General features: G+C 40.3%; 2 protein-coding genes across 2 annotated transcripts; one reads left to right on the forward strand and one right to left on the reverse strand.

Annotated features, from left to right (window-relative positions):
* Positions 1-7,611: 7,611 nt before the first annotated feature.
* LOC118844273 (biogenesis of lysosome-related organelles complex 1 subunit 2-like) lies at positions 7,612-7,993 on the reverse strand. Its single transcript, XM_036752130.1, has one exon. It carries the CDS (start codon positions 7,909-7,911, stop codon positions 7,612-7,614), a length of 300 nt encoding a protein of 99 aa, XP_036608025.1. The 5' UTR covers positions 7,912-7,993.
* Positions 7,994-19,111: 11,118 nt separating this feature from the next.
* On the forward strand, positions 19,112-39,146 carry YPEL5 (yippee like 5). The gene is made up of 3 exons (XM_036750917.1): positions 19,112-19,399; positions 35,133-35,306; positions 37,221-39,146. The coding sequence occupies exons 2-3, from the start codon at positions 35,166-35,168 to the stop codon at positions 37,443-37,445; spliced, it is 366 nt and encodes a 121-aa protein (XP_036606812.1). The 5' UTR covers positions 19,112-19,399; positions 35,133-35,165; the 3' UTR covers positions 37,446-39,146.
* Positions 39,147-72,089: the final 32,943 nt, after the last annotated feature.

The raw sequence follows: 72,089 nt of genomic DNA on the forward strand, positions 1-72,089 counted from the left end.
ACGGACCTGAGTTTTCCCATCTATAAACTGAGGGGTTTGGACAAATCATCTGTACAGTCAGCTCTAACATTCTGTGATTCTATTTAATTCTTGTTTGGGTTGAAGGTCCATTAATCACTCTAAAATTGTTATGATGCCATAGTCATCTAACAACCTAAAAAAAAATCCTGGACAGTCAGGAAAAGCATAGGTTTAAATTCTTCTTTCCTCATTACCTGCATGACCTTGAACACTTGGTACCTCTTGCTTTTCATACTGCAATCTAATTTTTTATTATAATATTTAAATCTTTTGTTTTTTACACAGGTTTTCACATGGCAAGGAGCAGGGAGAAGGCAAGAAAGACAAGGAAGACCTAGGAAACGCTAAGAGTACCTAGTATATTTTTCTACACATAGTGGGTGTTCACGGGGTAGCATTCTTCACTAGACTTGGAGTAATCCCAGTTCTGTCCATTACTCCCTGGGTGACGTTGAACACTAGGTTTGCGGCACTGAAACTTCTAGGGCTTCAATTTTTTCATCTATAAAGTAAAGATAATAATACTTGCTTCTCTCACCTCACCAGATTATTGTGAGAAACACATGAAATCAGGCAGTAATGTACTAAATGTGTAATGCAAATGAAAATGTGCAAATTTTAAAGTGCATCATAAAGTGAGCTATTATCATTTTATTATCACCATCATTACTGTGGCTCTCATTATTATTGTCGTTTTTATTTTATTATTTATTATTATTATTTTCCAGGTACCAAGATGCAGGAAGGGATAGTCCTACTATCAGACGAAATCAGTTACTGGTCAGACATCCTATTTCTCACCTTTCTTGCCTCTTCCAAACTTCTCAAAGGTGTTAGGCAGTATGGCATAGTTGAAAGAGTGTTGGACTTGCAGTCAAGGGATCTGGGCTTGAATTCCAGATCCTGCACCTACCAACTCTATGGTGCCTGGGCAAGCTGTTTAATTGACATGTCTCAATTTTCTCATATACAAAATGGGGGTGATGCTGATTATTACTCACCTTGTACAATTACTGTAAAGAAATTCTGTAAACCTGACAGTGTTACATTAAAGTGAACTGTCCTAAGTTCACCATCACAGACGCCATTACTTCATCACCCGTTTCCTCTTTAACTCCTCATAACTTGGTTTATTACATAAAATGAAAAGATTTTTTAACCAATAAACTCAATGTAACTAAAATTAGAAGAGAAGTATTTGCTGCAACTATTTCTGATAAAGTTGTTATGTGCAAGCTTTAGAGGGAATTGATATAAATAGAACAAAAATCATTCCCCAATTGATAGTCAAAATATATTAATAGTTTTCAAAAGAAGAAATGCAAACTATCAACAACCATATAAAAGAATCTTCCAAATCATCAATGATAGAAAAAAAACACAAATTAAAATAACTCTGAGGTTTTACCTCGGACTCAGATTGGCAAAGATGACCAAAAAGTAAAAATGGTTTGTTTGTTCAGGAAGTTCTAAATTCTTAAATCTGTTCTAAAAAGAAATTTGGAATTATAAGTTACTAAATTATATATGCACACTTTGACCCAGAGATACAGCTAGTAGGCATATAATCTAAGGAGATCAGATACAAAGAGTAAAGTCCAATAAATACAAAAATATTTATGGGAATACTTCTTGGAGTAACAAATAAATGGAAAGATAATAGGGTCAAATTGTGATATATAGATGTAATGGAATGGCATAAGAAACAAAAACAAAACAAAACAAAGAACCCAGAGAAACCTTAGGAAGATTTATTTAAATTGATGCAGGATATCATGAGTAGAACCAAGAGAACAATTTACACAATGACCACAGTAGTATAAAGTAAAATAATACTAAAAGACTTGGGAGCTCTGATCAGTGCAGTGACCACCTATGACTTTAAGAGACTTAATGATAAGACATACCTCCTGCTTCTTAAGCAAAGAAATCATAGACAAAAATATGGCATGAGGCATACATTTTTAAACATGGACAATGTGTTGATTTGCTTTACTTGATTACTTATTTGTTAAGAAGTAAGAGTTCATCCTAGAAGCAGATGGCCATCAGTGGCTAGCTAGCCACAGGCTCAACAAATATCAAGGCTTGCTCTTAGATACCCCCGACCTAATTTGGATGTGCTACACACTCCTGAACCCCGAAGCAGTGTGGTACACAGAATAAGTGATTAGGGAAGCTAGGTATAAAATGGTCATCTTTAATAACCTCCAGAGAAATTGTCCTTTCCTGTCTGTTTGGTTGTTTGCTTAACCTCCTTGCCGGGTTTGTGTCCTCCAGGCTCCAAGCCATCAACTTCCAGATGACCACTCAGACTGTCCACCCCTTGAACTAGACCCATTGAGACAGGGACAGCTCTACACCCCTTGCCAGCAGGAAGCAGTTTCAGAATCTGAGACCTTCGTCCCTGACCCCAAAAGAATTTGGGTCCTATTTGTTTAAGGGGGGAATGATGAGGGCACAGTCTCTGGGAACCCCCTTGAATCTAGAATACAGTCTCTGGGAGCCCCCTTGAATTGTCCTTGAATCTTCCAACTAGATCTGGCCTTCCCCTAAGGCCATAAACCTTACATTATCATTAGGCCCAAATCTCTACCTAGCCTCACCCTTTATTGCCCAGCTACTTCCCACCCTTGATACTATCAATATCCATGCCTTCAACTACTTCCAACCCTTAACTGCATTCTCTTGGTTCCTCGACTCTGACCTCATCTGGTCCTCCTTAGACTCCTCCTCAAGACCCTCCCTGAACCCCTCCTCTAGTCACCCCAGACCACCCCTCAATTCCTCCTACAATCTTTGTGTATATAATCTCCATCTTACCTCCATGAAGGCGCTCAGATTCAATCTCATTCAGTAGGTTAAATCTAGCCCGCTTGTGAAAACAGGTGTCACAAAGGGTGGGATTTCTTAAGACAATGCATTATGGTGAATCCCTAATAAACTTTCTCTTTTCCCTTGGCAAAAAATAAAAAAATAAAAAATAAAAAGAGAAGTACGAGTTCAATTTTTCTTATTTGGAGTTATTGGAAAATGACAATGATATTTAAAAAGAGCACCAATAAAACACTTAAAAAGGGGGGGGAAGCCTTCTAATTATGGTCAAGCAAAGGACAAAACAACAAATGTATGTTCACCAAAGATGTTTGCCACCGTCACAGAGACTCTCTTGCTACCTCAGTAAGATATTCAAACAGCAATATATGCTCTGACAGTCAATAAAAAGAAAACTAAGTGGGTAAGAAAGACAACTATACAGACAATATCATTGTATGACCAGGTCATCGAGTTAGTAGATCAGCACATTTATCTGGGACAGGCACTATAAATGGAAAATGAGTTAAAGAGAAGGAAGAAAACGTCCTAGATTATATTTAGGAGCTCTGTAATTTTTCAAGATTCCAAATTGCTCCCTCACAGAAATATCTTTCTTTTTAACACAAAAATTTTCCTAGCAAAACTATATGGCTGAAAATCTTGGGATGCTCCAGTCTCCAAGGAATCAAAGCTATGGGTGACTCAAGAAGTAATGCTGGTAGGCACAAGTAAGGGCTGGTTGATGTATGTTTCCATTGGTGGCCAAAATCAAGAAGTGGCATAAAATATCACTGAGATAATGTATGATCAGAAAAGGAAGTGGGCTAGTGCTGGAAAGAGGATCAGAGAGCTGATAGATAATCCAAGTGTACAAAGACCTAGAGAAAGATCCAGCATGGCAGAAGGATCAAGGATCCATGGGAAAACAAGGACAAGAATCATAGAAGATAAGAAAGCGTGAGTGGTGTAATCTACAATCTGCACCAATGGAGAAAGCACCAACATTGATGGCTATCACAGCCTCAACTCAACTCTAAGCCACTTCATACACCAAACTTTCCTGAGGTAAGGAGTCTTTACTTCCATGGGCTCATAGATCCAGAGCTGAGGGCCTGTGGCCCATGTAGGTTATTTCTTGTTTGTGCTTCCCAATCACCACCCTGAGGAGCAAAAGGACAGCTCAGTCTTCTCAACATCTGAGGGCTGGAAAGCTTTCGCTGGAGCCATTCTCAGCCATCATAAGACCAAGGCTCTCCTCAAGACTTAGCTTCAACATGATAGTTCCCTTAGCTGCTAGAGCCTTCTGCACAAATGCTGCCTTATATCTGGTTTTTACATGTTTTGCCTATGCCTCTATATGAGCGTGTGGTTTCTCCTTGAGTGCATGGACTGACTTATTTTTTTTTAATCCCTAGCACCTATTAGGCACTGATTGATTAACTAACCTAAAGCACTGGACTGAGAGTCAGGAAGACCTGAGTTGAAATTCTGCCTCTAATACTTACTAGCTATGTGAGCCTTGTCAAGTCATTAACCAATTTGCCTCAGTTTCCTCATTTGTAAAATTGAGATAATAACATCTTCACAAAGTTGTGAGTCAAACAAAGCAATGTACGTAAAGCACTTTGTAAGCCTAAAAGTTCTATAAAAATGCTATTATTATTATTATTGATCTGACCCATCCAGGACCCTCCTCTTGTGATTCAGAGCTCTGAAACTCCTCTTTGACAACAATCTGTATTCTTCAATATCTCCTACCTTTGCCACTCCTAAAACAATTCTGTCATCATGACCTTAGTCTCCTCCTCCTTCCCTGTTCTTCCACTCTTAGCACCCCATCCTGGCCTCCTCCCAAAGCCTTGACCCTATGGCTAACCAATTTAACTATATATTATCAGCTACCCTTGAATTCCTGGCCCTCTTATCATCATTTGTCCCTTTCCAAACCCAAACCCTGGGTTGTCCTCATCATCTCTTTTCTCCTTGTATATCCACATCCTGCTGAATTCTCCTAGAGAAACCCATGCAACTGGGTTTCCAAGTTGGTCAACGAGTCAGTTTTGCTGAACCGATGATCTTCTTATCACTTTTGTTTACATCTTTGGTACACATGAACACATTGCTAGTATGACAAGGAGCAGGGTTTTGGTCAGAAATGAACGTGATCTAAAAACTAAAGTCAGCCATAAAACTAAAAAAAAAAAGTCATGAAATCATACCAATTGGGTTCACTACAAACTAGTGTTATAATCTAATCTCGTTTGCCATCTTATCGCTATACAGAAACCTTCTACTTTTTCTCTGATTGATTGTCTACACCAGTCTCCACAGCGGCTATTTCAAACCCTCTGTTCACTCATCAGATGTCCTAAGTTATCTCCCCTCTTGCCCCTCTCGCCCCTTCAGTAAAAGAACTCAACTACTTTGTTGTTTCTGTTCAGTCACTTTCTTAGTCATGTCTGACTCTTCATGACCCTATTTGGGGTTTTCTTCGCAAAAATACTAGAGTGGCTTGCCATTTCCTTCTCCAGCTCATTTCATAAATGAAGAAACTGAGGCAAACAGGGTTAAGTGACTTTGCCCAGGGTCACACAGCTAGTAAGTGTCTGAGGCTGTATTTGAACTCAGGAAGATGAGTCTTCCTGACTCCAGGCCCAGGACTTTAGTGAGAAAATTCAGTTCTCATAAGCTGCTTCTTCTCCCACAGTCTCTCCTTAAAAATCATTCTCCCTTATCCTTCACTCTCTTCTTCTTTGCTCAAATCTTGGAGGAAGTGGTGGGCCTTCTCCTTAACAGGCTAACCTGTTTACTTGTATTCTTGATCTCATTCCCACCTGTTTCCTCCAAATTGTTCCTACCAGTCATTCCCACTCTTCAGTTTCTTCTTATCCATTGGCTACTTTCCTGTTGCCTTAAAAATGCCCAGATCTTTCCTGTTCATCACTTGAGCCTGCCATTTCCTCAAGCTGTTAAAACCAAGGCCTCTGACTCTAGAGTCCTTTGCTAAGCATTGGGGATACAAAGAGCTCTTTTTGCTATACCAGCTATCTCCCAGGCTCCTGATCTTTCCTTCTCTCCCTCTCTTCATCCTATCCAACCTAGTATCTCATTTCCTTAAGGTCCTGCCCTATGCCAGGTAACTAATAAGATAATTTAAAGCTAAATTTAGGGAAATGATAGCTAAGGGTATTGCTGCTTACAAAGGAACCACACCCCCATGCTCCTCTTGCCTAGTTTTTGCATTTTAACAGGTATCTTTGCAGAATGACCAATGGTAGAAATGTCAGATTCTAAGAAAGGGGAATAACAAAGTCATCTTTGGTCTGCTGGGACTTCCCCAACACACCTCCAATCCTAGGATAAGAGGATTTGAGATTAGAGCTCAAAGGCAGCTCAGAGACCTAGCCCAATCCCTTCATTTTACAGATGAGGACAATGAGATCCAGAAAGATTAAGAAACTTGTCTAAAAACACAAAGGTGCTCAGTGACAGAGCCAAGCTTAGAATCCAGACCTTCTGACTCATTAAGTCACATAATATCTGCAGCCACCTCCATTGCATAACCCTTCTTAGCAAAAAGAGAATGGCTGAACAAGTTATGGCATATGATTGTAACTGTACTGTTGTGCTGCGGGAAATGTTGGGGCAGGGTGGCTTCAGATAAACATGGGAAGACCTATGTGAACTGATTCAAAGTGAGAATAACCAGGAGATCATTGTGCACAGCACCAACAATGTTGTAATGATGACCAACTATGAGAGACTTGATGACTTTGATCAATAAAATGATGCATGACAATTCCAAGGGAGGCATGATGAAAAATGCTATCCACCTCCAGAGAGAGATCTAATAAACTGAGTGCAAATTGAAGTATAATATTTTATTTCATTTTTCTTGACTTTCTTAGATATTTGGCTAATATGGAAATATGCTTTGGATGATTTCACATGTATAATTGATGTCATATTGCTTGCCTTCTCAGCAGGTGGGGAAGGGATGGGAGTGAGGGAGTGAATTTGGAGCTCAACATTTAAAAAGAAAAGAATGTTTAAAATAAATAATAAGCAAAAAAAAAATACTGTGACCCCATTCCCCTCCTGCTATCCTCAGACCTTATCTGAACCCTCCTTATAAGTCTAATATTAACCAAAGTAGAACACTGCCAAGTCCATTCATTTTCAACAATGTGTGCCTTCTCAGAACAAAGACCTTCCAAACTGTATCCTTCTGATTTGTCATTGAATTCCTGTATTGGTCAGAAGGAATACTCAGTCTTTCTAAATGTTCATGCTAGTCCCTTTCTTATCTCTAATCTTTTCAGGACGGAAGGCTTCTCAAGATCTCTTGCTTGCCTTAAATCTTTTTTTTTTTCAGGGTCATATGTTGGCATTTATTATTTAAGTTCAAGAACAGGTTGTGAAAGGGGTGGGTGTGGGAGGGCCTAGAGGAGAGGGAGGGAAAAGACAGGGAGACTAGAGTCTCTCGTCTGTGTCTGCTCTAGACGGGGTTGATCCTGATTTCTGAGCCTTGGTCCAGGGCACACAAGGAAGCACGCAATTAAGATGAGGTTGGGGGGTACAGGTTTAGGAAAACACGGCGGGGGTGGGGGTGGCCAGAGTTCCACATCCAACCAGAGGTGGGGGCTAGGATTCTCCTTGGATCAGCAGCACCGCTTCTTTTTAGGAATTGAAGCATAGTGATAAGTTCCATCCCACTTATTTCAGCTCTTATAAAATATTCTTGTAGTTAAAAGTCTGTGCTAAAGAATACTTTCATCGCCTCTCTAACTTCTTGTACTTTGCTTCTAGTTTCTTTGAATATGCATCCAATTTGTAAGCTGCCTGCTCAAGAGCTGCTACTTGCTCCTCAATTAGAGTGATCTGATCCAGATAAGGCTGAAGTGCTGCATATTTCTGGTTTAAGTCCTTTAGGTTTCTACTTATGTTTACTGCAATATCTTTCATTTCTAGATACTTCAAGCTAGTCAGTTTGTTCATATTTTCCAGAAGTTTATAGTCTTCACTGGTAGCTATGAGCTCGCCCGTCACGTACGTGGCCATTTTGGAGAACATGTCCTGGCACAGCCCCGTGATGTCCGCCTCGGCGGGCTCCGTGGCCTCCTCCACCGTCTCCACCACAGCATCGTCTAGGCCGGGGAAGGGAGGTAGGAGAAAGGAGGGAGGGAAGGATGGGATGGTGAAGAAAGGGGAAAGGAAGGGGGGAAGGGAGAGGGAGGGAGGGGAAGGGAGAGGGGCAAGAGTGGAAGGAAAGGGAGAAAAGGGGGTTGCTTGCCTTAAATCTTAACATAAAAGCTTTCTGATTTCATTTCAGGGTCAGTCTTCTGTTAATCACATGTAAAAGACTACTTCATATTGCTCTAGCCTATGTTAATTTCTCTGCTATCCTCTGTACCAAATTGCACAGGGTCAATCAATAAGCAATTTATTAAGCCCTTACTATGTGTCATGCTCTGTGCTAAGAAATGAGGAATCAAAGTCAAAAACACGGTCCCTGCTTTCAAGGTGCTCACATTCTAATGGCAGAAGTCAGACATCAAAGCACCATGATGGACTCAGCCTTTGCCATGGAGAAAAGGAAGGCAGGAGGAGCAGGATCTCTCAAACTGAAGGAACTTCTAAAAACAAACTAAAGGATGGACCAACTGATCATGAAAACATAAATACTCACATAAGCCAACCAAGTGTGATGAATTGGGATAATTCTTTGTCTAACTCAACCCCCTGGCTAATTACCTGGTGCCAGTTGTTAGTCCTTCATTTTTGAAGAGGACCATTGACATCATGGGGTGAGATTTTGACTCCTTTATGAGTTGGATTTAAGTGAGACAGAGTTGCACAGAGTTGTCAGACTCACTCTCCCTTCCAGAGTCATCAAAGTCCAGTGGCAAGACAAAAGTCAGGACAACTGGCCATGGCCCCAGGATTTAGTGAGTGACCAAGCTCTGAGCCTTCCAAGGCCCCTGCTTTAGCCTCCTTTGTGGCCATTGGAATGAATTGTTCTCAACTGCCCATTCCAGTGAGGAAAGCCTTCATATACTTAGGGTAGACACCCCCCCCACAGACCCGTTGATTACCCTCAACCTGGTTTAGCCCATCTGCGAAGGTGGTTTTATTGGAGTGTGGCCACTACACATGCCAGAGCTTTCAGGAGCGACAAATACTAAACTACTGAAGCCCAAAGCTCAGAGACAATCTTTTGCCACCACTGTCCCTTCAATTTTGTTTTGATTTTTGGATTTGAGGCAACTTCTTCAGGGCCCACCCCCACCCCCCACCCCCACCACCACCACCTAGATTGTTCACACTGAAAGTCTAACCCCCAACTGAGCAATGATTTCTTAGCCACAGCACCAGTCCTATCCTGCTCCCCAAACTGGGGAGGTTCAATCACAACCTTGGATACCTCCAATATGAAAGACCTTGATGGTCCTGACCCTGGCCCCACTACAAAGTCCTAGGTAAATGCTGTCAAGTGGAAGGTGATTCTTTTACCCATAACATCTAAAAACGAAATTAAATTAGTGGAGAAATTGTATGACAGTCAAATTCACAAAGACAGGATCATGTATTTTGTCACTCAGAAAAACCAGTATTATTTAGGATGGTGAAACAACAATTGTTATTCAACACATTTAATAATGATACAGACATTGTGGCTTTGTGGCACAGTAGAAAGAGCTATGGATATAGAATCAGATGTTCACTGTTCTATTTACTACCTTGTGTAAATTATTTTGCTTTTCTAGACCTCCATTTTGTCATCTAGAAAAGGAGTAGATTGGACTAGACAACTTCAAAAATTCCTTTCAATTCTTAACCCCACAAAGGTTGGCAAAGATACTGGAGTGGTTTGCCATTTCCTTCTCCCGCTCATCTCACAGATGAGGAAAGTGAGGCAAACCAGGTTGTAACTTGCCTAGGGTCACCCAGCCGGTGAGTGTCTACGTAAGGAGTTGAACTCAGGTCTTCCCGATTCTAGGCCTGGTGCTCTATCTACTGAGCCACCTGGCTGCCCATTAGGGTTAAGCTGAAGCTACTTTTTTCATGGAAATATTGCACAGACAGCCCTAGTGAGGGTCTTGGATGTTCACTTTCAAAATGCAGATTCTTGCCTAAATGGGAATAATAAAGTCATTTTACTTTAAGAGGAACTCTCTATATTGGAGACACATTGAAAAGTTTTAAAAGATTATGGTGGGTGAGGGACGTTTTAATGTTCTCAGTATTCCTGCTTTGGAGTCTTCAAATATCTCATTGTAGCATGAAGGCAGTCTTGGGTTCTCCAAGACTATAGAAATGGAACACTATTTCTGGCCTTTGGTGAGGGTCTCGTCAGCTATTATCCAAGAAAGAGCCAAATTAAGATCTGAGAGGCCCAAGTAGCAGGCTGGCCAACAGGTGTTAAATTTTTTTGTACCTAGGATTTCACAAAGAATGTCAACTAATAGAAGGGTTGGGATCCGCAGTTGTGGATAGGTGTGTCTGGGATGTACTTTTAAATGTTTAACAACAGGCTATCCAGGGAAAAAAAGTGTGTACAACACACTTAAGTTTAAACTGCACTATTAACATTTTCTTCATCATTTTCTTATGTCCAGACGATCCTCATAACAATAAATCAAGTCCTGATGTGTTCAGTCATTTGTCATACATGTCTGCCTCTTTGTGACCCCATTTGGGGTTTTCTTTCTCCCTCCTTCCTTCCTTTCAAGTCCCAGTTAAAATCTCACCTTCTAGAAGCCTTTCCTGATGCCCTTAAATGCTACTGCCTCCTCTGTGCTGATAATCTCCATTTATCCTGGATATATTCTTGTTTATACATAGTTGTTTTCATGTTGTCTCCCCCAATTAGACTGTGAGCTCCCTTGAGAGGGGGTGGCTATCTTTTACTTTTCTTTGTATCCAGAGCACTTAACATAGTACCTGGCACCTAGTAGGTGCTTAATAAATGCTTGTTGACTGACTAAAAGTACTCTCTCCAAGATTACTGATTACTTGACTGTTAAGTCCAATGGCATTTTCTCAGTCCTCATCATTTTTAACCTTTCTGCAGCATTTGACAGTTTTGGCCCTCCCCTCCTTCTGAATTCTCTCTCCTCTTACATCTTACTTCTCTTCACGGACTATATGATCCATTGGCATTGGCCTCCTTGCTATTCCTTACAAAAGACATTCTGCCTCTGGATTCTGATCATTTTTTTTAAATAAGTTAATTTATTTATTTTTAGTTTTCAAAATTCACTTCCAAAGTTTTAAATTTTCTCCCCTTCCTTCACCTCCCCCTCCCCAAGACGGCATGCAATCCAATATAATCTCTACATATACATTCCTATTAAACATGTTTTCACATTAGTCATGTTGTATAAAAGAATTAGAATGAATAAAAGTAACTGTAAGAAAGAAAAACATAAAGAAAAACAAAAAAAGAAAATAGTCTGCTTCCATCTGCATTCAGATTCCGTATTTCTTTTTCTGAATGTAGATGGCATTTTCCATCATGAGTTTTTTGGAATTGCTTTAGGTCCTTGCATTGCTGTGAAGAGCTAAGTCTGTCAAAGCTAGTCATCACACACTGTGGCTGTTACTGTGTACAGGGTTCTCCTGGTTCTGCTCACATTATGATTCTGATCATTTTTATTGACTATTCCTCTGATTTGGAATTCTCTCCTTCCTCCTCTCTACCTCCTTGCATCCCTGGCTTCAAGTTTCAGCTAATGTCCATCTCCTGTAAGGAATCCTTGATGACAAAGTCTCAGAATTGTAGTGTTAGATGACCTCAATGTCCATTTAGTCCCACCTGTGACTGAATAATAGTTCCATCAACTTTATATACTTGACAAATGGTCATCTACGCTCTGCCTAAAAGACCTCTGGGAAGGGGGTGCCCGCTACAACATATCAATAATTGTCAGAAAGATTTTCCCAGACTGGCCATTAATTCTGTGTGGCCTCAAGTGAGTCACCTAACCTTTATGGACATCAGTTTCTTCATCTTTAGAATGAGAAGGGAGGAAGTGACAACAAAGGGTAATAGTTGTCCCTAAAGGTCTTGGCCAGAGAAATCAATTCTCTCCCAGCAATCAAGAATCACTCAGCTGAAGCCTACTGTGAACTGACAACTTCTAACCACTAGAACCTGAGCAACTTTGAAGCCCTCGTGTGATGTCTTCAATTCTCCCCCTTAAGCTGCTATGCTAGGGTTTTCTGCTGATTAGTTCTTCCTCCTAGTTCTTGACTCTCAGAGATTCACGTTTCACTTACAAATTTACAACTCCCCAACCTTCTCCTATCAAATCAATAGTCCTTTAAAAAAATAATACCTCAGTCTCCAAATGTTTATATGACTTTTTTAAAAGTTTTACCCTCAGTCAAAAAAAGAGTTACTTACCGATGAGCTGAAATATGCATCATACTTATATCTCTGAAGGCTTCACCATGAGCATCCATCACTTTAGTACCTCTAATCTGTGTCTGGTACCTTGAAACTGGTTTCTTGGAGCTGTGAATGTACAGATTCATTTGTCTTTAATAGATAAAAGATCTTTCTCTGCCTACTTAAAACATTAAAGTGTTCCCACACAAGTGAGGCATCATTTTACATCATTAACAAAGAGATTTGAATCTTTTATTATATGTGACAGATTTTTTGTCCAAATCTTATCTGAAAGCTGTTTCTTCATACATATATATTAACAGTGTATTTTAAAATAAGGTTCTTTTGCTACTCTTTAGCTATCAATCATCATCTTTAACAGCCACAACATCTTACACCATTTACTAATTAAAATAAAGCTTTTCCTTTACACAAAAATGTTTTCTGCCCTTTTCATCACCAAATTGCAGTGTGCCTTACACTATGAATGAGTTTCTAAATACCACATGAAACCACCCTATTCAAACCTTTTTTTCTGTATCCATAGAAGTAGAACCTGGAAAATGGAATAACCAAGCATTATTATTCACACTTTGCCCACCCAAGAGTCCCTATTGCTCTAATATTCATGGTTTAAGACAAAGAAAATATTGTTTAAAAAACTCCTTTTTGAATTAGATTTTTGAATTTTTGAATTAATTCTTCATGGAAACTGCTAAGTTCCTTAAAGGATCAGCTCAAGTGTCACCTATATCAAGACCTTTTTTGATTTTCCCTAGTTGTTAGTGGCCTTGTCTCCCTGTCAACAGAGACTCAAGAAAGTTTTCAGATAGCAGTAGTTCAGTACAAGAAAACATGAGGCTCAAAACAAAGTAATAAAGCAAGCCAGCTTTACTGAGGCTTTCTTTGGCCTTCTAGCAAGTCAGTGAGATTACTGTATTCTTTATACACCCCAAATTCTGTTTACTTTCTATACACCCTGTGTGTACTTACCTGTGAAGGAGCTGACTCCCCATAGGAGAATGTAAGCTCCCCGTCACTCTGGGCCCCTAAGTTTCAGGTCCTAAGCCGCAACAACCAAAACAAGAGCCAGTGAAGAACTGGGCAGCCAGGTAAGGGCTAGTTGGGCCTGCCCATATTAAATGACTCCTCTCTCTCACAGTTCTCTGAGTGACAACAGCTCTCACTTTCTTACAAGACACAGAATACTGCCCCCACCCAGGCTTGCATTAGTCAGTCACAGCTGCCCAGACTTCACATGTATTTTAGATGATTACTAGGAAAGGGCCTAACAAAATGAGTTTCAGCTGAATGTTTGATAGTGGCAGTGTTTGATGTGACATTGTGATGTTGGCCTGTTATGGGCATGTTGGTGGAGTAATGTGATGTTAGTGTGTTGGTAGCATGTTGGTATGTTGGCGTGACATGTTGTCATGTTGGCATATTGGTGGAGTAACATTGTGTTGTTGGTGTGACAGTGACATCATGATGTTGGCATGTTGTTAATGTGTTGTTGGCATGACATGATGGTGGTATGATAGCATGTTGTTGGCATGTTGGTCGAGTGTCATCATGATGTTTACATGTTGTTAATGTATAGTTAGCATGCTGTTGGCTTGGTGGTGTGTGGAGTGGTGGTGTGTTGGAGTGTTGTTGCCATGTTATTAGCGTGTTATTGCTGTGTTGTTAGTGTGTTGGTAAATGTTGGAGTGGTGGCATGGTGTGTTATTGCTCCGTTGTTGGCATATTCGTGGAGTGGTGGTATGTGGTTAGCATGTAGGTGGTGTGTTGTTGGAGTGGCACTTGGATGTTGACATATTGGCACATTGTTGGCATGTTCTCACATGTTGGAGGGCTGGTTGTTGTTAGTATGTTGGCATGTCAGCATGTCATTGGCATGTTTTGGAGTGACCCAGTGCTGTTTGCATGTTAGTTCATTGTTTGCATATTATTGGAGTGGTGTTGTCATGTTAAAGGTACATGTCCTTTGAGTATGGAACTTTCCCTTCCTTCTTTCCTTCTTCTTTGCCAGATTGCTTATACTGTCTGAGACAGGTTTTCTTCTCAGTCTCCAAAGCCAAGTATATGACTTCATTTGGGGCAGAACAGTTCTTTCCTTAGGTTGCTAAGATAAATTGCACATACACATTCTGAGACAGCTCTAGAACATATATTTAGTATTTATCATCTGTGTTTTGATGAAGGCTGATATACTTACTGAATAGTGGGGAGATGGGGGTCACAGAAGCACAAAAGTACAAAAAATCCCTCCAGCACAGTATCCTTTGGCTATACCTTTAGCCTACCCCTTTGAGTTAGCAGTGGACAACACATTACAGACAAGCTGTGTACTTCTTTTTAAGCTGGAGTTTTTTTTATATAAGAGGGCAATACTGACAGGATGTCCAGCAGGATGCTTCTGGGCAGAGGCACATCAATGTGATTGGTAGACTTGGGGAATTTAGACATCCAGAGGATTGAGACATCAGTGGCTTTCAACATAGGCTATTTAGGACATTGAAGTGCTAATAGCTGGGTAGCTGTGATTGATTAATGCAAGCCTTTTTATTATTATTATTAATATTCTATATCTTACAAAAAAGCAGCAGTTGTTCTCACTCAGAGATCTTGGCTGAAATGACCTGTGAGACATCCAGTCACATGCAGGCTAAAATACATCTGTGGAAGATTGTCACAGAGTCTCCACTTGACATTTGAAGATAAATACAGAACAAAGATAGTGCAGTTCAGCGGAAACTTATTGTTAGCCCCTTTCCCAGTAATCCTGTAAAATAGATGTAAGGAATAAATGCTGTTTGTCAAGTACTTAGCAGACTACCACTTCTAGGCAATGAGAAGAGCTAAGTAACACAAATGCTTTGGGGAGCGAGAAAAAACATACAAATAACTTTTTCAGTGAAGAGGATCCTGGGCTTTTGAGCCAAGGGAGCAGACCCTCTGGCAGATGTTACCAAGACTGAAAGACCTTGAATGTGGGACCAGTGATGGGTTGTGTTTCTATCATCTGAGGACCAGCATCACCAAGTTCATTACCCACTGGCTACATGGGACTGGATTTTTCGGCCAAAACAAATCTGAAAGATCATCTCTCAAGTAACTTGTGATCTGTACTACCTGCGCCAGTGAAATGATAAATTTCTGAAGGATTGGGCTGTGTGTGTGTGTGTGTGTGTGTGTGTGTGTGTGTGTAAATGGTTGTCAAATCTTTGGTGGAAGTAGCACGCTCTCTGTACTATGACTGCCATTGCTCACCTCTCAACCAAATTGGCACAAAATGGAACTACAGGAATAGAGAGTTGAAAGTAACAAAATTTAATAACAGACTCGATATGAATGAAATGACAGAGAGGGAAGAACTAAAGGTAGCCATAAGATTTCAAAGACGAATTGCATGGTAGTGACACAGACAGAAACAGTGAAAAAGCAAGTAGTGGGAAAGATGAGTATGGTTTTGAATAAACTCAAATTGAAGAGCCTGATAAGACATCTGATAAAACAAGTTTCTGTGTAGGGTTAGGGTTGATATGTATTTGGAATCAATATGTCTGAGAATTTTTCCCTAATTATTTTTCCATTTTCTATAGAAGGAGACTGTGTTATATAGTTACTCACCTAGACATTGTACCAGTTCCTTAAGGAAACAGATTTTCTTTGTAACATTCTATTATTATATGATGCTTTCTACAAGGACTGTTTTTCTTTTACTTTTTCTTTCTTTCTATTTTTTAAAAACTGTAATGAGAGACAGCTATGGGATAGCAAAAAGAGTAGGAGATAGGATACCTAGGTCCATGTCCTTCTGGGTCCAAGCTCTGCGACCTTGGGCAGGTTACATATCATGTATGTATATATCTATCCATATCTTTATATCTTTGGGCTTCAACTCCCTCAAATTTGAAATGAAATTACTTCACTAACTGGTCCCTAGGGTCTGTTCCAACTCTGCTTTTGATCACCTACACATATGTAAATCCATACAAGTCAATTGGTTGAGAATTTTTATTCTAAAACAATTTTTGTCCTTTATTTGTGGTTTGTGTACTTGTCTGCACTAGTCTTAGGATTTAGGATGGAGCTAATCCTGTAGGTCAGAGTTAAATGGTCTCAGTAGAGAAACTGGGAATAGAGTCCTTTCTTTTAACAAATGTTTAGTGAACCCCTACTATTTGCAAGGTGTGGTACTGACCCTATCCTCAATGCACTTGCCACTTGAGTACATATAAAATGATAAGCATCCAAAGAGAAGCATAAAGAAAATGCTATAGAAGTTTAAAAAAAAAAAAGATTCTATCGCTTTGGGGCATGGGAAGAATCAGAGATGGTTTTATAAAATGTGGCATTTGAGTTGAATGTGAAGGGGATATGTATATTTCAACAGGCAGAAATGGTCATCATTTTGGGAAGAGGGAGAAACACAAGCAAAGTGGGCAACGACAGAGCATGGAGTGTGTTTGGGAAAAGAAATCTATTTTGACTAGAAAATAGGGCATATATAGGGTAGTTCATAGAGTCAGAGGATTTAGAGCTAAAGGGACCTTAGAGAGTTAGTCTAATACCTCATTGATGAAACTAAGGCCCAGAAGATAAGTGACTTGCTCAAAGTCACACAGGTGGTAAATAGCAGAGTCAAGATTTGAACAAAGGGCCCCTGTTGTCAAATCCAGTGCTATTCCCATCATATCCTGTTACAACAGTAGAAGAGAGTACAAAGAAACATTTACAGCCTGGTGGTAACAGTAGGGCTTGGCCTACTGATCTCCAACATTTGTCTCCCAAACAGATGTTCATATTTCCACATATGTGCCTTTGGTACTATTTTTCACCTGTAATGTTTCTTCCTGTCTCCTATTCAAATTCTAGCCCTCCTTGAAGGTTTGGCTCAAGCACAACATTGGTCACAGGCCTTCCCTGATCATACTAACCCACAGTGATATGTCTTTCGAATTCACCACATTTGTTGTCTACAAAACTCAGTTAATCACATAGTCTTTTGATATCTTATTCTTTCCTTGTACTGTTAATTAATTCATACTGTTTAACTTTTCATGTCTATAAATCAAGTCTGAATGACTTGTTTATCTGATTGGGTGGCGAGCTCCTGAGGGCAGGAATTGTTTCACATTTTTTTTAACTTTCCACATGCTAATAAATTCTATTGAATGAATATCCTCATCTGTAAATTAGTAAGTTGGCTATCTAGCACAAATTAGTACAGTGCCCACGTTTTAACCTCCGTGGATTTTTAAACTCCTTGAAGGCAGAAAGTAGAGGATTAATATTTAACATTTTTATTGAAATGAATGTAATGTGCATTTAAATAGTGTGAGCTTAAACTCTTCAAGATCAATAATGATACTAGCTCATATTCATATAGGTTTGCGAAATGTCTTACATGTTGTAAAGTACGATCTCTTCAAGGCTCTTTTCATAATAGGCACTTGAATAATGCTTGTTTTATAAGAGCACACTTTTGGTTAAGGCACAAGGGCTCTTAACTTGGGATCAAGGGGCCCTTAGATTTCAGGGAGTCTATGAACTTGAACAGGGGAAAAATTACATCTTTATTTTCATTAACTTAACTGAATTCAAGCATTTCCTTTATTTATTTAAAAGCATTATTCTGGGATGGAGTCCATGGGCTTCACTAAACTGGCAAAGGGGTCTATGACACTAAAAAGGTTATCCATCCCTCCCTGCTCCTGGACATTTCTTTTGAAGATGCAATTTCCTTCTGAAAGAGGTAAAATAAAAACCCTTCATCCTGCAAATTAAGTCCCTAGGGAAGCCCTGGGGAAATATTTGTTGAATATCAAATATGCTTAAAGTTGGACACTCTGGACGGTGTTCAATTAAATTCAACAAGCATTTATTGAACCCCTGCTATGTGCCATGCACTGGGCTAATCAGCTGAGTAAATTCTTATATGGGAAGCAAAAAACAAATATGGCATAGCTTCTACTCTGGATGTAAAATGCAGCGTGGGCACCCAGAACCTTTAGGGTGTGTTGGTTATTGAAGCTGGGTATGAATTCAGAAGGTTTAGAGCTACATGACAACTTGGAATCATCTAGTCCCAATTAAGGAGGCAGAAAGTTTAGACGTTAGCGATAATAACAATAAAAATAAATACTATTAAGAATAACGACCCGGAGGCCTCCAGTGAGCAGCCTCGGTGGACGCCCATGCCCCTGCTGTCGTGCCAATTTACACCTTGACAGCATTGATGGCTCAGAACCCAGGGTCACTCCCTCCCCTGGACACACGGCGAGCGCGTGTGACCTGTTTGTTTTATAATTTTGTAGAGGGACGATCCTGACCTGCAATTACCTGGGTTCAGAGTCCCAAACTAATCGAGCGCGTGACAAAGACAAAACAACCAGCCAGGAAGTTTTCTCAACTTCGGTCAAAAGGGTGACTTCAGACAAATGGCATCGGCTGTTTGTTATGTTTTTTAGTCATCACAGTAACTTCAATTTCTTTTACTTCTAACACCAACAAAAGATTTTCCTTCTCCGAAGCTCCTCCGCGTTCATCCGTCCTAATCTGCAGGCCTCGGCCCGGATCTAAGGAGCTGCGGGAACCCTAACAGTTGCTAAAGCCCTACTTGCAGAAGACAGACCGGGGCCTTCCTCTTTAAGAAACTGATTCACGTGGCTGCTGTGTTGTGTGCGCTCAGCTGGGAGGTGGGTGGTTCCTGAAGAGCGCCACATAGGCTGTCCCGGAGGAAGGGGAGGAGCCAGCCGTCCGGATTGGTTAGGATGGTAAGGGGAGAAGGGGTCAGGGGCGGGGCAAATCTCGAGGAACTGGCTCTCCCAGGGACAGCTAGAGGAGGGGTGGGCCTCACTGCCGGGGGGTGGGGGGTGGGGGGAGCGGGGGGGAGGGTAGTTAAGGAAGGGGCGGGACCCCGAAGGAGGGGCGGGGCCCACGGGGGTAGGTGGCCTGGGCCAACCCGCGGACCAGACGGGTGAGGGGCGGGGCCAAGCTGCGTGATTGACGCCCAAGGCCGGGCCACTGGGAGGCGGGGCCAAGGCTGGGGCCCGACCGAGACCGACAGACGGGAGCGGCCGAGGAGCTTTACCTCAGCTGAGGAAGCAACAGCCGCCTCCGCCGCTGCCGCGGACCGACCCTAAGACCAGGCCGCTCGAGGTAAGTCCGGGTCTCTGACCGGGGCGGAGCCGAAGGCTGGGGGAACCCTCTGGGCCTGGCGTTGTGGAAGGGCTCCGGGCCAGGGATCAAACTGGAGGAACTGCCTCCCGGGGTCTGTGCGGCCGCCGCCGTCCGCCCTCTCTCTCCTCACCCCCTCCCTACGGGCTCCCGGGCCGCTGCCGCATCAGCAGCTGGGGAAGAAAGCACTCTAGGCCCGCCGAGGAGACGGCGGCGGCGGCGAGCTGAACACTGCGGCGACGGAGATGAGACAGGCCCGGGCGAGGCCCGCACAACCACCGGGGCCCCTCCCCCCTTCCAGGCGGAGCTCGGCCTGGACCCCCTACCTCCAGCTCAGCCACTACTCGGCCTGGACTCCCCTCCCCCAGCCACAACTCAGCCTTTACGCCCCTACCCCAGCCCAACCACAACTCAGCCTGGACTCCCCGACTCCCTTCCGTCCCAGCCCACCACTACACTGCCTCCACCTCCCCTCTCCTGGCCACAACTCACCTGCACTCCCTCCCCCATCTACAACTCAGTCCCGACTTCTCCAGCTCACGCTTCCAACCTCCTCCTCCACAGAACTATATAAGCTCCAACTCAGTCCTGCTACAACCGTCCCCTCAGCTCGACGGCAGCCCAGCCTCCCCTTACTTCGCAGCCTCTGCACTGCACTCCCCCCCACCCCCGCTTCCTTGAGCTGCCCTTCAGCCCCACACCGTCCTCCCCCCAAGACCCAGCCATGACAGCCATAGCAACCTCTCCCTCCCCCGCCTACCACCCTCAGCCGCTCTCCGACCCTCCTTCCATTTAAAGAATGGGCCTGATTGTTTCACGGTTCTCACAGCTATCAGACATCCCCCCACTTCCCCCCCCCCCCGCCTTAGTGTCTTTATTTCAGTAGAGTAGGTCCCCTAAAGCTCCCATCCAGAAGAAGGCATTTCTACCCTGAAACGACAGTATGAACTGCAACGTGACACAGCAACAACTTTTTTCCTTTTATTGCCTTATTAATGTCTGTTTTCATGTATTTTCTTAGCCTATATCATAGACTGCTACTTCAACGCTGACACGCTTTGAGACGCTGGCCGTCTCTAGCTAAAGAACCTTGGGTTCAGAGTTTGGGGAAGAATTAAGTTGAAGATCCCTGCCCTTCCTGTGAACTGTAATTTTGTTATCGAAATGAGTCCCCGGGGTTGGATCAACCACCCGCCTTTAAAGACAAAAGCAAACTGCCTCGGCTGGGGTAAATTCTGTGTCGCGGCGTGGGTTGACCCCGAGGGTCACCATTTCTCCTTAGTAACTAGGGCTTTATCGTAGGTTACAAGGACAGTTGTGACTGTTCCTATAAGAAGGTCGAAGGCAAATTTGGTCTCTTAACCTAATGGAAGGTTTAGGGGCGGTTGGTGGTGCTCCAGGGCTAGCTGAGGACCCATCTGTAGGTGTTTCTGATTGTTCTTGGCTGCCTACCTAGCCCAGCCTTCCCCGCGGCTCTGCCCTCCTCCCCTCCCCCTCCTAAGTCTGCGCTGTGTTGCTCTAGCCTAGCTCAGCTGTTTCCTGCCTGTATTTGTTGTGCTGTAGGAGGTCCCACAGCCTCGTTCTCAAAACCTTACTTAGGCGTCTTTTGATTGGTTCCTGGTCGTCACGTGCCTTGCAATCAGCTGTTTCTCAGGTCTCTTTGTATGGCGTCTGATCCCGCAGCGCCCTGGCTCTGCTTTCTTCTGTAGTCGTCGGAGGGCGCTAGCAATTCTTTTTGCTTAGCCGCAGTTCCTGCTGTTCTCTTGCTCCTGTGCCAAGCTGGCTGCCAAATATAGGCGGCCTAAGTGACAAAACCTATTTGGGGAGAGACTGGTAGGGGGCGTACCTGTGGTATACTAATCTATTTCGTATTTTGCAGTCCCTTTTCACTACAATTCTGGGCAATTGTGCGAAGAACAAAGCAATGAGCACGGGAATTAGTCATCTGCTTTATATGCAAATTAGTAAATTTAATTCCTCAGTTCTGAAATTTGCATTAATCCCCCTGGCAAGGAAGATTGCCTGGGAAGATTTTGATCCCTTGAGTCGGGAGAGTTTTTATCCTTTTCCTCTATAAACTTTTAAATGTGAAGCCCTCTTGTACAGCTGGTCACTTAAAATTTATTCCTTTCATGTCTGATGAGGTGACTTGCTCTTGAAACAACCTTGCTGTTCAGTAATAGGTTATTTGCTAACTTTGCATGATTATCCGTGTTGAGTAATAGTTGAACAAAACAGACCAGGAACAGTCATTTTCCTGACTAAATCCTGTGACATTTCGGGTTGGACAGTATATTGTAGGGCTGTGTGTCTATATATAGACTTCTACATATCTGTGTAGATGTAGCTAGCCATATATAGAATGTATATATACATAACAAGTAGGTATAACCACTAGGTGTGTGTGTATATATAATATACTCTATAGAGTTATAATGGTTATATATGTCAACATAAATATAGTTCTTTACATTATTTATACTCGCTCTCTTTAGTGTTCAGCCAGCATATGTCTATATAATCTGTACAGCCCCTATTATTAGAGGAAATAAGATGTAAATGGCTCTGAAGGAAGGGATGGTTTGGGTTAGGTAGAGGGGAAGAGGAAAGGAATTTCAGAAGATGTAACAAAAGCAAAGGCCTAAAGTGCTTAATGAGGAGACTGAACGAGAAATGATTTCTTTTTTGAGTAGATGATTGAATAGGTTGAGTGAGGCACAGTTATACCATGTCCAGATTTTATCCTATAGGCAGTGAGAAGTCGTTGGAAGTCTTCCTTAAGACCTATTCCATGGCTACCTCTGCCTCCTCTAAACTCTTACAGCATTTATTAACAACACCCCTCACTGTAAAGATTTTTATTTTACTACATTGGATTTCTTTCCCAACTAGAATGTAAACTCTGAAGTAAGGACTATATAGCTTCCTGTTCTCTGCAGAGAGCAGGAAGCACTTAGGCAGTGAATTTTGCTACCTTCTAGAATCTAGATTAAAAGTCTGGGGCTTAACGTGAAATTAAATGACCTGCCTACAGTAGTAGGCACAGCTAGTAATCATACAACCTAAGTTTTGGAACCAGGACTTGAACCTATCTTTTGACACAAATCCAATGTTTGTTCATTTTTTCCAAGCATTTATTAAATATCAGCTGTGTATAGGTACTCTGCTAGATGCTAGGGATATAAAATAAAAGAAATAGTCACGGTCCTCAAAAAGCCTACGTTCTGTTTGTATTAGGAACTATTGTTTCCACCGATAGAGTACCTATAGCTGCTGTTTGGTGATGGAAGTTTTTGAGCAGGGGAGCAGTGTAATTTTTAAAAATATGGATCTGGGATCTCCTTAGTGTGGGTAGTCCCTCCACCAGTGTCAGACACAATTCCATACCTTCCTTTCTTATGCAATTGTCATACACTTAAGCTAAACTTTAAACTTGGTGGATGGTGATATGTTTAAAACAAATAATAAAATAAATGTGATTCCACTGAAAATATTTTGATCCTGTTTAAATTCATTACCAGTTTGGCAGCAGTGTGATGCTTTTTTTTTTTTGGCCACAGAGATTTTCAGAAATTACCTATTAATTTTGAAGATCATGTGATCTTACTTGACACACAAGAATAATAAGTGCTTGAATTAAATTTGTGAAGTGAATATTCATACAATGAAATGACAGGTCACTGACTATTAGAATAATCTGTTGTCTCTCTTAGCACTTTGACCTTAAATTTATTCTGTGAGAAGGGACAAAGAGTAAAGTTGTTAGATGAGAAAACAAAGGTTTTTTTTTTAAGAGGATCAGAAAAAAAGATGATTAACTGTAAAACTGAATCTAAGTGGTAGTCCCTAATCTAGTTTGAGAATAATGACTAAATGTTTCCCTGTATGATTGTTTTCTGTTTGTTCCAGTGTCTAAAATTATGCGATGAAAGGTAAATAGTATTACCACCCAGGATTGGAAAGGTACATAAAATTATCTTGAATTTTATTTCCTCTATTAAAAAGTTTTTTTTTTATTTGTACAACACTTAATATTTAAAGCATGTTTGTGGGGAGGGAAGGTGGCTATATTAGCAAATAAAATTTGTAAGCACCTCAAGGCCCCTCCAGAGCTTAGAATTTCTTAACCACATAGCGTCTGCACCTTAACTATATCATGGACTTCATACTTTAACTTTGTTTTTCCAAACAAACTGAATTATAGGCCAGTTAACCTTAAAAGACTTATTTATTTTAGCTCCTGATAAACTTCTCATTAAAATGTAGCTGCAGTGTGCATCATGAAATGTGAATGATGATGAAATAACTTTATAGAAAGGTGTTTCTTGGAGATTACAAACCCCAATTGATTATTTTGCTGACTCACTGAATTACATCATTAGTTCCTTTTCCAGTGTTGACTAAGTGTATTTTGTAAATGTCATTGGCATTACTGAAACTACATCGAAATTGGTTTGGAGATTGTTAGGAAAAAAAACCTGAACCTTCACAGGAAAGAACAAAAATTATTGGAACTATTTAAAAATAAAGCTCTAGTCTCTGCTTTTTCAACTTTTGTTAAAAGCAAAATAACAGTGGCATAGTATTACAAAAGATAGTACAAGGAAACTTCTTTTTCCTTGAGTCTTTGAAAAGTAGTCAGATGAATGTTTCTTAGTGAAAGAAATAAATTATTCCATTCTTCTGAGAAATTACTTCATGGGTTAATCTTATTTTGGTTATTCATATCTCTGTTGTCTATATAATCTTCCATAAACTTATATACGAATTGGCAAAGTGAGATCTAATAATTATGGCTAACATTTATATAACATCTGCTATGTGCCAGGAACTGTGCTAAGCACTTTACAAATATTATCTCGGTTGATCCTCACTACAGCCCTTTGAGGCAGGTGCTATTATATTCCCATATTACAGGTAAGAAAATGAGGGAAATGGAGGTTAAGTGATTTCCCAGGGTCACATAACTAATATGTATCTAAAGCCAATTTTGAGTTCAGGTCTTCCTGATGCCAGAGGTAGTGCTGTTGGCCTGGTGGCATTCTTAAATTGTTTTTTTAATGATAGCAAATCTGTTTTAATCATACTTAAAAAAAACACTCATGAATTTTGGTAAAGAAAATCCTGTAAAAGTGAAATGTAATGTTTTGATTGCATTTCAAAAGTCTCCTTAGGGACCATGCCTTAAATCTGACTTTTCCTCACATCTGCTTAGACCAGATCAGGAATAAACACAAACCTGAATTTGCTGAATTCTTTCCAGATTTACTGAATAAAAGACCAAAATACAATTTTATGACTGTAGCTCAAAACATTAAAACCAGAAACTTAAAACTTTTAACATATACTTTAGCACATTGATAAGAGGTTTAAAACTGAACTGCCTATATTATATGTTTAAAAACTTGAATCATCAAATAAAAAAATTTTAGAACAAACCCCTTTGAGCCTTGTTTCACTGCAAAATGCGTAATTTTCCAGTGAATAAGACCGCTTTTAGGGTACTACTGCTGCTTGGACTACTTGGACCAACTTACTACAATATGATTAGTGGTCTTTCATGTGAGTAATTAAAGTGAAAATGGGGCTAGTAGTTTGTATTTGTCCCAGGACTTGACAGATCAGCTAAATGGTTACAGGTATTAGCTATGGTCTTGTGATTGTTAAAGAACTGAGTCTGGAGGTGATTGAAACTTTTTTTTAAACTATAGATCTCTTCCCCAAACCCCAATATATACATAAATTTCAATCACAGCAAATAGTGCTCTGTTCAAATAAGTGTGATGAAATGAACCTCAAAACAGGTGGCCATTTCATTAGGCCCTTGGTAACTTTTTTCTGCCATCATGAGAAAGGCAAGTTTCTCCTCCAAAGTAAAGAAAATAATTGTCATACGTTTAAAATCACATTTTCAATGATCTCCTTTGTCTTTACATCACCTACACTCCCCCCTGCATGTCTCTCCCACCCTCTGTCAGAAGCCATCATTTCTTGTAATAAAAAATTTTTTAAATAACATGATGAAAAAAGTAACATTTTTAATCTACATGACAAATCTAACTTTATATGTTGTGTTCCATACCTACTTCTGCAAAGGATCAGTGAAGATGTCTTAACATATCTCTGCATTGGGGTCAAGCGTAGTCATTAATTTCACTACATAAAGTTTCAAATTTTTAGTCATCTTTGCTCTTTTCCATTTACGTTGTTGTCTTTCTGTATATTATTTTCTTGGCTCTGCTTACTTCACTTTGCCTCAGTTCCTTAAGTCTTTCTATGCTCCTCCTGAATTATGTTAGTTGCTTCTTACAGCACTGTAATCTGTTGCATTAATGTCCTGCAAATTGTGTAGCCATTCCTCAATTGATAGGCATCTACTTTGTTTCCAGTTCTTTGCTACCACAAAAATGCTGTTCTAAATAATTTATTGGCTATGGAGCCTTGACCTTCATGGAGTATGACTAACAGTAGAATCTTTGAATCAGAGTATGGACATTTTAGTCAATTTGCATGATTCCAACTTTCTTTCCAGAGTGATTATAGGATATTAACTAATTTTTGCCACCCTTCATGTCAGTTTTCCCAGTAGTTCTTATCAAAGAGTTCTGTTCTTTAGCTTATGTACAAACCCATGTGTTCTTTTTAGTTCTATTGCCTTTGCTTCTCTTTTTCCAGATTGCACTTCACTTCAGTATATTTTTACTCCAAGTCTCTTGTTCTCTCTTGATGCTTCTTGGGAGAGATTGGACAATGTGGCTTTGAGGTTTTCTACTCTGCTCATTACTTCTGCTGTTCAGGCAATAAACTATAATATTTATTGACTTCTAACTTTATTCTTTTTTGCACCATTCTAGAATATCCTGTTGTTCCTCCATGCTCTCTTGGGAATCCTTGAAGTTCTGCGTTTCATTGGGCATTGGTTCAATTTGCTTTCTCTTATAATATTTATTTAGAGACATTTATAGTTATTTTTATTAGTCATCCTTCTAATTTTAGTATCCTTTCTGTTTATCTTCCTGCGTCCTTTGTTTTTAATTGAAATGCTTGGTAGTTTTAGCTTTTTCCTTTTATTCCCTTGCCATTTGCTTCTGAGCCTCCTTCTTTGGTGAGTGATTTCTGATATTGGGAATTTTTCTTTTCCCCTGCTGTAGGGAGGAGTGAAGGGGATGAAGCAGACAGGACTGGCCTTAGCTGGATTTGAGACCCACTTTGACAGTTTCCTGGCCCAGTTGTATCCCTAGTTCCTGTCCCTCTCTTCCTTGACTGGGCTGAATCAGCATCTGCTGCCTTTTGCAGGGCTGGGAGGAGGGCAGGATATGTGTGTACTGGGCATTGTCTTCAGCTTTGGGGTTCCCTAACCTAGAGGCTACAGGGAAAGAAACAGAGGACCAATTTCTTTCCCCACCCTCCCTTTATATCTCCTACAGTGTACCTCTCTCTCACTGTTTCATCGTATGTTTTGTAGATGGTCAGTTACTTAAAGGGCCTAGAAATAGGAGAGACCTACATTACACATCTTGGCTCTAACACCCACCACCTTTGTAACCCTGGACAAGACTTGAAACTTTCCAACCCCATCCCTCACAATCTGCAGTGTATTTTGTGGTTCACTTAACCCTAGTCACCAAACTTTTTAGTCAGTCATTCATTGGGGGTTGGAGGCAGGGTACAACAAACATTTGCTCTACACATTACTATTTGCAACAAGAACATAATTCAGAAAGCAGGATGCCTTGATTTATTCCATGGTATGCTTACTTGTCCCTTATTTTAAAGGAGGAGAAGAGACAGGTTTGCAAAATCTTACCAGAAGATGAGGTCACCTTTTAGCAAGGTCTTCTATACTTGATACTTACATCCCCATTAACCCTTCTACCTATCTTTCCAGCCTCTTTATACATTATTCTCTTTCTTATACTTCATTGTCCAGTCAGACCTGCCTTCTCTCTCTTCCTCACATGGCATTCCATCTTTTCTCAGTGTTCTTACATTGGATATCTCCCCACCCCCCCTCCCCTTGGAATATATTCCTTCCTTCCCTCTACCTCATTGAATCTCTTTTTTAAGACTTGGTTCAACTGCTACCTTCTGTACAGAGTCTTTCCTGATTTCGCCTCCTGCCTCTCTTCCTAAATACCTTGTATTTATTTTGCCTTTATTATACACATATACTCCAAGTATCTTCTTGATAGAATTGTATGCTTCTTGGCAGTAAGGGATGTTTCTTTTTTTGTTTTTGTATCCTCAATGCCTGGCACATAGGTTAAGGGATAGAAGCTATACCTGTGACTTTGTTGGCCTAGGGAATTATTGGGTGAGGAAATAATTTCTACTAGTGGAGGTCAGCATCTTTCTGCAACTAAAGTCTTAAAAGAGTTTCCCAGAGCATGTAGAGGTTAACTGACTAGTCCAGTCACATAGCTAGTATATATGAGAGGCAAGACTTGAACCTGGGCCTTGGCCTCAAGGCCAGCTGTCTGCTATGTGACATTTTTTCTAACATATAGTAGGTAGTTAATAAATTCTTTATAATGATTGTCCTTCTTCCTCCCCAGGCTACCCTGCTCTGCCCCTACCTTTCTAAATACCGTTTACTTTTCAGTGTGTGATGGTTGTCACTATGGCTGCTTCTGTCTACAACTTAGCCAATGGCATGTCTCTCATCAAAGCTGGTGTTGCAACAATTCGGCTAGCAGCTGTTGTGGGGGCGAAAGACCAACACAAGCCCAACAACAAAGACACTGCCAGCACAGGTTCTTTTGATCTGCTTTACTAAGGAAAGTAGCATTCGGGGGTTAATAATCTTATTTCAAACCAAGGTACAAATATCATTCACTTAGTTCAGGGGGAAAAGCCAGCACCCTGAACTTCAGAGCAAATTTAAACAAATTACAAACATACATTATAAACAGACCAAATACAATTCGTAGTTACCAAGAAACCAACATCTGGGTTCAGAAGCTGGAGGGCTCTTAACTATAGCTGCCCAGGGTCTGCACATCAACACTCCTCCTAGAGTGAGAGCCCCACAGCAAATAGCTCTGTTTTTTATACAGTCTTTGGACGTCATCAAACATCATCTGAGCCACCAGAACTTAGGCTCCTACGATTGGCCCTGGTCTTCACACGCACATATGCTTAGCACCTAGTAATTAGGGATTTGGGCCTGGGGCTTTGCACCTTGTAAACCTCAATCAAAGAGACTTAATTAATTTATTATTCTGAAACAATAAGAAAGTCCCACCTTAGTTACCAGTGCAGCTGGCGGCAGTGTAACTCTTGTCTAGTGTTCTGTGGATTCATCAAGTGGTATTTTAATCTGTGACCAGTAGTAAGTTCCTTCTATCTATTAGGTATTATGCCAGGAATGAACAAAAATTAAATAGTCCCTAATCTCAAGGAGCTTACATATTATCAGAGAAAAACATGTACTTACATAGAAAATAAATGCAAGATAATTCTGGTGAGCACTAGAAAGGAAGGCACTAGAGAAGCTGTAGTAGCTTGGGCCATCGGGAAGGCCTTGCTTAGGAAATGGTGTAATTGGGCTTAGCTGTGAAGGAAACTAGGGATTATAAGAGGTAGAAGTGAAGAAGGAGTGATTCCACAGGTGAATGTCATGTATGGAAAAAAAAAAAAAAGTCAATTCTGAAATTTCCAGCAACACATACAGCAATTCCTCTACCCTTCTGATTATCCTTCCTGAATATCAGCACATTTAAGATCAATTTCTGAATCTTCATAATCCATGCTTTGAGGATGACTGGCTTAATAACTGTGTAATTCATTTCTCTCCTACTGTAGGACCATACATTTAGAGCTGGAAGAGACTTTAGAGAGCATTATTAGTCAAATAGATATTTGGAGATTTGTAGGCTATAGATTGTTACATACATTTGAGCACGCTACTCCCTGGAAAGACATTTCTAGCCACCTGTGTTGAACATTTCCATTTGACTATCTCACCGTCACTTGGAATTCATGTCCAAAACCCAACTTAACCTTTTCTTACCATTGGATTTACCTCATTACGTCAGTAGTACCAAAAATCTTTTGAAACTTCCGTTCTAGAAACCTTGGGGTCCTCTTTGACTTGTTTCCAGTTACCAAGCCCTGTTGATTTTTTTTCCCCTCATCCGTCCCAACTGACATCACCCAGCTCATCACTTTTTGACTATTGCAGTAGTTTTAGAACCGGTTCACTGCTGCCTAGTTCTTTAACTTCCAGTTCATCCTGAACATGGTGCCAGATTCATCTTTCTAAAACATCATTTTATATGTTTCTTTCCTTGTTTTACCTTGCCTAGACAATAAAGTCTAAACTCTAACCTGTTGAAGTCCTTCTGCAATCTAACTCTTATCTTTCCATCCAACCTTATTTCCCATGACATTCATACATGTTTATCTTAACATGATTCATTTTCTTGCCCATTCCCTAGCTGTTGCTCACATTCTTAACCCTGTCTGGAATGCCTTTCCTCATACTCTCTACCATTAGCCATTTAGGCTAAGCCAAAGACTTAGCGTGCCTTACCACCTCTGACTGTGGAAAACCACCACAATTCATAATTATCTTTCCCTTCTTTGCTTTCATACAGTACTAAATACCTATGTCATTGGTTCCCAGTCTATGGTTTATGGGAACCCCTTTTAACATTAAAAATCTTTGGTCCCCCTCCAACACAATAGCAGTTGAAGTGTTACTTTCTGTTGATTAGGAAAATATATGACAAAAAGCTACAGACTATGAGTAATACTTGGAGGAATTTGTGCTTTTAATCACAAGAGCATCAATGTATATTTTTTAAAACCCATTTAAGCATCAACTTTTGGAGCTAAATAAGGATCAAAATGACAATTTGAGGTGCAAGTATGGATTTTTGGAGCCTTTTGATTAATAACAGCACCCTGGGTAGCTGGAAACCAGTAGTCAGTACTACTTATTTGGCACTTAGCAAGCATTCCTTTGTGTTATTATTTTTATATAGATATCCCAGCTCTCCAGCTAGATTGTAAGTTACTTGAGAGGAGTGATCCTTAAACTCTTCTATCCATTGTCCCTAGAATTAGTACTTTGCACAAAATGTCACTATGTGTATGATAATATCTCAGTAGCTCATAGACTTTAATATGTGTTGCTATGTCAAGATGATTTGTCATTGCTGCTGTTTGTTAGTCTAGATCATTTATTTTTAAAACTTTACTAACAATATCTGTCATTTGCTCAAATTTATAATTGAATCACCATCCATAGTCTACTGTCATTATGTCAAAGGCAAAATTTTCTCCCTGGGAAATTTGATTTCTGATTTTATAAATATTACGTGATAGTGGGGAAGTGATATAGGAGAAAAGGAAGAATTGTAGGGTATTGAGAGAGAGAAAACATACGTTTTTAAAAAATAAATCTTTACTGATATCCTTTGTTGTTTATATCACCTGAATTTCCTTTTTTATCCCTCCTCATACAAAACCATTTCTTATAACAGAAATATTTAAAAGGAAATTTTAAAAAATTTATTAAAATTGGTCAACACGTTGAGAAAATCTAACATTATATACAGTGTTTTATACCTGAGGAGCTAAACCTCTGAAAAGGCACAGGAGAACAGGGGAGGTATCTTCTCTTCTTTGGAGCCAAGCTTGTTCTTCACAATTTTACAATATTCAGATTCTCTTTTTTCGCATTGTTATTTCTTTTTTTTCTTTCTTTCTTTCTTCCTTTTTTTTTTTTGAGGGGAGAAGTGAGGCAATCGGAGTTAAGTGATTTGCCCAAGGTCACACAGATAGTAAGTGTCAAGTGTTTGAGACTCGATTTGACCTCAGGTCCTCCTGGCTGTAGGGCTGGTGCTCTATTCACTGTGCAGCTAGCTGCCTTTTGCATTGTTATTTCTTTCCATTTACCTTGTTTTGGTCATTGTGTGTATTGTTTTCCTGGACCTGCTTATTTCAGTTTGTGTTAGTTCATTTAAGTCTTTCCATTCTTCTCTGTATCCATCATGCTCCTGGTTTCTTAAAGCGTAGGCGAATTCCATTAAATTGGTGTAGCACGGTTTGTTTAGCAATCCCTCAGTTGATGGGCATCGCTTTTGTATGTCCAGTTAATTACCACCACAAACTATAAATGTGTTGGTGGGTTTGGAGTCCTTCTGTGTGTGTGTGTGTGTGTGTGTGTGTGTGTGTGTGTGTGTGTGTGTCCTCCTTGAAGTATATGCCTAAAAGTAAAATCTGCATCAAAGGATATGATAATTTTAATTACTTTATTTGCATAATTCCAAATTGGAAAGGCACATATTCATTTCATACCAACCCCATGTAAATTTTTCTTTAATATTTGCAAAACCTTGATAATGCCTTCTATAAATAATTAACTATTTGAGAGCATACTATAGTGAGGTATGATATAAAACTCCATAATAAAATGCTTTGTTATAATACTGATTTAAGAGTTAAGTGGTATTCCTAATTTATTGCATTTTTACTGTAATAGTATATAACATTGCTCTTTCTCTTGTTCCATACAGCAGTGTTAATGAGATTCTAATTATGTAAAAAGATTATATGCTGTGTTTTAAGACATCCATCTTGTCTCTGTGAATTCCTGGAGTTGTATATTTCTAACATGCTACAGTAAAGTAAAATCTTTTGAGTATTGAGTTTGTTGTGTTCAAATAGTTCGTGTATTTGTTGCAAAATAAGGAATGGTTTCTCTTTAATGTGAAGGCCAAAAAAATGGACAGGTAGGACAAAACCATAGACTAATGAAAAATTGTTTCTTATAGAAATTCTTAGAGATCCAAGTGAAGGAATAAGAGGAATAAATGGTATACCTTTAACCTCTAGCTGGGAATTATATAACAAGCTGTCTTCTCCAGCTACAGTGGAGCCCTCCACGTGTGGACTGTAGTATAATACTCTTTGATGTCCTCCATGAAAAAGAATAACAGCATTAAAAGAAACAAACATGGGAAAGAAGAATAGGTGAACCAAACAAAATATACAGAGAGGATACTTGTGTTGGAGGTGATACAGATCTGAGGCCAGTGAAGGATTGATACATATGTCCACTTTCCTATTTGTATAAAATCTGAGATTAATTTTCACATATATTAACGTTTTTGATAACAATGTCAAATGGGAAAAGGCAGCCTTTCGTACATGATACTATACAATAGGAATCTTACTATTATACAATTAGCTAAGTGAATAAAGATCCCACTATTATTTGATAAAATTATTGGTGATTATTTTATAAAATTAAAAAGCATTGTTTTGATAACCCCCACTCCTCCAGCAAGGGTGTCTCTTGTGCTTACGTTAAAATTGGACAAGATTCACAGAATTGAATTGAATAGGAAGAGAGCAAAGCTGCCTCCTCTTTGGGAAATTGTATGATGTCTTTAATGAACTCAGACCTTGCCTTGAAAGAGAAGACTGGCATTGTATGACTCTGAGGCATGGAGTATCTCAGTCTTGGAAAAAGTAAGGCTGTCTGGTAAGGTGAATGGTTGAACATGAAGAGGTTGTGAGCATGAAGAGGTTGTAACATATCACCAATGAATTATGCAAGAGAGCTCCTGTAAAGCATATTAGGTGTGAGAGGAGGTTGAAGTGGGTCATGTAGCAGAGCTAATAACGGATAGCTTTTACATTCCATTGATATTTTTTCAATACCAGGAGATATAAAGGAAAGTCCTTAGCACTTTGACAGAACTCCCTAGGGAAGATTTATGGGGAGGACAAACACAAGAGTAGCAATAGATGGAAGGGTAATCTGTACCATTAGAAAAAGCGCCTGCATTTCTGAAATGGCATATCCATCAACATCACAGTGTCCCTTCATCCTTTATTCGGAAAAGTTAAATTCAGAACGAGAGGGAACTATTCTTTCACTCACTGACTCTCTTATCCATAAAATACCGTGTGTATTTATATATGTATACACACACACACACACACACACACACACGCGTGTGTGTGTGTGTGTGTGTGTGTTTCAGTATGAAGGTTAAAATTGTTAGTGCAGTTTTCTCCTCATAGCACTTGTACGCTGTAATCATAGCTGTGCTTGATGTGCTTAATGCAGGTACTTAACTATCATGATTGCTCAAATGTTATAATAGATTACACAGTATTGGTTTTGAATGAATTAACATCTGGTTTGCACCATGCCTGCATAATGTTTAAAGAGAATCACTGGTTCCAGGATAGAACAGGACTTTTTCTTTTCTAATGTAATTTTCCCAGATTTTAATTTGACAGCAAATTATTGTCAATGTCTGAATTCTAGACATTATCATAGTACCTGCAGCATTTAAAATAACATTTATTTCTTTTTTGAATAAAGGGTTTATGTTTAGAGTTTGATGTCATGTATTTTCTAAGTGAAAGCTGGAGTTTTTCCTTAAGTGTATTTAAACATTCAAAAGTAAGAATAGAACTTAACTTCCATGACTTAATGATTTGCATATGTTCTTCTCACCTGCAATATTAAGTATAATGAATGCCCTGGTTTTGTGCATTTGAGAATCGTAGGCTTTTCTAGGACCTTATATATGAATAGAATTATTAAGTGAGAATGAGTTGTTGTTCTGTTAGGGAGTATATCTGACCCCTCCTCAGCTTTATCTTTACCTTTAAAATGCAGACTCCTTGTTGGTGTCACTGATGGGGTATTTTTTTCCTTAAGGCATTACAATGAATTTGTGTTGTTGTGTAGTTCGAATTTACAATCATTGAAGTATGCCCAGGTTACACTATTTCTCTTGTCATTTGTAATATTCCAGCCTGTTGTATTTTCTTGTAGGGAGCTAAATGGCAATGGCACAGTGGAGAGACCATTGGCCTGGAATTGGGAGGCCTGAGTTCAGTTGTGACCTCAGACACTTAATAGCTAGGTGACCTTGGGTCACTGCCTCAGTTTGCCTTAATTGTAACTACTTACCTTAAGGGGCTGTTGTGAGCATCAGATGAGGTACTGGTAAAGCATTTAGCTCAGTACCTGAAGCAGAATAGACATTGTAGTGTCTTAGGCGGCACACCTTTTCCAAGACCCTTTGTTTGACCCTTCCACTTTTGCCTCTAGGTCTTTTCTTGATCTGAACCCGGTTCCTTAAATGTCCCCTTTTCTGTAATCATTCCCTCATCTTTTCTGCAACTGTTATCTGCTTTGCAAGATAAGTAAAAACTTCTATAAGGCTTTATAGTTATCAAAGCACTTTTTTTTCATCCATTATCTTATTTGAACCTCATAGGTAATGCAAGTGTCATCCCCATTTTAAAGATGTAGAAAATGGGATAAAGGTTAAATACCTTGCTAGAGGGTCACACAGCTGTTAAGTAGTAAAGTTAATATTTGAACTCAGGTCCTCTGCCTTTTTAGTTTGCTCTTTTTACTAGAACAAGGAAATCCCACCTCTATATCCTATCTTTCCCAGATTTAAGGTGGTAAGTAACAATCCTCTCCTTCTTCTCACTACTTGCATTGCCTGGGCATCAAACCATATCTGTTTCCATCATTTTTTGCTACTGAAATGCTATGTTTAATTATATATTTGGTGTTCGGTTTTCTTCTATTCGATGGGTATTCTATGTCTTTAGACCTTGCACTTCAGATAATAGAGTATTTTAGAAATAACTATATTGATTCTAGCAGAATAAGTGTCTGATAAATGTGTTTTGATGGTTGTAGTACATCTCTTCATTTTACTCTTAGGTTTTTAGAGCTTGGAATAAACAACAGATAAAAATGGGCAGAATTTTCCTTGATCATATTGGTGGGACTCGACTGTTCTCCTGTGCAAACTGTGATACGATCTTGACCAACCGCTCAGAACTCATCTCTACTCGCTTCACAGGAGCTACTGGAAGAGCTTTTCTTTTCAACAAGGTGAGTAAGAAAACAAATGTATGTTTATGTTCAGGAAATTCAAATTCTCATCTATCACATGAAAATAGACTTGACAGTATCTGTCCTGTATTGAAGATCATAGGAAAGGTTTTTCTTTGGAAACCCTTTCTTCCCATACTCCTTTGTCTTCTAGCTCAGTTGGATCATAGCTTTAAAGCAGAAAGAAACTTTACAGGTCATTGATTATTGTGACCAATTCTCTCTGTTTTCTCAATGAGGAAACTGAGGTACAGAGTGGTTAAGTGACAGCCCAGAGAAATTTAGTGACTTACAGTGGATGTCTGAGAGAAGGATGTGAACAGAGATCTTCCTGGCTTCAAGTCCACTACCCTCTGCACTATGCAACACTGGACATTTATGCTTGATTGCCCTATGTTTAAGATTTAAAAACCTATAAGCTACAGGAAAGGCTTTAAAATAATACCAACTCTGTTAGAGCTATTCGAAATGATCGATACCTGGGTAAGAGCTAACCTCATATCAAAACCACAAAAAATGTCATCTCTAGAGTGCTAGTCTCTCATAGATAATGAATAATTCCCCATAGAGAGATGGTTATAATTTTATCATAGGATTTAGAGTTGGAAGTGACTTTATCTCATCTAATCCAGCCCCCTCATTTTACAGATGCAGAAACTTGAGGCCAGAGACTTGTTCATAGATACTAAGTAGCAACAACAGAATTTCAACCCAGTCTTTTGACCATAAATCTAGTGTTTCTTCCACTTATAGCACCAAGGAAACGTATATGTGGTTTGTCTCTCCTGCACCATCAGTTTGAAGTTATTAACAGCTATCCTATTCCATGTCTATAATGAGCATTAAGGAATCTCCCTTTTAAAAATATGAACTAAACACAAACCTTGGGAAAGCTGCTTTAGAAACCAAAACAAGGGGCAGCTAGGTGGTGCAGTGAGTAGAGCACTGGCCCTGGAGTCAGAAGGACCTAAGTTCAAATGTGGCCTCAGACACTTGACACACTTAACTATCTGTGTGACCTTGGGCAAGTCACTTAACCCTGTTTGCCTCAATTTCCTTATTTGTAAAATAAGCCGGAGAAGGAAATGGCAAACCATTCCAATATCTTTGCCAAGAAAACTCCAAATGAGGTCACAGAGAATGGGACGCAACTCAAAAAGGACTGAAGCTTCCATCAACTCAACTTAGGTAGCACCTCCTACATGAGACCTTTCTTGATTTCCTTCCTTTCCCATTACCCTGTATTTATCTTTAATATTTTAATATATATTTTATCTACCTGTTTTCCTCTAATAAGATGTAAGCTTCTTAAGGCCAGAAATTCTTTCAGTTTTTAGTATGCAGATACTTAACAAATGCTTTTTGGTTGCTCATTTAAGATAATGAGGAGTCATGTGTCATAGTTGATACAGGAAGAAGCAGCTTTGAAGTCAGAAGATCTGGGTTTACATTCTGCTCCTAACCCATACTTGTTGTAACCTTGAGAATCTATAGCAATGGAGTGAGGGAGTGAGTTTCCCACACTTAAAAGTGCCCTATACTGATAAAATCACAGGTCCAGACCAAAACAAAACAGGAAAAAAATGTTTCCAGTTACTGAGTGGCTAATATGTGCCATTTCATCTCTTCCCATGACCTGTTTTCAGTCAAATTATGGACAGCCCTGCCAGCCCCACCCCACCCCCAGGAGCTTTAACCAGATTAGTTATAGGGTTTTCCCATTGTTAAACTTGTATATCAAGAAGCTTTTATTTCTGTCTGGTCATTTATATCTCTACATACCTAGTGTTTTGTGCTGCCCCACATGAGTCAAAAAATTTGGTGTGTTGGCATGCCATTGCTGCCCATGTAGCAGTCCTGGGCTTCACAACAAATGATGCTTATTTATTTCTTTGAAAATGTTTTCCTTCTCAGGTGGTTAACCTTCAGTACAGTGAAGTTCAGGATCGGGTCATGCTCACCGGACGCCACATGGTTCGAGATGTGAGCTGCAAAAACTGCAACAGCAAACTGGGCTGGATCTATGAGTTTGCCACGGAAGACAGCCAGCGTTATAAGGAAGGCCGAGTGATTCTGGAGCGGGCTCTTGTCCGAGAAAGCGAGGGCTTTGAAGAGCATGTACCCTCTGATAACTCTTGAAGAGAAAAAGCTTGCCGTCTTTTCCCAGGTCTCCTTCACTGAAACAGAAAAAAAAAATCTACTTACATACACTGTCACCTTAGCATCAGAGTCGGATTCATGAACTGTGGAACAAGAGGTGGAGAGAATTGGAGGTGGAACCTTTCTTTTTTTTTTTTTTTTAACTTTATATTTTCCATCCAACAGCTGTGTGTAGAGGGAGTATTATGCAGATGCCATTATCTTTTTTTTTCCTTTTCTCTTATGTTTTACATCTTTAAGCTGAATAGTGTATCTGCAGCTATATGGTGGGTTGAAAGGGAAAACAAATCTGGGCTAATAGAGTGAAATCAGTGTTTTTTAGTGTGAACTTTGGAGGTAAAATAGAAGTCAAGTATGGTTTTTTAAGCTTCTTTGGGGGACTTAATTTTAATTTAAAAAAAAAACCCAGTTATTTCACCTGATTTGCTAGCTTCAGATAAGAGATCCGAATTTGTGACCAGCGCTAAAGGTTCAGTGTTAGTGTGGCTCGTGCTGGCCATTGTGCCATATTCTTGTGGGGGTTGAACAGTAGCACAGAGCCCATTCTTCCTTGTCAGTCTTGGCCCAAAGGCGTCACCATTGCTAGTTACTTGTCACCACATACTTGGTGTTGATTGGAAACTTTTCAGAAATGGGGCAGAACTGCTTGGTTGTCCTTTTTCCATGTAACTTAAGCATAATAATATAAATAAAGAAATAGTTGGATGTTTCTGGTCCTGTGTTGCTTTAACAATCAGAACTATAAATGATGAGAATTTGATAAGTAATGATTATAATAGTGAATGTTTTTCTTTTCATCTCTATTCCAGATTCACTAAATGTAAGAGGTTACTGCAATCTGTTAAATTAAAATATTCTATTTTTAAACCCACAATGTTGTAGTTAGGAGAGGAAAAAAAATAGTTGAGCAAAATGTCAGTGTGCATCCATGCAGAAAGCATATAATTTGCATCTATTTAAAAGAAAGGGAGACAACAAAACAGCCTGTCTTCCAGTACTGCATCACGTAGAGGTTTGGTGCATGCCTCATGTGTGTATGATCTTTCTGACAGGCCTTTACATCCTGGTACTTGGGCCAGCCAAATAGATTCATTCTTTGTGATTAATCCCTACCAGGAATTCAGCAATTGAAATCAAAACTATAATTAGTCTCTCATAAAGAGGAACTTGAAGTTTGACTCAGGGTGTTTGTCCACATTTCCTGACATTGGAGAGTTCACATGAAATTTGCAGTTGTACTTGAAATATTGGCCCTTATTCCTTCCAGATGCTCCAGTATTTTCTGCTGGTCAAATGGAGGCCATTAAAAATAACTTATTTGAATGCACCATCCACACATATCCATGGCTTTTCTAGATCTGTCTGATTAGAAAGAAGACTCTGACCTGGTCAAACCTTCAATCTTCAGCAGCCATCTCTGCCTGCTAGACATTGAAGACATCCACTAGGCTTGGTTTGGACCATGTTCTTTCTTATCTGATCTCTAGGTTCTTGGTTAGATAAGTGTCTCCTTTTAACCAGAGACAATATTGTAATTGAATTAAGATGCACAAAAATATCTTCACCAAGGAAACTCCTTGGCTTATTTGCATATTGATCTTTTGACAAATTTATAGTGGCATGTTTTGCCTGCAGCACTCTGTATGTTTGCTGTTACAATAAAGTATGTTTTGTCCTGTATTGTCTCAGCACTGTTTACTACTTTCCAGTGTGTCTTGGCTTGCTACATTAGGTTTGAGGTTGGGGAGGTGTCAGGGTTGGATGTAAAGTTACATGGGGCAGCATTGAGGGGAGGCAGTATGCTATAATGGGGAAAAACCCTGACTCTGGAGTCAGAGGACCTGAGTTAAGTTCTTACCTTTAATTTGTACTCCATTGACCTTTGACAAGTCGTTCAACCTCCTTAGGTTTCATCCCCTCCTATAAAATGAGGGGTCTGGACTTAGATGGTCTCTGAGGTCCCTTCCAGCCCTACTTCTATAATCCCTATGGTTCTTTCTACTGCTGCTCCTTAAGCACTGTTCCTGGCCCTGGGATAAATAGGAGATAAATTTTGCCTGCCCTGTCATGATAAATTATATTAATATAATGCAATATATTTTTTTCCTCACAACAAATCTGTAAAGTAGATTGCATAACTGCTACTCCCCCATTGTTTTACAGATGAGGAAATATTCAGAGATGACTTTTATTCCTTTAGAGATTAACTTATTCTTTGAGTGTCAGTCAGCTTGTATTTATTAAGTGCCTTCTAATTTAGAGGCTAAGTGCTGAGGATACAAAGAAAGGCAAAAGATAGTCCCTGATTTCAATGAACTTTCAGTCTAATGGAGGAAATAACCTAATAACTATGTACGCACACAATATATACAGGATAAATTGGAGATGAGCAACAGAGAGAAAGGTACTAGCATTCAGCTATGTGAGGAAAGGTTTCTTGAATAAAGTGATGGGACTTTAGCTGAGGTTTGGAAGACTAGGGAAGCTGAGGCAGAGATTGAAAAAGAGAGAGGCATGGGGAACAGCCAGTGAAAATTCCTGGAAATATGTGTGAATAAATTAGTGGCCTAGTAACATTTCGACATGTCAAGCCAACTGAATTTAGTATTTAATATAGCCCTACTATGCAAAGCGTTGTGCTTAATCTTAGAATTACACAAATGAAAACCTGCCCAAGGAGCTTAAATCGGGGGTGAGGAGACTGCAGCTTTAAAATAAGGTTTAGGAAGTGATAGGGGTAATGGAAGGATCCAAATGCTCTAGAAAAATTTGGGGAAATGGACACCAATGCCTGGGAGTGAAGAGAAGAGGGTTAAGCAAGGTGTCACAGAGGATGCTGCATCTCAACTGATTTCTTGAAAGGAAGATAAGATTCTGGAAGGTGGAGATGAAGAGGGAATGCATTTCAGCCATGGAAGATAGCTCATTCAGATTCATGAAGGTGGGAGATAGGTTTACTTGAGAGAATAGCTAATATTACAGATTGGGGCATAGAATATATGAAAGGGAATGATAGGTAATAAGACTGGAAAGGTAGGTTAGAACTAGATTGTGGAAGGTCCAAGCGCTTGAGGAGTGGGAGAGTAATGTGCTTACTCCATTCCTAACATTCTTTTTGCAGTTGCGTGACATACAGGTTATCAAGAGGAGACAGGGCAAGGAGAGCAGATAGGAGTCTATAGCAGTTGTCCAAGTAAGAAATGATGACAGCCTGAGGGAGGGTAGTTGCCATTTGAGTACAGGGAATGGGACAGCTATGAGATATTGTGGAGGTAGAATTAATAGGATTTGACAGCTGATCAGTTGGGGGAAGAATTGAAGATGAACTTAGGAACCTGGTTGAACTGAAGAATGATGCTGCCCTAAACAGAAATAGGGAGGTTTGGAGGAGGGCAAATTTAGGAAGGAATGTTGATACACAATGGGCTTTTGAAGGTACCCTCAACTTTCTTTCACCCTAAATACCCAATTAGTTGCCAAATTTTGGGTTTCTACCTCCTACATCTCTAGAATTAGAATCTTTTCTTCTTAGCTACCACCTTAGTTTAGCCCCTTATCAACTATGCTATTACAATAGCCTCCTGATTGTTTCTTCGCCCCTCCAGTCTTTCCTATACTAATGCCCAAGTGGTTCTGCTTATTCATGGATCTTTTTGTGCTACTGCCATAATCAATAGTTCCTGATTGTCTCTAGGATCCAATGAATTTAGCTTTCAAAACCCTTCACTGCCTTGAAGGAGTTGGGCTAGACAGCCTCTGAGGTCCCTTCCAGCCCTAAATCTAAAATCCTGTCTTTCTACTTTCATTGGCTATTACCCTCCCCCCTTCTTTTGCCATCTAGGCAAACTGGCCTTCATCCTGTTTCTTCCATACAACACTCCATTTCCTGTTTCTGTGCCTTTTGCCCTGGCCAGCCTCGTGTCTGGAATAGTTTTAGTCCTCATCTCCACTTCATAGACTACCTCTCTCTTTTTAAAAATTTTTATTTATTTATTTTTAGTTTAGAACATTCAGTTCCACAAGCTTTTGAGTTTTAAATTTTCTCCCCCTCCTTCCCCTCCCCAAGCCAGCATGCAATCTGATATGGTCTCTACATATACATTCATATTAAACATAACATCAGTCATGTTGTAAAGAAAAATTATAACCAATAGGATGAATCCCGTGGAAGAAGAAAAAAAAAAGAGCAAATAGTATGCTTCGATCTGCATTCAGACTCGATAATTCTTTCTCTGAATATGGATTGCATTTTCCATCATGAGCCTTTTGGAGCTGTCTTAGAACTTTGCATTGCTGAGAGGAGCCAAAACTATCAAAAGTTAGTCATCACTGATACAATGTATCTGTAGTTGTGTACAGTGTTCTCTTGGTTCTGCTGCCCTCACTCAGCATCAGTTCATATAAGTCTTTCTAGGTTTTTCTGAAGTCTCTGCCTGCTCATCATTTCTTATAGCATAATAGTATTCCATTACATTCATATCCCACAACTTGTTCATTTCCCGATTAATGGGAATCCCCTCAATTTCCAATTCTTGGCCACCACAAAGAGAGCTGCTATAAATAATTTTGTACATGTGGGTTCTTTTCCCATTTTTATGATCTCTTTGGGATATAGTACTAGAAGTACTATTACAGGGTAAAAGAGTATACACAGTTTGGTTGCTCTTTCGGCATAGTTCCAAATTGCTCTCCAGAATGGTTGGATTAGTTCGCAACTCCACCAACAATGCATTAGTGTTCCAATTTTCCCACATCTCCAGCATTTATAGTTTTTCTTGTTTTGTCATGTTAGCCAATCTGACAGGTGTGATGTGGTACCTAAGAGTTGTTTTGATTTGCATTTCTCTAATCAATAGTGATTTGGAGCATTTTGTCATATGACTATAGGTATCTTTCGTTTCTTCCTCTGAAAACTGCCTGTTCATATCCTTTGACCATTTCTCAATTGGGGAATGACTTGTATTCTTATAATCTGACTCAATTCTCTATATATTTTAGAAATGAGGCCTGTATCAGAGACACTAGTTGTGAAAATTCTTTCCTGGTTTTCTGCTTCCCTCCTAATCTTGGTTCTGTTGGTTTTGCTTGTGCAAAAGTTTTTCAATTTAACATAATCAAAATTATTCGTTTTGCATTTCACAATGTTCTCTATCTCTTGTTTGGTCGTAAATTTTTCCATTCTCCATAAATCTGACAGGTAAACTATTCCTTGCTCTCCCAGTTTGCTTATAGTATCATCAGCCTTTATACTACCTCTCTTTCTTTAAGAGATAGTTCAAGCACCACCTTTTACAGGAAGTCTTTTCTGATTTCCTGCAGCAGCCCCCACAACTTCCAGTGCCTTTCCTCCTAAATTACCTTGTATTACTTTGTATTTATTTTCTTTGTACATATTTATGTACATGTCTTCCTCTGTTAATATGTAAGCTCTTTGCAAGTTGGAGCTTTATATTTGTATTCCTAGTGCCAGGTGCATAGCAAATACTTAATAACTTGATTGGTTTCTAATAAATTCAGGACAGAGATTAGGTCTGGATACGTAGGATCTTAGAGCTAGAAGAGACCTTGGGATGTCTAGTTCAGTACTGTCATTTCACAGATGATGAAACTAAGGCTCAAGGAGATTAAATGACCTGTCAGGAATTATAGAGATAATATATAGAGGCAGCTTTTGAACCTAGGTTCCCTCATTCTAGAACCAGTGTTTCCAGTTTACCATTCTGGGAGTCAGCTGGGTAAAGAATTAAATACGTGACAGTTGATGAGATGACCAAGGCAGAAAGTATAGAGAAATGAGAGCCTAGGTGGTGGTGGTGATGACCCTATGCTTAGGGGTGGGAGATGATAATGATCAAAAGAGCCAAAATTCATTTTCAGCAGCTGGGAGTACAGTATGGCAGAAGCCAGAGCTAGAAGGGAGCATTGTCAGAGAGCTCAAGTAAGATGAGGGCTGAGGGAAAGGTCTCTGATTCAGCAATTGAGATTATTGGTGACTTTTTGAGAGAACAGATTTAGTAGGCTCAGGAGCCAGACTACAGGAGACCATTGAATAAGTGGGTGGTATCATGGATTTAAGTCTAGTAAATTGGGATCAATCTCTTATACCCATTCCAGATTATTCTGATTATTATACAATAAATAACATATCCCAACAAACTTTATTTAAGAATAAGATACAACTAAGTCCTGGTGTGAATAGCCCCTGACGTTCCATTTTCCACAAAAATACATTCCTCCTGAGTTTGTCAGGTGTCCTATGTCACTAGCCTGCATTAATGTTTGTAGGATAGCAAGCAGCATATAATGGCCTGGTCTTTTTGCCTTCAAACATCAGGTTACCTGCCTTTGGGAATGTTCCTTCTAGTGATGTTCCATTTCTGGCTATCATATAGCAACGCCAATAAAACCTTAGTATTAAAAAGATGAGCTTTTGCTCTCACAGTTAAGCTTGGAGTCCATAAAAAGCCTATACTCCCTATACTCCATTGTGGCGTGGAGGAGACTGGTATCTTGAAGGCTCTACCATCTAAATGCAGGCTCTGGCAGATTCTACCAGGCTAAGTTTTCTAAGGACCAACCTAGTGAATCACAGAGGCTCTGCCAGTAGTTTGGCCACCTGTTGATAACATTTTTTTGGTCATAATAACCCGTGTAAAAAGCATTTCTATAAATATATTCATACATATTTAAATATATTTACATGTAAGCTATTGCATGCCAATAAGCAATTAACCTAGCCAAAGTGTTACTCTCATGTATGTGATAGCTAATACAAACATCTCTATCTTTACTTTAAATCTGAAATCCACAGGTAGACCCTTGTAAGTTACTTATTTGCAGTACATATCACATATGTGATCAGACCCTCAGACTGATTTAACATTCATTCATTTGAACTATAATTTGCTCCCCGTTTCCCCTTGCAGGTCATGAGAAAGTGAAAGCAGCAAGTATAGACTAAGCCAGAGGGGTCAGACACATCTGTTCCCTGATCAAGAAGTAATTGTGAAATATTTAACAAAATAAAAATACAATAAAACAGAGAATATTAATTTTAAAACCAAGTCAATATGTGGCCTAGAGGGATCCTAACAAATGGAATTAGGGGCCTCTGTTTCTACTAGACAACTACTAGACTAAACTATCCAGTATTTAAAGAAGATAATAGATTGATCATTTGAGCTGATGGCAAGGTCAAGTGAAGATTTTTTTTTTAAAGAACAGATGAGATCTGAGTATGCAGTGGGAAATATGCCAGTGGATATGAGAGAGAAGAACTGATCAATGGGACCAGCTTTTAGAGATGATGAAATCAAAGGCCCAAGTGGAGAAACTGAAGGCAGCTAAGGTGGTGCAGTAGATAAGAGTACCAGGCCTGAAGTCAAGAATACTCATCTTCCTAAGTTCAAATCTGGCCTCGCACACTTATTAGCTATGTGACCCTGAGCAAGTCACTTAACCCTGTTTGCCTTAGTTTCCTCATCTGTAAAATGAACTGAAGAAAGAAATGGCAAACCACTCCAATACTGCTGCCAAGAAAACCCCAAATGGGGGTCACAAAGCGTTGGACACAACTAAAATGGCCTAACAACAAAAGAGGAACTAGGCTTGACAGGGAAAAAGGGTGTTTTATTCTCTAACTGGTAAAAAGAGGGAAAGAATGAGTGAAGATGTTGAAGATATTTTAGTAGGAATTTTGAGAAATTTCACAGTGGAACTTTTCAGTTTTCATAGTAAAATAGAAGGCAAGGTTAGCTGTTGAGAGATTGGGAATTAGTGACTTGAGAAAGGAAGTTTGAAGTAGCTGCTGTGGGATGTGTGGTAGGAAATCTTACCAGTGAAGAATAAAGGGATTTCCATACATCATTAAGATTAGAGTCTGAGGTGGATCAGTCAAGGGGTTCCATGAGTAGGCACACAAAAGGTTTGTAGGGGTGAAATGGTGTGTGTCTGGAGAAGAGAGAGGAGGTGGAGAAGGGGTCTAGAAGATCAAGGTGTGGGCAGCAGAACTAGAAGCAAGAGTCTCATGAGTGTCGAACAGTAAATGTTGAACTATTTAATTAAAAGGTCTATTGGAATGAGAGAAAAATGAGACCAGGACAGGGTTGGGTTGAGGAGATATGCAAAAAAACAATGAGATTGTTATTAGAGAAGAAAGTTTCAGAGTTAAAGATCATGGAGGTGAAACAATTTGGGGTGATGGTGAGGTAGAATGGAGGTGTAGTCTATTATAGTCAGGGAGTTTGATGAACAATTTTCTAAAAAGTTCAATGAACATTTTTAGGTACTTACTATATGAAAGGTTCTGTGCTAGGTGGTTGGCATACAAAGTAAAAAAAAAATGAGCCCCTGCCCCCAAGAAGCTTGCATTCTACTGAGTTGGTGAGATAATGCAATATGCGTTAAAGTACATACAAAGTTTACACAGTGATTTCAAGAGGGAAAAAGTACTAACAACTGGAGGGGGCAGGGCGGGCAGATCAGGAAGGCCCTCTTGTAGAAGGTGGCGGCCAAGCTTTGCTTTGAGGAAAGCTGGGGGTTCTGATGACATAAAGGACCACCTGTGAAAAGGTAAAAAGGTGGAAGATGCATTATTATCTACAAGAAATATCTTACAATGCAGTTTTACTGGAGCAAAGATTATATCAAGAGGAATTACAAAGAACAAGAATGAAAAGGTAGGTGGGAGTCAAATTATAGAGGGCTTTGAATGACAGGCTGATGATTTTATATTTTATTCAAGAGGCAATAGAACACCAGCAAAGAATTTTGAGTGGGGATCGTCAAATCTGCCTTTTAGGAACATCAATTTAGTAGCTGCGTGGAGAATGTTTTTGAGAGAGGAGAGTTGAGGCTGGGAGACAAATTAGAAGGTTATTGAAATAGTTTGGATGACAAGTGATAGGAGGAGGGGAGGGGACTGAACTACAGTGGTGCCTCTGTAGGTAGAGAGAAAGGGACTGATGTAAGAGATGTTATGGGAATAGAATTTTCTCTTCCTTTTTTTTTCTTTAATCTCTCTTTTTTTAAGCTTTTATAAAGCAACATTGAGATGATACAATAAGAACAAAAGTTCTGAAGTATTTCTCGACTCTCAGTACCATGGGGGTACACTCTCCCCTATAACACTTTGGGCCCTGGGAAGACTGGCCCCAAACAGTTCCTGCAAAGCATTTGCTCTACCGAATTCACTTCCTAATCCAACATGGCTGATGAATGAGGTACTGTTGCTCCCACTTAGTGACCTTTGATCCACTGCCATACTGAGTCAAGGAGCTAACTAGGAACTTTGCTACTCACCAGATTCAGCTGTCTGAAAATCTGGTACAGATTCCAGCTCCTGGACCTCTGATAGACCACTCTCCTGACTTTTTGAAGTTCACAAGGTTGCAGTGTAGTCTGATGCTCCCTCATCTAAGATCAAGAAAGAACAAATGCAAGTAGCAGAGGGTCGTATTTATGACTAAGGAGAGGGAGGAAAGGCCCAAGGCCAGAATTTTACAATATATCTTCTTTACACACAATAGCCAGGAAGGGAAAGACCTATGGAGACAGAATTTTCAAAGGTTGATAACTGATTGCCTGTGAGGGCTAGAGAGGCAAGAGTCAAAGATGGCTTTGGGCTTATAAATTCTGAAGACAATGAAGGCCTCAACAAAAATAGGGAAGTTTGGAGGAGTTTTAGGGTAGGAAAATAATCCATTCCATTTTGGAAGATCTTGAATTTGAGATACCAACAGGACATCCAAAAGGAGATTCCATTAGACAATTAGTGATGTAGGACTGGAGTTCAAGAGAGATATTTGAGCTGTATGTATATATATATACATATATACATATATATACATATATATATATATATATACACAGCTGAGAGTCATTTCTGTAGAGGTGGTAATTAAACTTGTAGGAGATGATAATAGCACTGAGAATGACTGTAGGGGGAGTAAAGACCCCAGAACAGCCATAGGGATGATCCAGGAAAGGAATTAGAGAAGGAATATTCAGATGGGTGGAAGAGCCAAGAGGGTCATTTCACAGATGCGAAGGGAGTACCTAGAAAAAGGGTTGGTGGACCATGTAAGAAGCAACAGGTGAAGAAGAATAAGGGCTGAAATAAGTATTTAACAGTGGAGATGTTTGGTAATCTTGGAAAAAGCAATTTCGCTAGAGCGGTACAGATGTGAGTCAAATGGTAAAAGATTGAGAAGTGGGTTGGGGGTGAGGAAGCAGAGGCGGGCAGTGTGAACAAAGCATTTCATCAGTGCCTTGTCTCGGTGGTGGCTAGCAGGGGTGGCAGGGGAAGACTACAGCACAATGAAGCTCTAGAGCCTGAGGAGGAGGAGTGTTGCCAAGACTCTAGAAATGGAATCTTGCTGCCCTGGTTGTCAATGCAGCTGCAACCCATGAGAATCGATAAAATTGTCTCAAGTGCTTCCTAAATTAGTCATGAGCGAACGGGATATAGCCTCCCTTTAATGGGGAGAGACAGCCAACCAAATATGACACTGAACTTCCAGGATAACTCTCTTCCTTTAGCTAAAGAAAAGAGACAGATGCCAGCTAAGAAAAGATTTCTTACTTAGGGAAGGGCTGGTTTCACAGCTGGAGTGGGCAGCATTGTCTACATTGCTGTCTTTTGTCTATTCCAAGTAAATTGATTGATAACTCAGTGAGTATTTACTATGCACCTAGATGCCAGGCACTGTGGAAGGTTCTGAGGGTTCCAAGACAAGCCAGAGAACCCCTGCTCTCGTGGAACTTATCAGAGAAAGTAACATACACATATGATACAAAAAATATGCAAAGTAATCTCTGGGGGGAAGACACTAGCAACTAGGGATTGCTTTCTCAGGATAGACACTACAGGAGGGGACAGAAGCTGAGGTTTGAAGGAAGTTAAGGATTCTGAGGTGGAGGTGAAGAGGTGGCATATTCCAGACATGGGGATTAGTCTGTGCAAAGGCATAGAGATGCAAGTCTGAATGCCATGCATGAAGGGACAAGTTGGTCCTTTGGGCTAGAGTCTATGATGATAATACTAATTGATGGTGTTAAGGGAAGAAGTGCTCAGGTAAAGATATGAATAAAGTGATAAAATACCTCTGCTTGGGAGCTGTTATCCTGGAGCCCATAAACTTTTTTTCAAGAAATATGTTGATAATTATATTTCAATTTAATTAGTTCCCTTTGTAATTTCATATATTTTATTTTATGCACTTAAAAACATGATTCTGAGGAGTATATCGCTTCACCAGATTGCCAAGAGAGCCCATGATGCAAAAAAGCTTAAAAAGCCCAGTTCTAAACAGACCTACATTAACTTACCACACGAGGCAAAACTGATGGGTAACGGCCAATTTCTTGAGAATCCTTACCACGATGCCTGGCACATAGTAGGCACTTAATAAATGCCATTTAATTGATTAGTTGGTTCAGAATCTTAGATGGAGAGACAAACTATAGGCCAATGATCTTATATTCCTGGCAAATTTCTTAATTCGGAAAGGCTTTAAGAGGAGATAGGTTGAAGTGACTGGGAGTGTGGGGTCTGAAGAAGAGAAGACTAGGGGTGAGGGGAGGAAGGACATAAGAGTATGTGAAGGTTTGTCCTGTGGATGAAGGATTAGATTTGTTCTACTTGGAACCACAAGGGAAGGGAGTTGTCCAGAGGCAGATTTAGGCTCAGTGAAAGAGAAAACTTGATAATAATTAAAGCTATCAAATAGGCTGCCACAGGAGGTTACAAGCTATACTTACTTGTTAGAGATATCGTGCCAGAGATTTAGATTCTGATTGGACTGGATGGTCCAGACTGATGATCCATTCCCTTATAATGCTAGAAAAATAAAAGGAAGCCTGAATTTTAGTAGTTACTTCTCACTACTGTTGGCTACAAGTTTATAAATATCTGACTGACTTTTTCCTCCTATTGGACATAAGGGAGCTAGAATTGAAGTCAAAAGACCTGTTTTCAAATGTTGACATTGACACTTAGGAGCTGTGTGTCTCTGCACAAGTCAGTTAAGGTCACTAAATCTCATTTTTCTCACCTTTAACTGAGGATAATAATGCTTAGGCCACTTATTTCATCAATCAGCCAGTCAGCTTTATTAAGGGTCTACTGTATGTTATTATGAACCAGCGGAGTGTGAAAAACACAGGGAACATATTGTCCTTTCTTCCTTCCTTCTCTGCTCTCTTTCCTTCCTCTCTCTCTCCCTCCCTTCCTCCCTTCCTTCCTTTCTTCCTTCCTTTCTTCCTTCTTCCCTCCCTCCTTTCCTTCTTTCCTTCCTTTTTTTGAGTAAAGACATTTATTGACATCCTTTTGTTATAGTTCAACAAAAGAATCTATAAATATAAAAGCATCATTTTCTTTTAGCTATCACCATGGTCCATGTAAATACTCAACAATCACAATTGTCTACAGAAAGTATTCCAGGTCTTACTGTTAGGCTTACAGATCTTAATATGCAGATTTAATATAACAGTGGCACTTATGTACTCAAGTGGTCCAGTGGCTTTCCTTCCTTTCAAACACAAAAATGAAACAGTCTTTTCCTTCAAGGAGCTTAGAGAAGCACTTTGTAAACCTGAAAACAATATGTAAATTGAGGTTATTATTATTTCTTTTGTCATTATCATTATGTTCTCCTATCAGCACTAGCCAATATCTGGAAAATACGAATTTACTTTAATAATACCTTAAGCAAGACAATTAAAAAGATAAATCTGCTGTGTTTCTTAAAAGCACATTTAATTGTCAATAAGGAATCAGTAATAAGGAGCATTTATGTGACACAGGCCCTTTGTAGGTGTTGGACAAAAAAATTAAAAATATTTTAATGGCATAGTTCTTGTCCTCAAGGATCTTACTGTCAGATGGGAATATTGTATGTGTTGGAGGATAGGGGATGGGGATGGAGTAGAAAGTAAATATTTAGAAGTAAAATGAATTGGCAGAAGCAATCTATTTGTAGTCAGAGGGCCAGGTGCTACTTCCTGTGAGACCTAGAGAAAGTTAATTCACTTCTCTAGTCCACAGTTGCTTCTTCTATAAAATGCCTAGAAGAGGTCATGGTAAGGATGGAGTACGAAAAGAAGTCCAGTGGCTGGAATGCAGAATATATGGTAGAAGGCTAGAAAGGTAAGTTCCGGCAAAATTTTAAGAACCTAAAGTCCCAAAGTCAGTTTCAGTATTTGGTAGTCAACAAGGAGCTATTGAATGTTTCTCAGGAGAATGAATTGATGATAGTGGTCCATTAGGAAAATCACTAAGACAGTACTGTAGAGATCAGACAGAGAAGAGACAGGAGGTAGAAAGAACCCTTGGGAGACTTTTACAATAATCTAGGTATGAGATAAGAGCACAAAGGAGGGTTTGTAATAGGAGTGGAAAGGAAGGGCCAGATCTGAATGGTGGTAGAATTAATAGGAGTTTGCAATTTATTGAATTTGTAATGGAACAGGGACAAATAGAGCCAACAGAGTTTTCCAACATTATGTACCTGGGGTATAGGGAAAATAGCAATTCCATGAACAAAAATAGAAGTTGGGAAGAGTGTTGGTGAAGAAAGTATTGGAAGAAAGTATGTGTGTATGTATATATGTATCTATGTATTAGCTGCTGTTTTCCTTAAGCCCCTCTTGGTTCACATTCACTGTTTCCTGAGCTCTGGAGGGAAGGCAAGGAAAGGAAAAAAGGGAAAAGTAGGAAAAGGTTACCCCCTACCCCTCTCCTTTTTTTTTTTGAAAGTTTAATACTTTTTACTTTTCCAGGGTAGTCATCTCCACATGGAGGCAGCTAGGTGACTTAGTGGATAGAGCGCCAGGCCTGGAGTCAGGAAGACCTGAGTTCAAATTTGGCCTCAGAAACTTGTTAGCTATGTGACCCTGGGCAAGTCACATAACCCTGTTTGCCTTAGTTTCCTTGTCTCTCAAATGAGCATGAAAAGGAAATAGTAGTATTTGCAGTATATCACATGCCACTTACCTCACTGAAGTTACTACCTATAACTTCAGGTTTGGAAGTTCAGTGGAAACTCTTTGAGAGATTAAACACTATTAATAAAGGCATGCCACTACCATTGTGAAATGAGGGGCTCCTCTACTATGAACCAGGGAAGCTTGGAGATCAGAGGAAATATACTGTCTAAGAAATCTACCTGAGTGGGGTGGGTATGTCTTCAACTTCCAATATTTCTTGGGTGGGGGTAGGCAGAATCACATTCACACCCTTCCCCTCCCTAACCCCCAATATGAAATTTCTATGGGCCAGAAGTTGTGGTTTACCAATAAAACTCAATTGGAGAGTCCTGCTTTTGACTTGCCTCCTACCCACCTCCTTCCCCATCCCAAACTGTTAAAGGCCCTGTGGCTCTGCTGCATAATGTCCATGCTCAAAAAACAGGTAAGAGCAAAAGAAGAAAAAAAAATTCCTCAGAACTTTACTATTTGGGTCCTGGAGAGTTTAAAGTTGATCATATATTTGACCAGTACCAAGGCCCCAAAGAGACTTATAAAACACTTAAAATAGGAAACCAGGAGAGTCACTCTGTTATAGTGCATGGAGCTGGCCTCTGATTTTAAGTACTGTCTCTGACACATACTGGCTGTGAGACTTTGGGTAAGTCACCTGACCTGAGTGGGAACTGAGCTGTAATGGCAGCTAGAACTTCCTCACTGAGAGTTCCTTTTGCCAATATTCACAGATCTAGCCCTCATCCCCATCACCCACCAATCAAATATTTAAAATAAGGAATATAATTTCCCCTTATTGATTATTCCAAGGAAAGAAATTTGAACGCGGAGTTTCTAGAGATCCATGGTCTCCTTAGATACCTCGTGGTTCTGCAGCAGCTGATTCCTACCACCAGATGGCAGAAACGACACACAGTAGAGATGGGGAAAAGACCGGCAAAAGTAATAGGGAAAGAACAGAGCTAGGAAAGTGGGGTCTCACTCCAGAGAGGCCCCTGGGAAGTATCTAGTAACCACTCTTCATTTTATACACAAGAAACCTGAAGCCCAGAGAGGTGACAGGACTTGCGTTAAGATCTCACTGGTGGGAAGCGTCATCGTTCCATGACACCATGTAGTTCCCACTTGGCCCTGAAGTTGAAGGAGAAGTCAAGAGGGCATTTGGGATTGGGTGCTGGTGAGGTTTCTCCATTGGGATTACTAGATTACCAGAGAACATTAGAGCTGGGAGGGGCTTTAGGGCTTTTTGCAGAAGGTTCAGTGTTTGTGGGGACCTGAAGAAAGCCAGGGAAGCCAGGAGACAGAGATGGTGAGAGAGACAGAGAAAGACAGAGACAGAGATGGACACACACAGAGAGACAGACAGAGAGACAAAGACACAGAAACAGAGAGAGAGAGAGAGAGAGAGACAAAGACACAGAAACAAAGAGAGAGAGAGAGAGAGAGAGAGAGAGAGAGAGAGAGAGAGAGAGAGACAAGGACACAGAAACAAAGAGAGAGAGAGAGAAAGACTCAGAAAGAGAGAGAGAATTCTAGATATGGAGGACGGCCAGTGAAAATGCCTGGAGTCAGAAGATGGGGTGTCTTTTGGGAAGAACAGCAAGGAAACCAATGTCAATTGTATCAAAGAGTAAGTGGGGGGCGGAGAGAGGTGTAAAGTCTAGAAAGATATGGTGGGGGCAAAAAAGTTGTGAAATACTTTAAAAGCCAAACAGGGAATTTTGTATTTGATCATTGAGATAATAGGGAGCCACTGGAGTTGGTTGTTGTTCATCCTTCATTCTCCAAGAGGACCAGTGACATCATGAGGATGAGGTCTTGACTTGCCAGTGGATTGGATTCAAGTGAGGCAGAGCTTCACAAACTCTTTAGTCTCACTCTCTCCTCAAGAGTCATCTGAGTCCAGTGGAAAGACGTAAGTCAAGACTACTGGCGACGGCCCAGCAGCCGCTGGAATTTATTAGTAGCGGGTTGACACGGTCAGGTCTGTGCTTTAGGAAGACTAATTTGACAACTGAGTAACATATGGACTAGAAGTGGGAAATACTTAAGGCAAGGACAGAAATTACAAACATTCTACAGGAAAAAATTATAAGTAGATAAAAGAGACAAAGGTAAGAGATGAATCAAAGGTATGAGTACGGGCAGTTAGAACTGTAGTGGTGCCATTGACAGAATCGTGGGGACAGGGAGCTGCTTTGGAGTGAAAGTTGCTAAATTCAAGAAATTGGTGGGACATTCAAATGGAAGTATGCTGTAGGCAGTCCAAAATACAGGACTGGAGCTTGGATGAGCAAGAAGAATAGGTGATACTGATTTGGGGCATCATATAATTTGGGGTATCATATAATTTATCATTTATAACTTTGTCAAATAATTTACAAACCAAATTATGAGAAAAGTCAGTTCTCTAAAGGAGAGTGTGTAAGGTTAGCAAGGATTTAAATCAGTACTTATAGGATTCTGAGGGTGCATCAAGTCAAGTTAAGGGAAAAAAGAATACTCTTTCAACTCAAGTATCCTATGATTCTATCACCCCTCTCTTTTCCATATGTTTCATGAAGCAGCCCCAGGAAATGTGAATAATTGGACCCAGCTGCGCAGGGCGAGGTTGTGCGATGGATGGAAAATCAGGGAAAGAATGGGGTGCTCTTCCTGAGTCTCTGAACTCAGGAAATACAGACAAGGACTGGAGATGCACCACCAGGGAGTGATGAAATGAATGAAGTTAAAGGCATGAGTATGGGTGATGGGTGTGATAATAAGTTGCCCTGACCATATGTTTAGAGACAAAGATTGCAGAGATTGGTCCCTGAGATACAAGGAGAAAGGACTCTGCTGGCTTCTGAGATTCCATGTGTATGAAGTGTGTATACATCTCTCTCTCTCTCTCTCTCTCTCTCTCTCTCTCTCTCTCTCTCTCTCTCTCTCTCTCGTGTGTGTGTGTGTGTGTGTGTGTGTGTGTGTGTGTGTGTGTTGAGGGGAGAGAGGGTTTCAAAAGAAGGCTTAAGGAAAAAGGAAATATACAGAGGGTTTTTTCATTTATTCTAGTTGTTAGCTCATCCTCTGGGAAGGTATGAGAGCCATCTGATAGAAGCTGGGGATCTATAGAAGACAGAAGGCCAGGCTGGCAGTGACATGGCCAGTCACCTGTTAGGAACTAAGAAGAATACGTTTAAAGGAGAGCTTTAGGAAATCAAGCAAAGAAGGGACAGTGCCATGCCACCACCATCATTACCTGCTAGGCATAGATTTGAGTCCTGTCTCCACTAGCTTATAAACAAAAGTGTTTATGTTTCTAGCAGTTAGAATCTGGGCATTTATAAGGGAATCTAGTGGTTATCACCTTGGCGGACTTGTTAGATTCTGAAATTTCTAGATCATCTGAGTTGGAGCAATGAGCCATAGAAATGAGAAGTTATGATAGCACATTTGGGTCTTTTGTGTCAGGAAAAAGAGCCTCTGATGCAAAGATTAAGTATGATTCTTTAGGCTTCAACCTTTAAAGAATCTAGCACAAAGAATTTGCCTGGAAGGGTAATGGTGGGCACTTGTCATGTAAAGACTAAACAATGTAGGGTGGTTCTATATAGGTTAGGGTTTGCCCAGCTTCCCATTGTATGACTGGGAACTCTCCACTTGACAGAGCTGTTTGAACCAGAATAGGCATGCTTGTCTACACATGTTAGAATGAGAATTCCATTTTAATTCTAGTTACATAAGCAAGATAGATGAAACCAACGTCAGAGTATAAACAATACCATTTGTAAATGCCACAAATGGAAAGATAATTTCTATTGTTAATCAGTTTTTCCCCCTTTTCATTTCACCTGTCTGGTTTCCTCTCTTTGGATTTTTGGATTCATTAGCGACTAGAGAGGGAGGGGCTCTAGTTCAGTATTTAACAAGTTTAGGCCTTTTCCTCACTTTGACTATCTTGGAATGTATTTAATATCATCACGGTGGCACTGAAACTTTTCATTGTAATCAGGAAAATTTGAATTCAAATCTAACCTCGGACATTTAACATCTGTGTGACCTCAGGCAAACCAATCGATAAACATTTATTAAGGACCTACTACATATGAGGCACTGTGCTAGAAGCTGGGAAATCAGAAAGTGGCAAGACAGTTCCTGACCTCAAGGAGCTCACAGTCTAATGAAGGAAATAACAAACAAATAAACTATATACCAGATAAAGAGGAAATAATTAAAAGGAAGAAAGCACTAGGAGTAAGAGGGGTTGAGAAAGGCTTCCTGTTCGCCTCAACTGTACAATGAGGATAAGAATAGCATTTACCTCACAGGGTTGTTTTGTGGATCAAAGGAGGTAATATTTGTAAAGAGCTTAGCACAGTGCCTGGCACACAGTATTTACTTAGTTCATTCCATTCCATTCTACCTCACCTTCACATTATCTCTGGGTGGTAGGTAACAGACATTATTAAGTACATTCGGCAGACGGGAAAACTGAAGCCCAGTCTGGTCACATTGGAAAGTAAGTACACCACTGAGGGGCTTTTGTCCGTGCTGACCTTGGGCATGAGTTGGCTCCCCAAACCCAACTTTCATCTGTTCTATAAACCTAGTATAGCTTACTCTGCTTGGTAACACTACCACTGTCCCTGATTCCCTTTTGGCCAGCTTCCCCTTTAAAGTGGAGGCAGGTTTACAATCTCGCTTTTTTTTTTGGAGGGGAGAAGGCAGGGCAATTGGGGTTAAGTGATTTACCCAAGGTCACACAGCTAGTAAGTATGTCAATACAACCTCACTTTTGAAAGGTTTTTGACTGCTAATAACTACAGGAAAATACACAGGGAATTAAACTAATAAAGGGGAAAGCCACAAGTCTCAAAAAATGTATGAGTAGGTAGCCCTGGTCTTCCTTGGAGTTGTAAAACTAGATATAATAATAATGACCAATCTTGACCTTGAGGAAAGTTGACAAAATGTACCCTTGCCCCCTCTTCTTTGCAGAGGCAGGATATTCTAGGTATGCCATATTGTATATGTTATCAGACATGGCTAATGTGATGGTTAGTTGGCTGAACTTTTTTTTTCCTCCTCTTTTAAAAATCTTTGTTAAAACATAACATTTGTTGGGTCAGGATAAAAGGGCCATGTTAGGAAAGGAATGTGAAGTAACAACAAAAAGCACCGATAAAAATCATTATTTAAAAAAGAAAATAAAATTTAAAGCTAGGTCTTGATCTTTCTTGTTTGTGCCTTTTCACTGACTCATTCTTTTAGCTCTTGGCCCAAGTCAGCCTAGTTACTGTCTAATCCAGGCTGGATACCACACCAAACGACTCCCAGCTCAGGGTAGATTAAGGTTGACATGACTGCCAGGTTTCTCAGCTGTTTTAAAACCTGTGGGTGTTGGTGCCCCAATTTGAGAAAGGTTCTTCTCTATGTGCCTCTGAAGATTCCTGCCTTGGGCATTGGGCTACCCAGCAATGACCTTGTGGTCCACTCCTTCATTCTTTTGGAGGTTTTGATGATACCAATGCCCCGGAAGTCCTATCTTGCTCTTAAACCATTCATACAACCACAGAATTGAAAGTTGGATGGGACCTTAGCAGCCTACATACAAAAGAAATCCCCACAATAACATTACCAACAAGTGGTTGTCCAGCTTTTGCTTGAGGCCTTCTATTGCCTCTCAAGGAAGCAACTTCCATTTTTGGACAGCTAACTACTAGGTAATTTTTACCTGCTAGGAAGCCTATATTTGCCTCTTTGTATCTTCTTCCCATTGTTTCTGGTTCTGTTCTCTGAAATAGGTGAAAATAGAACAAATCTAATCCCTTTTCCCCAACCCACTCCTTATATATTTGAAGTCAACTATCATGTCCCCCAAGAGTGTTCTCTGGGCTGATCATCCATAGTTCCTTCAACTTATCCTCATATGATATGGCCTCAGGGCCCCTCACTATGCTGGTTACCCTCTACTGGATGTTCTTCAACTTACTAATTAGGCTTTCTTAAAACATGGCACTGAGAACTAAGCACCATACTATAGATGTGGTCTGATTAAGGCAGAATACAGGGGGATTCTTGCTTCCTCAACCCTGGAGATTCCTTGTCTTAGCTGATTTCCTTACCACAAATTGGCTAGTTGGTTTTAAGGCTTCTTCTGCCCTTATGGTGACCCTTAGGTCCTTCACTTATCCTAGACTAGCATGTGGGTGACCTTAGACAAAATGTTTCATCTCATTGGTCTCAGGTCTTCATCTGTAAAAAAAGGGGGTTTGGGGAAGCCATTCTTTATGTTCCTTCTATCTCTGACATTTATAATTGATTTATTGAGCACCTACCACTGCATAGGGGTCTCAAGAATAAAAAAGTATATAGGACTAAACCTCCTTGCCTTTGAGGAACTCATAGTCTAATTGGAGGCAAGACACAGCATATGAAGAAAAATCAAACACAAGGTGGTGTGTGTGACCTTTAGTCCAGTTATCTATAAAATGAGGGGGTTAGACTGTGTATTTATTTTGATATGTATTTACTTATCTATAAATATATTCTATCTTATTACTGGAATGTAAGCTCCTTGAGGACAAAGACTATCTCACTTTTGTATTTGTAGGCCTAGGATACTGAAATACAGACAGTAAAAGCTCTCCATCTGCTTGGTCTTTCCCATGTGGATGGACATGTCAAACTCCTTTTAGTGATTACAGATCTTTTCCAGGATACCCTACAATGTTCTGGGGTTTGATGCAGTCAGCACAAACAGAAGCATCTGAAGGATCTCGCTATCCACTAGGAATTTCTTTTCAACTTGAATTCTTGGGTGCATCTTCTCCACTACTGGGTCTAAGACTTTTGCTAGTATATCTCTTTTTCATGCCTCACTTGATGTTTATTATTAGAAGAACATCTGAAAAGGTTATGTCTATTGTCACATCTTCCAAAGAATCTTGAATGATATTAATGTATAGATGGGAACCACCTTGTTGTAAAAGAAGCCTGTAAGGCATCATTTGGTCTACTGAATGAAATGATTTTTTGTAATCAAGAAAGAATAAGCACAATGGGATCTTATATTCTCTACATCTTTCAGTTAATTGTGAGATGGTAAAAAGGGGATTCATTGTTGAGTAACAATTACAAACGCCTGCTTGTTCGCTACTAATACCCTCACTGAAAATGCCCTTGATTCACGTAGAGATGATTCTCAAAATGATTTGGTACAGTATGTATATCTGGGACAGATGGCACAGGTGGTCAATGAGCTGGACCCAGAACTGAACAGGTGAGGAGCAGGCTACACTGCTTCCAGAATATGTTAAAGGTCTTTCACTGACCCTAAGCTTTCCATGAAAGCAAAGACTCCAACTTTTTAGTCAATCTGTTGACAATCAACCAACAAGCATTTATTAAGCACTTATTTATGTGCCAGGCACCATGCCAAGCTCCAGGGATACAAAGAAAGGCAAAAATGCAGTCCCTCATCTCAAGGAACTCACATTCTAATGAGAACAATAGTATACAAACAACTATGTATATACCAGATCTCTCTATCTGTCTATCATGAAAGTGGGAGGTAACCTCAGAGGAGAGTGGCAAGGGATGGGGTTAGGGTAGAATGTTGACCAGTCAGTAAGTCAATAAACATTTATTAAGTACCTACTATGTGCCAGGCACTGGGAATAGGATGAATGGCAAAAGATAGTCCCCGCAATCGAGCAGTTCACAGTCTAATACAGGGTGGGGCATGGGGGAAAACAACATACAATCATCCACATGTGGATGACGTGCCCATCCATACCAGAAATACCAAACAGATGGAGAATGTCTACTGTTCATATTTCAATGTGCTAGGCATACAAATACAAAAATAAGATAGTCCAGCCCTCAAGGAGCTTACATTTTACCAGTGGAATACAATATATTCATAGGTAAGTAAATACAGGATACAAACAAGGAAGTTATGTGTACAGGATAAAGGGAGGGGGGATCAACAGAGGAATGGCAATTAAGAGGCATAGGGAAAGGCTTCTTTCCACAGAAGGTGGAATTTAAGCTGAGTGTTAAAGTAAGCCAGGGAAGCTAGGAAGCAGAGGGAAGGAGGAAGAGCACTTCAGGAATAAGGGACAGCCAGTAAAAAGGCACTGAGTTAGAAGATGGAATATGTGAAGTATGTGAAGAAGACCAAGAAGACCAATGTCACTGGCTAACATTTCATTGTGGTGGTTATATGGTATCGAGATGCAGAATGCCTCTGCCACCAAAAAACTAAAAATGAATCATATAGAGAGCAATAGAGAAGTGCAGGATGGGAGTTGAGCTGGCTGCAACACAAAACCAATGAGGAACTCCAAAGAAGAAGGAGATTAAAGAACATCATCAAGGAATCCTGTACCAGAAGGGAAGACGGACCAGTCACAAGGTAGGATAGAGGGATGACTGGTGGACAAACAGGGTGCCCCACTAGTACCCTTCCAGTGTTAGAAGAAAGTAGGAGAAAGGCCACCAGCACTTTAGGTGGACCCTCTGTGCTGGACTTTTATGAGAACATAGATAAGTGTCCCACACAGGATGGGCAGGCATGGATAATTTATAATCTGCTTCAATGGAGAGAATTCCTAAACTGAGGAGGTCCCAGACCCAGTTGAATAGTTTGAGTATATTCCTGGCACATAGTAGGTGCTTAATAAATGCTTGTTCATTTATTTGTTGTCCAGATCACAGCTTTCCTCCTGCAAAACCATGTCATCTGGTATGTGAACAGCAGAGGGGGATGTTGGGCTGATGTGCATTCTTGGTCTACAGGCATTTTATAAACAATAAACTCAAACTGGGACCCAGAAACCTTTGTCGGCTCCCAAGTTCTTGAAAGCCTTGGTTTACAAAGGCTTGGCCAAAGAAAGTCAGAGAATGAGGCCACTTGCTGGAGATGAGCCAAGTGCTTGAGCTAACCAGTCCCAAACTTCTTCAGGTCTAGAACTGAACTATGGAAACAGTCAACCAAGAAAGACCTGGAAAAGAAATCATTAGATGGGGTTCAGGTCCAAATTCAGTCACTAACTCAACTTAGGGAAATCACTCCACCTCCCTAATATTGCCTAACTATAAAATGGAGGATTAACTCCCATTGCTCTTCAACACTGCCTGGACTTCCGCCATGCTTAGATAATGGAGGTGAAAGGTCAGAGACATCTGCCCGGTCATTTGGTATTTGTATAACCTTGGGCAAGTGGCTTCTCCCTCTGAGTCGTCCTTATCTCACATAGAAAAGGAGGTGGCTGGATTAGCTAATCTCTGAAGTTCCTTCCAGTTCTAAAGCTAAGATCTCATGACCTATCAATGAGAATAAACCATGCCTATAAATGCAGTGTTTGAGGGTGTAGAAGGGAACTGGAATAAGACTCATGGGAGAAGGGGAGAGGATTGAGGAGGGCTCGTGCTTGCCTGTCATATCACTTCTTGTGACTTCCCCTTTGGGAGCTCCTTTAGCCTGGGGCCCAAGTCTGAGAAACTACCTTGAAGAGGGGCATCTGTAGCAGAAGCAGGAGACAGGTGCACAGAAGGTCAGAGGCGGCTTCTCGTAGAGAAAAGGCCCCTCACTGCTTCTGCGCTCAGAGGATCTGGGTTGGAATACCAGCTGAGTCACCTACTAGCTATGTGACCTTGGAGAGGTCACTTCCCCTTGCTGGGACTTCTCATCTATAAAATGAGGGGGTCGGACTCCGAAGTACATTCTTGTTCTATCATCTTATGGCTCTAGGCTCCCTCCCCACCCCCAAACCATTATATTGATAGCTTATAGTTACAAGGATTTATGTAGAGCTTTGTAGTTTTAAAAACTTTTCTGGCAACTCTATGAGGTAGGTAAATCATTATCTTCATTAGGCAGCTAGGTAGTAAAGTGGATGGAGGGTCAGATGTGGAGCCAAGGAAGACCTGAGTTCAAGTTTGGCCTCAGACACTAATTATGGGACCCTGGGCAGGTCACTTAACTCTGCCTCAGTTTCTTCATTTGTAAAGTGGCGATAATAATAGCACCCACCTGTTTTGAGGATCAATGAGATTATAACTGTAAAGCACTTAGCACAGTGCCTGGCACATAGTAACCACTATATAAATGTTAGCTGTCTTACTGATGAGAAGAACTGAGCCTGAGAGAGATTAAACAACTCACACACAGTCACCTGGATACTATAGTGATGGCCAACCCAGGTCTTCTGGCTCTAAATCAATTGCCATTTCCTCCCTTCCTCCCTTTCTCCTTTCCTCCTTCCTTCCTTCTTCCCTGCCTCCCTCCTTCCCTTCTCCCTTCCTCCCTTTCTCCTTCTTTTCTTTCTTCCTTCCTTCCTCCCTCCTTCCCTTCTCCCTCCCTTCCTTTCTTCCTTCCTTCCTTCCTCCCTCCCTCCTTCCCTTCTCCCTCCCTCCCTTCCTCCCTCCCTCCTTCTCTTCTCCCTTCCTCCCTTCCTCCTTCCTTTCTTCCATCCTTCCTTCCTCCCTCCCACCCTCCCTCCCTTCTCACTTCCTCCCTTTCTCCCTTCTTCGTTCTTCTGTACCCCCTCCCTTTTTCCTTCTTCCCTCCCTCTCTCCTCCCTGTCTGCCTCACTTCTCTTACCTTTCTCTTCCTTTCCTTCTTTTCCTTTCTTCTTCTAACATTTTTCATGTTTTTGCATTGCCTTATGTTTTTTTTTTGTTGTTGTTGTTATTTCTCAATATTTCCACATCATGGAACTGAACCTTCTCTTATAACAAGTAAAACAATTAAACAAAAACCAACTGGTAAGAGTGTTCTGCTAGTGCATGCAACATTCTGCCCTTCTAGTGCCCCTTCTCCCTGCCTAGAGGAGGGAAGTACACCTTTCTAATGCCAGTGAGACATTTACCATAATAGATATTTAGGGTAACAGATACAAGGTGTTGTCAGGTCTACATTGGGGCTTAGGGAGAAGGCTCAATAAACCTGCATTTCCTGCTTTGCTCTGTCTACCCAAAACTGCAGTCAAGTGGCATAGTCATTTCTTGCTTCAGTGTCTGGAAGGTCCATGTTATGAATTTCCTTGGCCAGTTCACCCTCATTGCCACCCCAACTACCCCAGGGACTCCTGTCTCAGAATGCTTCTTCCTTCAATATCTCTCTTATAAGGCCCAACTTCCTTTCATATTTTTATTGTTATTCAGTCGCATTTTTTTCAGTCATGTCTGACTTTTTGTGACCCCATTTGGGGTTTTCTTGGCAAAGATACTGGAGTGATTTGCCATTTCCTTCTCCAGTTCATTTTACAGTTGAGGAAACTGAGGCAAACAGGGTTAAGTGACTTGCCCAGGGTCACACAGCTAGTAAATGACTAAGGCTGAATTTGAGCTCAGATCTTCCTAACTCCAGGCCTGGAGCTCTACCCACTGTACCACCTAGCTGCATTTCATCTTACTCAGCATGATATATCAATAGTACTGGCTAGGTACTATGAAAAAGACAGAAGTAAAAGGCACAGGCCTCACCTGAAAGATTAAGATGTAGTTTTTAGTCTTTTCACTTTTATTCAAGCTGTGATTTTATCGGTTTAAGGAACTCCCAGTGAGAAAATGTCCTTTACAGATTCAGATTTGCATCTTAGAGTCTTAAAGAATCATCTGAAGCTCAAAGAGGGTAAATATCTTGCCCAGGGTCACACAGCCAGTGTATGTCAGAGGCAGGAATTGAATCCCAAATTTCCAGACTCTTTGGCCTCTTCTTTATCCACATTACCCAGCAAGAAAATTAACATACATAAAAAAAAAGATTTCCTATTTTAGAGCTGAAAGGGGACTTATAGATCATCCAGTCCAACCCCTTCATTTTATAAGTGAAAAAGCTGAGGCCCAGAAGCTGGGATTTGAATCCAGGTCCTCTGTCTCCAAATCCAGGTGAAGTGTTTGCTACATTGGTTGGTACTGGTCATAAATGTAACAATTCAAAGAAGGAAGGAAGGAATGTGGGTTAGAGCCACAGAAAAGGGATAACCTTGGGGTGTTCACATTGGACGGTTTTGCTTGTTTTTCTTTGTTACAAGGGAGCATTTTGTCCAGAGGAGGGAGTAGAAAAAACCTACCATGCAAAGACAAAAGGCATCAGTAAAGTATATTGTAAAGTAAAGGGGTCATGGGGGCAGCTAGGCTCAGTGGATAGACGCTGGGCCTGGAGTCAGGAAGACTCATCTTCACGAGTTCAAATTTGGCCTCAAACACTTACTAATTCTGTGACCCTGGACAAGTTCCTTAATCTTGTTTGCCTCAGTTTCCTCGTCTGTAAAATGAACTGGAGAAGGAAATGGCAAACACTCCAGTATCTTTGCCAAGAAAGCCCCCAATGGGGTCATGAAGAGTTGGGCACAACTGAAAAATGACTCAACAACAGTGCAAAGCACAATGTAATTAGTTTCTAGGGTTCTGTAATAGTAATTAAGGTGGGACTTTTTGCTGTTGACCTTTAATGATTCTGGCCGTTGTTTGAGTGGGGCAGATAAAGGGGGATGTTTTTGTATTTCTCAGCATTGAGACAATTGGGAGCCATTGATTGGTATCTGATGTGATATTGGGGGTGGGGAACTTCTCCATGCCCAGCCTGGGTGAGGTTCAGCCCTGAACAGGATATATAAGCACAGAGGTTAGCCTTGTGGAGCTCTGAGCCACAGCAGGAGTGGCGCGTGACTCTGGGCCAGTTATAATAAGCTCCCTGGCTGTACACCCAGATGCTGATAACTACAAATTGTATTTGGGCCTGTAATTCGGGGTGCTGGCTTTTTCCCCTGAACTAGGTGGATGTTATTTGTATGCTGGATTAAAGTAATATTGTTAACCCCTTAACGTTGCTTTCCTTAATAAAGCAGATGAAAAGGACCTGGGCTTGCAGCGTTCTGTGAGCTGGCTGTTGTTGGCTTTACACCCCCACAGCAGCTGCTAGCCGGGGTTGTTGAAACAGGTTCCCAGCCATGGATATAAAATGGAATCCATCATTTTCTTTTTTTTTCTCTAAAAACTGACATGTATTCATTAGAGAAAGGAAGTTGTATTGTAGTAGGGAAAAAAGCAGCCAAACTCTAAACTAGAAGCCAGACCACTGGGGTTCTAGTCCCATCAAATCCAGTGATTCTGGGTGACCCTGTCCAGCTACAGAACTTTTCTGTGCCTCAGGCAAATCTTCTGAAGTTATCTGTTGTCACTAAGACCCATGATCAGCCAGGAGGACCTCCCAGACCCTCCCAGCAGGGAAAGGGAACAGGAACATGAATTAGTGTTAGAGGGACTTTGGGGACATTCAATCCAATTTCACACCCATTCTGCAAAAGTGGAGGCTGAAGCCCAGAAAGTGCTTCCTTAACACCATACAGGTAGTAAGGACAAGATTGAGCCTAAATCCTTTGCCTGTAATTGCACTGTACTACATTCCAGAGTCCCATATTTGTCTCTCAACAACCAGCCATGAACATGTAATTTTACCTCTCTCAGCTTCAATTTCTTCAACTACATGTAAAATGAAAGGGTTGAACTAGATCTGGGGTGGGGAACCTGTGGCCTCAAGGCCACACGTGGCCCTCTAGGTCCTCAACTCCTTTGACTGAATCACTCTGCACTTGAGGACCTAGAGGGCCACGTGTGGCCTCAAGCCCATAAGTTCCCCACCTCTGAACTAGGTTACAACATCATAAAATATTGCATACAAATGGGACCAGTTGTTTCAGTCATATCCAACTCTTCCTGACCCATTTGGGGTTTTCTTAGCCAAGATACTGGAGTGATTTGCCATTTCCTTCTTCATCTCATTTTATAGATAAAGAAACTGAGGCAAACAGGGTTTAATGACTTGCCCAGGGTCACACAGCTAATAAGTGTCTGAGGCCAGATTTGAACTCAGGAAGATGAGTCTCCCTGAATCTAAGCCTGGAACTCTATCTACTATACCACCCAGATGCCCAAATGGGACCTTAGAGAAGCTCTACTCTAACCTCCTCATTATATAGATAAGAAAATTGAAACCCAGAGACCTTTGTTATCTCTAAGGGCCTTTTAGCTTCTTCCTAAAGTGAAAGTATGATCTTATCACCTCCCCTTCCCCCTTCCTTCCTTTCAGTAAACTCCATTGATTCCCTATCACCTCCAGGATCAAATAAAAGATCCTTTGGCATTCAAAGCCCTTCATAACCCACTTCCTCCCACCCTCCCACCTTGTATCTTCTAAAGTATGATCCCATGACAACAACCTTCTTGCTATTCCTACAACAAAACGCTCAATCTCCTGGACTCCAGACATTTTCACTGGCTGTCCTCCATACCTGGAATGGTCTCCTTCCTCGCTCCACCTCTGGCTTCCCTGGCTTCCTTCAAGTCCCAGCCAAAATCCCAACTACTACATGAAGCCATTCCTTCTTAGTTCTGGTGCCTTCCTTCTGTTAATTATTTCTAACTTGTCCTCTACATAGTTTGCTTGTACAGAGTTGTTTGCAGGCTGTCTTTCCCATGACACTGTGAGCCCCATAAGAGCAGAGAATGTCTTCTGCCCTTCTTTGTATCCCAAGCGTTCAGCACAGTGCCTGGCACAGAGTAGGCCCTTAATAGATGTTTATTGATTGACTGACTTGGTGCATAATATGTAGTATATATTTATACTCTATTTAATAAATTCTGTGCATACTTATGCATTTTAACAGTGACTTTCTGGTGATATCACCTCAATCTGAAAAATAGTAATAGTTCACACACACATATGTGTGTGTATATATGTATGTGCATGTGTATATATATTTATATATATGGAGAGAGAGAGAGAGCTCGTAAACGTTTATAAAGTATTGTAATTCATCTTATATATAGTTTGGTATATAGTTGTTTGCTTGTTGTCTCCCCTATTAGACTATGAGAGTAGGAGTAGGAGTTGCTTTTAGTGTTTTGTTGTATCACTAGCACTTAGCATAGTACCCAGCCCATAGTAGGCACTTAATAAATGCTTATTCACTGATTGACTTACTAGTCCAACTTATACCTGAGCAAAAATATCCTCTATATGACTGATTAGCTGGAAACTGTCTAGCAATAGAAAAGGTGTGGGGAACCTGTAGCCTCGAGGCCACATGTGGCCCTCTAGGTTCTCAAGTGAGACCCTTTGACTGTAAGTTTGGATTTGGTCAAAGGGCCACACTTGAGGACCTAGAGGGCCACATGTGGCCTCGAGGCTACAGATTCCTCACCCCTGCAATAGAGCTACTCACCTAGCAGGAGACATCCCATCCAGCAGTTAGAAAATCAGTTCAAGATAGTTTAAGGCATAGTTGAGGGAGCAGAAACACACACTTTCTGGACAGATGACATGGATACAGAGAGATAGTTACTTGAAGACAGAGGCAACTTCAGGGAGTGTGAGACCTGGAAGCAGAGAAGAGAGTCAACTATGGATCTCTGGATTTGAGAGAGATCCAACTCTGTCTATCAAAGGCTGAGCTACAGAGAAGGCTCCAGGAAGAGAGAGCATTACGTGGGTTGTACATTGCTTTAGCTACATGTGTTTTCTACAAATATGGTTCATTATTATGATGCTCTAAGTTTGTACCTACTCTTCTCATGGATGCTGTATATAGTAGGAGAGTACACAACCACCAAGGTTTATGGGTAGGAATTTAAACTTGGAGGGAATGAGGGAAGGATTTCTTATAGATACTATTTTCAGTTTTCTGTTTTAGTAAATGTCTTTGTTAAGAGCTAATTGTGCCTAGTGGCTGACTGTTAAGGGGAAGCACACTGATGGAGGCTCATAAACTATAGCAATGGGAATGAAGAACCACAGGCTACCTTAGGACCTGTAACTGCTCTTTATGGAGTTACTCCCTCAAGAGGCAATCACTAACAACTAGGGTAGTGAAGTCCAAGATGCAGGGGTGGGGATTGGACAGATGACATTCCAGCTGTGGGGGGCTGCCTGCTCAGAGATTGTATAGGAAACAAGAAAAGCAGTTTGACTAGAACTGAGTGCATGAAGCAAAAGAATGTGACATTGGTCTAGAAAGATTATTCCCATTTTACGGGTGAAAAAGGTGAAGTCCAGAGAAGTCAGATGATCTGCCATGTTTTCACAGCTAGTAAGGGTCAGAACTAGGAGACAGAACCCAGGCCATCTAAATCCAAGGTATCTTTTCCCTTTCCTGCCTTTGTTAAGGGCATGAGAGACTTGGGAATGGAAGACATCTGTGCTCTTAACAGAATTACACTTCTGCCCAAGATGTAGTGATTTAATAATTAAAACAATATCTGTGAGATATAAATATATGGTATTTGTAAATTAAATTATATTGTGGCTTCTCAAAGCCAATTATTGTGTAAAATATCTCTAATCATTAAAATAATGAGTTTGCTGAATATTAATTCTAACATTTACCACAGGCAGTGATTATAAATCGCTAAAATGGCCCATGAGGTTATGTAGTTTTTATTGAGACTCAAGATGGCCCTTAAAATATTCATTGTGAATTAGACATCCAAGGCCTTGATGGATGTTAGTTATATTCCACTATATGTTTATAAGCCTAGGAGGGTAGCATGGAGGTTTCAGGAAACTGAATTTCAGCAGGGTAGGACGCTCACTAGCTCTGAACCATGCGTGAATAGTTAGGCCAGGCTTTCAACATCATCACTCAACTGAAACTATTCTCTTCTAAGTTATCAGCATCCAAGGGCCAAATCCAGCGGCCCTTTCTCAACCTTCATCCTTCTTGGTTTTGACACTACCGACCACCTTAGATTCTCCTTGCTCTCTGGATTTTTGTCACACTCCTTTCTCTTGGTTCTCCTCCTACCTGTGATCATTCCTCAGTTTCTTTTGCTGAAAAATAAAAGCCCATATCCTGTTTCCCAACTGTGGGTATATCCCAAATGCCTGTCCTGAGCCCTGTTTTCTTCTATTTATCCTCTCTCTTCATCCTCTAGTGATCTCAACAGCTAACAGAGATTCAGTTATCATCATTCTGTGGGTGACTCTTGGATCTCCACGCAATGTGGCATAGTAGATTGGGCGCTGGGTGTGGAGTCAGGAAGTCCCAGATTCAAACCCTGTGTCAGATGCTTACTAGTTGTGTGTCCTTGGTTAAGTCACTTAACTTCTTCCAGCTCCAGTTTCCCCATTTGCAAAATGAGGAAAAAACCTTTGACACAAGATGTTGTATATATCAAATGAGACAATATATGTAGAGCACTTTGCAAGACTTAATGTTCTATACTAACTGTTACCTATTATCATGATCTATATATTCAACCCTAGTCTCGCTCCTGATCTTGAGTCATGCTCACCAAACATGTATTGGACATTTTGAACTGTATGGCCCATAGGGATCTCAAACTCAACATGTTGGAAATATAATGCCTCACCTTTTCGCCCCAAACATATTCCTCTTCTAAATTTCCCTGTTTCTCAGCTCTTAGGTACCACATCTCTCCTGTCAGATTGGCTAAAATTACAAAACAGGAAAATGATAAATGCTGGAGAGGATGTGGGAAAATTGGAACATTGTTACACTGCTGGTGGAGTTGTGAACTGATCCAGCCATTCTGGAGAGCAATTTGAAACTACGCCCAAAGGGCTATAAAAATATTCATACCCTTTGACCCAGCAACACCACTTCTAGGGTTGTATCCCAAAGAGATCACACAAGTGGGAAAAGGACCCGTATGTACAAAAATATTTATAGCGGATACTTTTGTGGTGGCAAAGAATTAGAAATCAAGGGGATGCCCATCAATTGGGGAATGGCTAAACAAGTTGTGGTATATGAATGTAATGGAATACTATTGTGCTATAACAAATGGGGAAGATACGGACTTCATGATAACCTGAAAAGACCTACATAATATAATGCTGAGTGAGTGGAGCAGAACCAGGAGAACATTATACACAAGCACAGATATACGGATTCTGTGATGATACCCTGATATTACCATATATTATATATATATTATATATTATCATATATTATATGATATTACCCTGATAGACTTTGCTCTTCTCAGCAATACAAAGTTAAAAGACAACTCCAAAGGGCTCATGAGGGAGAGAGATATCGACATCCAGAGAAAGAACTATGGAGACTGAATGCAGATTGAGGCAAACTGATTGCTCTCCTTTTTTTTTCTTTTGTTTTTTTTCCTCTCTTTTGTTTTTCTTATTTTTTGTTTGTTTGTTTGTTTTGTTTCTTCTTTCTCATGATTCATTCCATTCATAATAATTCTTCTTTACAACTTGACTATTGTGTAAATAAGTTCAAAGTGAAGTTATATGTAGAAGATATATCGGATTCCATGCCATCTTGGGGAGGGAGGGGGGTGGTGGGGGAAGAAAGTCTGGAACTCAGGATCACGTGGAACTGAGTGTTGTAAACTAAAAATAAAAAATCTTAATAAAAAAGTTTTTAAAAAAATAAATTTCCCTGTTTCTGTTGAAGGCACCACCATTCTCCCTACCACCTAGGTTCTCAACCTCAGAAACATCCTCAACATCTAACTCTCTCTTACCTAATACAGACAGTCAATTGCCAAGTGTTATTTATTCTACCTCCCCAGTATCTCTCAGTTTGGTCCCCTTCTCTCCACTCTAGCCATCACCCTAGTTCAGGCCCTCATCACCTCTCATCTCGTCTTTTGCAACAGCTTCCTAACTGGTCGCTCTGCCTCAAATCTCTACTCATTCTAATCTATCCTCCATACAGCTGCCAAAGTGATATTCCTCAAATACAGTACAGGTTTAGCTGTCACTCTCCTACTCAATAAACTCTTGTTGTTCAATCATTCAGTCATGCCTGATTCTTTGTGACCCCATGGACCATAGCTCACTAGTACTGTTCATGGGGTTTTCTTAGAAAAGATACTGGAGTGGCTTGCCATTTCCTTCTCTGGTGGATTAAAGCAAACAGAGGCTAAGTGACTCGCCCAAAGTCACACAACTGGCAAGTGTCTGAGGCTGAATTTGAACTCAGGTCTTCCTGACTCCAGGCTCAGGCTCTATCCACTGAGCTACTAGCTGCCTCCACTCAACAAACTCTAGTGGTTTCCAATTACCTGTGCATTCAAATACAAACTCTACTGGCATTTAAAGCTCCTTACAACTTGTCTCCAACTTACTTTTCTTCTTTGTAATACCACTAAAGAGTTACTATGATACCAGTGTAAAGATTTATTAAAATATATACTTCCATTCTTTAATGGATCAGAGGTCTTGTCAATGTGGGCACTCTCTCCAATGGTGAAGAGCACAGCCTATCCATGCCTTCTTATGCTTTGGGATCCTTGTCCATATCCTCTCAGCAATCTTCCATAAAGACTCCTCCCAATGATCTGAGGACCTTCCTCTAAGCCTTTTAAATAGATTGTAGCATCTGGAATCTGCCTCACTCTACAGACCACCAAAGGGTGAACCTCTCTGAACTTATTCAGTCCGGTCCTCAGATAATCTCCAGTTTTGGACTTGAAACTCTCCCAAACTGGTAGGACCTGTCAGAGCTTGTACTCTTCAAGGGACAGTCTTGAAGGACCTAGAATCCGGTCCTTACACACTGTCTTCACTTCACTACGATGAGGCATCAAAGGAATCTTCAGTCAAAATTCCTGTCAATCAGTGTATACAAAAGGATAGGAAAAGGAGAGGCTTTTTTCTATTTAAAAATAAAAAAGAAAAGATTTTTAGAGACAAGATGGAAATGCTCAACTACATATAAAAAAAAATTTCTGTACAACAAAAAATGAAAAACAAAATCACAACATATGGCACATAGTAGGTACTTAATGCTTGTTGATTATTAAAAAGAAAAAAAATAGACTCAGAAAAATACTTGCTGCAAAGTATTAGATAAAAATATATAAGGAAAGGATGAATATTTTACAGTGGATATTCTCAGTCCACAAAGGATAAATGGTGAAATAATATGGAGATAATTTTCAGAGGAAGAAACAGAAAGTCTCAACCTCACTAATAATCAGAAGAAATGAAAACAACTTTTAGTTAACACTTCATACCTTTCAAATTGCCAAGAATAATTAAAATCAAAAAAGTTCAGTGCCAGCAGGTATATAGAAAAACGGGTACACACTTTATTGGTGAAATGCAAACTTTTGGAATATTTTTGGAGAATAATCTGGTAATATACAGTAAAAGTCTGAAAAAAAATCAAAATCATACCCTTTGATGCAGTGATTGCACTGTTGCTACTTCATTATCTGACATATAATGCCTTTCTGGAAGCAGGCTTTCCAACCTGTTTCCCAAGGAATGTCCTCTGAGAGAGGAGCATTAGAGAAAGATAGCCCTACATCCCCTCAGGGATACCCCCTAGAACCTTGCTCTGGAGGACTTTAGTCATCAGAAAGAGTGGGATTGTGATAACTATCCCCAGAGGACATAAGATATACATATACATATGTATACATATATAATTTACTATAAATAATTATTGGTTAAATTTCATTTTATTGATGTTCAATATTATTCTTAAGCAATTTAAGCATGGTCATTTTTATCTATCTGTAGCTCCTATAGGCAAGAGGGATGATGGTGGGAGACTGAGTGAAAATATACAGTCTTTTTTTTTCCAGATGAAATCCTAGTGGGTTGGGGGAAGCCCTGGAATCTGTAAGGTTAGTAACTCATTGCAAGAGAAAGGC

The sequence above is a fragment of the Trichosurus vulpecula genome, chromosome 3, assembly GCF_011100635.1.
Source record: "Trichosurus vulpecula isolate mTriVul1 chromosome 3, mTriVul1.pri, whole genome shotgun sequence".
Classification (NCBI taxonomy): Eukaryota; Metazoa; Chordata; class Mammalia; order Diprotodontia; family Phalangeridae; genus Trichosurus; species Trichosurus vulpecula.

Bases quoted from the DNA above. Each gene is read 5' to 3' on its own strand.
- LOC118844273 (XM_036752130.1), bottom strand. From the start codon at position 7,911: ATGTTCTCCAAAATGGCCACGTACGTGACGGGCGAGCTCATAGCTACC.
- YPEL5 (XM_036750917.1), top strand. From the start codon at position 35,166: ATGGGCAGAATTTTCCTTGATCATATTGGTGGGACTCGACTGTTCTCC. The intron at 35,307-37,220 runs GTGAGTAAGAAA...TTTCCTTCTCAG, and splicing joins GAGCTTTTCTTTTCAACAAG to GTGGTTAACCTTCAGTACAG.